The sequence below is a fragment of the Lontra canadensis genome, unplaced genomic scaffold, assembly GCF_010015895.1.
Source record: "Lontra canadensis isolate GAN:19392208 unplaced genomic scaffold, GSC_riverotter_1.0 scaffold17, whole genome shotgun sequence".
NCBI classification, from domain to species: domain Eukaryota; kingdom Metazoa; phylum Chordata; class Mammalia; order Carnivora; family Mustelidae; genus Lontra; species Lontra canadensis.
Window position 1 is genome coordinate 14,699,784 of NW_022631011.1, and position 66,212 is coordinate 14,765,995.

Genomic DNA, 66,212 nt, shown 5'->3' on the forward strand with positions numbered 1-66,212 from the left:
CATGTTTCTGCAATTCCTGGAATTATTTCTTTAAAAGGATGTGTGTGATTCTTACCATATATTGATCGAAGCCCAAACTTCAGAAGAGTGATTATGGGTGACTGCATATCTAAAAAATTTTTGCATAAGCTGTGGATGATCAGGGTCAACATCTTTTTGCTCGGATTTAATCTGATTAGGCAATTGCTTCTTTGTGGGAGTATTTTTGTCAGGTAATAAGCATGAAGGAGGGATTTTTCAAATGAATATTGTGCTCACTCCACTATTCTTTAGGAATAGTTTTGATTTGGTTCTTGTGATTTGCTGGAGATCAAATTGAATAGCTGGGATCTATTTGCAAAGTGTATTTGGAATCTATGTAGTTCCTACCTCCTTGGGCTTCTGCACTATCCAGACCTCTAACATCTCTCATGTAGACCAGGCAATGGACAATGACTGAGCCCTTGTTCCTTTTTCTTCTCTCCCAGTCCACCCCTCACTCAGCACCCTGACTGCTACCTGTAAAAGGATCATGGCTTCCAGCATGCTTGGACCAGAAGCAAATCTGCCTGGCAAGGCCTACAAGGAACTGCCTGATTGACTCTGCTTTCCTTTCCAACCACATCCCACACTCTATCCCTCTCATATGTGTCTTCTTTTGTTCTCCAGAAACCCTCAGCTCCTTTCCTGCCTTAGGTTCACTCAGTTTCTTTCTCTCCTGGCTGGCTTCTTCTCACTCATCAGGTGGTAGCTTCTACTACCTTCTCCCCACAGTTGGGCACTCTTTTCCTCATACCTTTTTATCAGTCATCCCAATTTGCTTTGCCTATCAGGCCTAGTACCATATATCAGCTGCTTTTTCTTAGTTGGATTGTTTAGACTGTGAGTTCTATCAGGGAGGAATTATGTCTGTTTCATTTAATAGCATATTCCCAGGAATTTGCGGGTTGAACAAATGAATATATCTTTAAGAATTTTGTGCAGATATTATCTGCTGGGACAAAGGACACATACAGTTCAAAGTCTTAGTAGATTGTCATCCAAAAGGCTATACCAATTTGCATTTCCATGGATAGTGTAAGAAAATGCCAGTCATAACGCTTGTCACAGATAAATCTTTTCTGCTTCTTTTATGAGAAAATAGTACCTTTATGGAAAAAAAAAATTAACTCTGTTAAGAGATTTAAATGTTGTGGGACACCTGGGTGGCTCAGTCGGTGAAGTGCCTGCTTTGGCTCAGGTCTTGTGATCGAGTCCCGCATTGGGCTCCTTGTGTGTCAGGGAGCCTGCTTCTCCCTCTGCCTGCTGTTCCCCCTACTTGTGCTCGTTCTCTAAAATAAATAAAATCTTTTTAAAAAGAGATTTAAATGTGTATTTAAATGCTAATAATTTACTGGATTCTAATAAATTAAAATAAAGTTAAGATTCCGAGTATAGTAATCTAAGGTATTTGACTCAGAGCTAAGCAAGTTCTGGACCTTGGTTAGATCCCAAGGACCTGGCATCCTTCCTGGATCTAACATCATCCTGGTCTTTTCACCATTTCAGGTAATATGATGATGGGATAGGAAAAGATACGAGAAAACAAACATGCAGTCAAATAGTAATTTGCTATACTCTGTTGCTATGATTATGATCCCTTTATTTATACATTTTAATCTTCCTTTTGATGATAAATAGTACATTTCATGTATTTTCTCAAGTATTTTTAAGTATCACGGGAGCCACATCTTCTGTTTTTCTAGTAATCAAATTGTACTGGTATTGTTGGTAATTCCTAAGGAGGAAAAAAATGGTGATTGTTTTCATTTAAATTTCAACCCACGACGCCACCCGTGGGAATAAATATGTGGAATGACCCACCGGCTTCTCAAACCACGTGGCACACCCGGGGTGTGACGGCCCGTGGATATGGATACACTGCCTTCGTGCTCCCAGCTTTGCTGCCAACACCAAACTGTAGAAAGATGGAATCTGAAAACGGCATGGAACACCTAAAAAAAATGATCTCTAAGGATTTCAGGAAAGACTGCAGTTGAGAACTACTACCTGTCGGATGGTAAGGAAAGGGGATGCTTCTAAAAACGAGCAACTGGTTGTTCTTTACTCTTTGGGGGCTCTGCATTTCTCTACCAGACTCATGTGTTACCAGCTTTTTACCGAGTGAGCCATCATGCAGGGATACTTTTATGATTACTAAGTTCCAGGTAAGTTTGGCAAACCTGTAAAACTCATACAAATTTATTGTACCGTCCTTTTACAGTTCGTGTCCTGATGAGGAGCCACAAAACCCTCTGAAACGATTAACTAAAGAGAACAGAAATTTCAAGTTTATTTTCTTGCTGCTGCTTATTGGGGGCAGAATAACTTTCATATCACGGGGGTCAGTTTTGTATTCACATAGTACTTAGGGGAGCACTGAACTTTCCGTTCAAACACATAAACATGATTTTTTTCCTTCAGTTTTGGGCATGTCTAATTGGCCTTCCTTTGAGTAAACACCATTACTCTATTCACTGATATTAAGAAGAGGATCCAAATCCATTACCTACCTGAACTGGTCATAAATCCATGTCATACAGAACAATGTCTAGCTTATAGAATTTTTTCTATTTTTTTATGTTGTATCACATTAACTTTTTTGAACATCATTTCAATTTACTTTCCTTTAGTGAAACCTCTGAAAATGTCTATGGGTGCCTTTACACTGAACGTTTCTCAAAGCAATCTTTGCAGTGTGAGTTTATATTCTTTGATCCAGTACTGGCACAGCTGCAAAATATTTGGCCCATTTCTGGAAGGCTACACCTAACAAGAGATTAAAGGTAGAGAAAACTCTATTCTCCCTGTTAGTACAGTACATCCATGAGTCACTTGGGGCTTCATTTTTGATATATTAAACACAATGGCCATTTTACAGATGTTTGCGCATGCCGATTAACTTGTGCAACTTGGTGATTTAATGTTAATCCCAATCTTCCATGTAAAGTCAGGATTGACAGAGTCTCGAAACACCTTTTTATTCCTTTAGACTTTGAAATGATGCAATTCCTAATAATTTGGGCTGGTTAGCCTACACTTGAAGGAAGTGATTTGAGCTTATGAAATTTATCTCCAGTTACTCCAAATTTCACTAGTTTGAAGCTCCCCAATATTCAGTTGGTCTGTTGAGGTTTTCCATTTTTGCAGAGCTACATTTTGTTAATTTACATTTGGAGAGGAGATTCTATCTTCCAGTTTTCAAGTTTACTAACACACATTTTCACATAGCACTTCTTTTTTTAAAGAAATTTTAAAGTGGATTTTTATAGAATAAATCAGTAACTATTCTTTACCTTAATGGTAAAGATCTACAGAGTGAAATGAGATAAGAATCCTTTCACAGTCTCATTTAAGAACTATAAAATATATGGAAGTAACTTTCTTAAGAATGCACAGAAGAATATTAATGAAGGGCATAAAATAATGGGACATCTGGGTGGCTCAGTCGGTTAAGCATCTGCCTTCAGCTCAGTTCATGATCTCAGTGTCCTGGGATTGAGCCTTACATCAGGTTCCCTGCTCCCTTGTCTCTCCCCCTCTGCCTGCCACTCTGCCTACTTGTGCTCTTTCTCTGTCAAATAAATAAAATCTTTTAAAAAATGAAGAACATAAAATAAGATCTAAGAAAATAAAAAGATATTATTATGTTACCTGGATGAAAAGAAATACTATTATAAAATGTCAGTTTCTCAAAGAAAAAAAAATCTTAATGCAGTCCTCAGATTTGACCCTTAGTTTACGGGAGGGATAGAGACAGAGGAGGTTACAAAAAATCTTGAAGTCTATATGGAACAAACCATCTATATGGAGAACAAACTGGCTGATTAATGAACTTGTGAACAGGAATTATGGGCAGTGGATTCAGCCTACTGCTCCTACCACTCAGTTTCCAGCAGGATTTTCTCTTTTGGAGCCAGCCTGTTGAGAAGACACGTTTTCCGTTTCTTCTAGCTATAGGCTCACTGGGTCAGGCTTTGTCCTTTGGTCCGGGTAGTGGGGGTTGTCTGTGACTGGGTGGGTAAGTTTAATTCTGGAATGGATATTAGGATGCTTATCATGACTGCCCGTCTCAACCACATCATCCACATCTATTTTACTACAAATAATAAAAACTCATGTTTATTTTTGTGTATCTCCTATACCTTACTTTTCAATCGCTTTGGATATAAGGAGGTGACAAAAGTTGGTCTCTAACACCCTAACAAATATGGTATCGGTCTAGGAATAGATAAATAGAACACAGAAAACAGAATATTCTGCAGAAAATAGAATTAATTATTAATTAAATATATACCAATTGACTTAGAGATAGTTGTAAGAGGTACTATTGACTGAAAAAAGCAAGATATAGATTATTATGTATAATATGCGTGTATGTGTATGTGTGTATGTGTGTATGTGTGTGTTACTATAAATGATTAGTTGAACATAGAGAAAAGCCTGAAGCACAATATGACACTGTTAGCATGGGTTTTCAAGCAAGAGAATGCCACTACTATGTGTTTAGGGGTGGGAGGGGTAATTAAGCTGAGGAGGAAGTGTAAAAAAATGCACTGAAAATGTATCATAACATTACATTTGTTAATTTATGTCAAACTAAATATATATGTAACATTCCATTTAAAAATATTTTGATTAATTATATGTTTAATATTTTTCCTTTCAAAGCATTAGCTATTGAGAAAACAGGGATTTTACAATTTGATGTTTAAACCATTTAGAAAAAGATAGACCTGGCCAAAAACAGAAGGAGTTATATATAATTATTATTTTAGGGCTTTGTCTGGTAACAAAATTAGCATAAAATACTGAGCTATTGAATTCCTTTGAGTCATGTGTTTTGCCCTAAATAAGAACAGTGTGGTTTGAAAACACATTAATCAACTGTGTCCATGCTGCCGAAGGTGTGGCATAGTGACCAAGAGTGTGCATTGTTTTCTGGTATGACTGGGAGAGATGCGCACTTGAATTGGGAAAGATAGGGCCAAAATAATGGATTTTTTTGTAGCACTTTGCATGAAAAACCCAAATAGCATATTTTATTATTTTATTTATTTATTTATTTATTTAAAGATTTATTTATTTATTTATTTGACAGATCACAAGTAGGCAGAGAAGCTGGCAGAGAGAGGGGGGAAGCAGGGAGCCCAATGTGGGGCTCAATCCCAGGACCCTGAGATCATGACCTGAGTCAAAGGCAGAGACTTTAACCCACTGAGCCACCCAGGCATCCCATATTTTATTATTTTAGATGTGGCATTTTTCATGCTGAAGATGGAGGCTGATGATTACTGTTCCAGCAATGAGTATTAATAAAAAAGTAATGTCACTAGTTACACTGGGGTTTACTGGCAATTTCTAGAAGCATGAAAGGTTTTAAAACTTGATCCCTGCTGTCCTGGTCATAGGGCTGGCCTGTAGTAGGTAGATGGCTCCTAGCAGGTGAGAGTGGGAGCAGCTGCTCTCATCACCAGATCCAAGGGGACACTCTTGGAGAGTCTAGTCAGCTGTGAGCCAGTATCTCTATCCAGTGGTTCACAAGGGCAGATGGTGGAGCCCCGAGGCAGTGGCTTCAGGTGGAGGAATCCATCGTAAATCGAGGCAGTCCTGAATTAATACAAGCAATGCAGGAAGCAACATGTGGTAATCACCTGCTTCACAAGGTCTAGACCACAAGCTTTGAGAGGGCAGGAGTCCCTTCTCACCTGGTCCACGCTTGGCTCTCAATAGCCACTTGTTGAGTAATAAGTGGATGGGTAAATGATTGGATGAGGAGGTAGTGATGAAGGGAATTGGTTTGTTGTGTTTAGCTGGGACCCAGATTGAGCAGGAAAGCCAAGTAGATGAGAGGCAGGTGCAACAGGTGCAGCAGAGGACCTGGAAGGGGAATGAATGGCTCATACGTAGTAGGGCTCCCCTAAGGAGGCTGGAGCTCCAAACTCATTGAACACCCAAACATACTTCTCATTTCAGGGAGCAAGGGAACTGATATTTATTGAGTACCCCCTATATACTTAATTGTGGCATGAAGTATATTCTTTACATCATTTATTTACTTATTTTCACTAAACACCCTGCAAGGAGGATGTTACGAACCCTGTTTTGCAGATGAGACAGACAACCAAGACTCAGTAATTTTTTCAAGATGATGATACTGGTAAGTGCTATAGCTAGGATTTGAACCAGATCCGCCTGTCTTCAAAGTTTATGGTCTTCCCACAACCCCAGTGACTCTAAAAACACGGACTTAAAGAGATGTGTGTTCACCAAAGCTGAAAAGTATTGTATTTGCCTATTTTGTCTTCATTTTCTTCTTTTGATTATTATGTGAGTAGTAAACATACATGGTTTACTTTTGATTATTTTGATATTTTGATTATTACGTGAGTAGTAAACATACATTGTAGAAAGTTAGAAAATAAAGCAAGCAAAAAGAAAATAAAGGCACCAAATTTCGATCACCCACAGATTAGTTCTATTCACACCTTTCAAATACAGGTCTCATCCGGAAAATGAGGCTAATTTCATTTTCTTTGCAGGGTGTTTGGGAGAATAAATACATGATAAAAAGAAAATTCCTAGCATAACATGTAAATACCTAGAAGGCAAATACAGGTTTCTTTTCCTGCTTGAAATTCTTCCACTCACTTTTCTAATTACATATATGCGTTTTTTTGTTTTAGCCAAAAGGAGATTCTGCTGTACGTGCTCTTTTATCACTTGTTTTTTTCCCTATGTATTCTCTGCCTTTCATGTCAATAAACATTTATCTTTTCTAATATTCAGTCCATATTCAAATTTCCTCAAGTAAGGAAAAAAAAAAGGCTTTTACAGGTGATTTTTCCAAATTAAGATCTAACTCGGCATTACAACTCCACCTTAAATTTATTTCACTCTAGCAGTACCCCCCATCCCCTTTTTAAAATGACCAACAGGGCGCCTGGGTGGCTCAGTGGGTTAATGCCTCTGCCTTCAGCTCGGGTCATGGTCCCAGGGTCCTGGGATCGAGCCCCACATCAGACTCTCTGCTTGACGGGGAGCCTGCTTCCTCCTCTCTCTCTGCCTGCCTCTCTGCCTACTTGTAATCTCTATCAAATAAATAAATAAAAATCTTTAAAAATATATTAAAAAACAATAAAATGACACCAACTTGTTGAAAGGACTGAGACAGTTATCCTACAAAATGTCCCACTTTTGGATCGGTCTTGTGTTAAACTCGTCCTCCTCTCCTTGAATTTATAATCCCTTATATGCTGTATCTACAGATTTGACAGATTCGAATCACACATTTTCATCCAGAATCCATCCCATGCCCTTCAGGTACCACGTCTGACCCCCCAGACTAGCTGGGGCTTTGTGTCTCCATGTCCATACGTAGCACTTGGGTAGAGATTTCTTAGGGATTATACTGAAGTATTTGCTTAAGAGTCGATCCCTCTTACTACTCAGTAGCATCCCCAAGGGCCAAACTATGTCTTATTCCTCTCGGTAGCCCCAGTGCCTACTCTGTTCATGGCTGATACTCAATAAATATTTGTTGAAATAAAATGAGATCAGTGGATTGGAAGTCATCAAAATGTGGGCTGGGAATCACGCATCTGAATGTTGCATTGCAAGAACAGATCGGAGAGTCCTGGGGGAGTCTAAGAGCAGGTTCAGGGATTCCAGGTCACACGGTAGGTTGCAGGCAAGTTTCAGTGCCTGCAAAAGTTCTTGTTATGTTAGCAGTCAGAAATCCAAGTCAGGTAGGAGAGAGAAGAAGTCTGAACAAAAGTTGAGTTGGCATTTAGGATTAACATGAGAACAATGGCAGCAATGGAGTACAAATTAGGAATAAGAAGCAGAACAGGCAACTAGTAGGTTCAGCTCCAAACCAGGAAATGACTGTCTATCCTAGAACAAGAACTCTATCTGCTCTGCCTTGGGCGGGCTTCCTGGTGAGGTCAGAGAGCAGGTTGGGCAGGTGTGGCTGGTTCCAAAGTGCAGCGGGCATCTTAGGGCTTGTGAGCCCAGTATAGGCTCCGAATCCCCTTTCTGGATATGTCCCTCTTCCAGGCCTCCAGACTGTTTCTCTGGGTGCAGGCCACTCTCTCCATTTCTGTTCCTCTCCTTCCCTCTCATCCTTCTCCTTCCTGCTTCTTCAGATACCCTCCCTCCCCGCTACCAATCCATTCTTTCCTTTCTTTCTAGTATTTCCCCCTTCTTTTTTTTCCCTCTACTACACCACCTTTGGGTAGAATGTAGATCTGAAATTTGTATTAATCTGTTTAATAATTAATAATTAATTAATATTTATTTATTATTAATTAATAACATTTATTATTGATATAATGTTAATTAAGAATTAATTAATATAAAAATAATTAATAATTCCCCCGTTGTTTTCTTACTCTTAAAAGAAGATCCAACTAAAGAAACCAACAAAAAGATCCAACGAATAAAATTGCTTACTGCTCATTTAAATTTAATTAAAAGCCACTCTGTTAGAGCATGGATGTCTGGTGAGGGTGGGGTGGAGGCAGTGGAGACACTGAGGTTAGCCCCCAGAAGCCCCCTGCCCATCAAGAAGAGCGGCCCAGGGAAAGGGAAACAAAATCTCAAGGATTTCTGGAGGTTCCTTAGGAAGACTTAATCCTCAGGAAACAATAGTTCACTGCTCTCCAAGAGGCTTCATCCCCAATTTTCTCGCTTGACCATAAAACATCTGGGGATTACATACCTGGAGTTTTACTCACAGAGGATCCTCCACAACTGGTTTGTTTTTGAACAAAATGCCTGGAGTGCCTCGGGTCACTCTCATTTCAGGAAAGATTTAATGTGTCATAGGGATTATCTGGTTAAGCAGGAACAGTTTGTACAGTTCCATACCCAGGGACATACGTTTTTCCAGAAACTTACATTTGGAAGGTGGTAACTGGGAAGTCTGGAGAGGTAAGGGACTTGCCTACCATTTCATGGCTCATCAGTGTGACAGCATAGATGACAATCCCATCCTGTGGCCAGGTTAGGATGACAAATTGCCACTGAGCAGGAATCATGAGCTTGTGCCTCGGCATCTACAAAGTGCCATCTGTTTCATACACTAAAAGTTGAAGATCAAAGCAAAGATTGTCAAAAGTGGAGGTTGCTAGGTTCAGTTTAAATAAAGATATGATGCACTTACAACCCTCTGGCTTTTCTCCAGATGATCTATCTTCCCTTAGTTACAGTCATAATAGGTCTGTGGTAGGTGAGGATCAATGAGTGCTCATTTCGCAAATTCTTCCTTAGTATTTCAGGGATTGATAACTTCCTTGCTTTCCCAGTGCTTTCCAGGAAAAGGTATTCTATACGAAAGATCTACCTAGTGCTTATTTTAATGTAATGTTAATAATCCTAAGGGCACAACAATATCTCTCGCTGGCATTCCTTTTGCTCTGCTCCAAGAGGTACCACCCCTTCTAGCTTCCCATTCCCAATTCTAAAACTCTTCTTATTTTTTTCAACTTATTCAAAAAAATTCAAGCATTTTGAGAACCTCAGGAAACTTAAGATGACCTAGTCTAGTGGTTTTCAAACTTCTTTTAACCGAAGTCAAAAATATAGTTTGTCACTAACCAGTGCACACATACACAAACATATACTCTTATTATGTGTGCTGTACTCTGCTATATCCTTTCTTTTATATTCTGTTTAATTCCATTAAAAATATTCATCAAGCTAGGTATACTAAGTTGACTTAAAGACCCATTATTTAGGAGTGTAACCACAGTGTGAAGAACACTGGTAATCCAGTTCTCTAGTTTTACAAATAAAGTAAGGTGAACAGCTTTAAATGACTCATCCAAGAATTGGCCCCAAATATGAATAGAATTCTCAGTCGAGTTATGCAAAGCGGTAAGACTTGAGAGGTGGAAGGTGACTATCCGTTTTTGCCTCCTGGTAAGTTATTACTATCTTTTTATGATTTCTCTTTTAGAAAGATAGATTCTCCCATAATCTACAGCTGGTAGAAGAGATAATTTTTTAAATGATATTAAGAATTAATCGAAGAAGGGTAATTCAGTCAAAAAGTACTCATCCCACTGTCATTTACTGTCTAGTATATACGAGGTACAGTTTGGGCCTAGAGATACAAAGATGAGTGAGATAGTGTTAGAATCTTGGATCAGGGTGTGCCTATTTGCATAGGAAGAAAGTGACTAATTCAATTCATGCTGTGAAGGATTTTACGTGACTAACGCATCATGTGAAATTGACAAATATTTAATGAATGCCTCCAATGGTGACTGCATTTTCTAAAACTCAACTTGTCTAACGAGAAGGAGTGGTAATGGATAACAGGTAGGTGATTTTAACCTAAGTCTGAAAGGGATGGTGATTACTGTGAACCTGTCCTGGAAATCCAGGAAGTAAGTTTACAATTAATTATGCACCCAACCCTAAGATTCACCAACCACTCCAAATTTCAAAACTCATTATAAAGCATTTTTTTATTTTGACCAGATTTTCCTGTTGACAAAGTGATGGATGTTTTCTATGTATTCACTGCTTATCAGTCTGACTATCATGAGCTTAGTGGTTCAAACTTCAGATTTCACTTCTCAGCCTTTTTCCTGTTGAGCTACATGCTTTTCTGTCTTAGCTGAGAGCACTTAACAAGTACTCTGCCAAAACATGCAATGAACTGAACACACCCTCATTTCAGAGAAAGGACACCCTTTTCGATGCTGCGGGTACCATAATTCCTAACCCAGTGGGATTTTCTGTAGTCTTTTCTCCCCTCCCTTTCTTTTGCTCTTTTAGGGGAGTGAGGAATCTGGGAGGAGTGTGTGCTGTCTTCTTGACCTGCTGAGTTTTCCTTTCTGAGGTAGCCTGTGGTGCAGGGCAGAAAGGCACAGTTGACTTGGGAGAGGCTTGAATTTCAGGAGGGTAGGCTTGTTCTACTAAAGAGCCTCTCTCTCTTTCAGGTTCTCCAGCTTGCTTCCTCCCAACAGAAACCAACTGAAAGACCCGAGGGTCTTCCAGTCAGAAAATCTGAAGATTGAGGGAGGAAGGCACTAAGTACCTAAAGTAGTTGGTCACCAAAATATGGTAATGGATTTTCCTTTCCATTTCTTTCGATAATCAATTATTTTTCTGGCGCATTTTATGAAATTGGGGTGGGTGAAAAAAGTGTTAAGGTTCCAGTTGACTTTTTGTGGCGCTTGCTTTGGGATATGGTCCTAAGGTACTGCTCGATTTCAGCAATTGGTGAAAACTCTTGGCTCTAGCCATGCCGGGGAGAGTATGCTGCTGTCAAATAGAGGACACCCGTGAACAGGAGTTAATGAATCTTACTAACTTATGGTTGTTGTTTGGGGGAAGTTGGTTTGTACTTATTTTGACAGTGGTTACTGAATAAGCCAGATGTTCCCTCAAGTGTCCAGGTCTTCTATCCTCGCTGTTCAAGGGTAAAACAAAATATTTTATGGTAGTTTTTAAAACATCCTTGTGGTAACTTCTCTCCTGGAACAATCTCCGTGCAGGTGGCACAGAGAAGGTTAATTCCCAAGTTAAGGGAGGCAGATGAGAAATGTTGCTTTGAAACTGTGGAAATGGAAAACGTCAGGAACAGGCTAATACTTGAAAGCCACACATTGTGGAAGATTAGTCATAGTTTAATTGTACTCTGGACAGTGTAAAAATCTCTTTTTTAAAAATTAAGAACAAAGATAAGTAATAAGTGTCATCTCAGGATGGGATCTACAATCATCATGTCAGATCATGTCCTATCTTTGCTGAGCATAGTTCTTTTATTCTAAAGCCCATACCTAAATCTAAGGATCTTTCTTGGTGGATGGTGAACCTTGTTCTATCAACCAGCCTATAGGCAGTACTTGGGAGATGCCAGTATGGCATTGTGGTTTAGGTTTCCTCATAACTTTTGGGGAGGAAAGTCATTGTTTTTTTTTTATTTGTTTGTTTGTTTTTGTCCCCCCCGCCCCAGGGCTCAAATTGTTAGATGATATTTGGTATTTTCTTAGAAAATTATTACCTATAACTCTGGTTCTAGGATTATACTGTGCATTGATCAGGGCTGAGTACTTAGATATATTGTCTTCAAAAATGAGTAGGTTTTAGGGCCATAAAAAATAACCTGGGATTTTTTTTTTTCTTTAAGTAGGCTCCTCACCCAGTGTGGAGACCAATGGAGGGTGTGAACTCATGACCCTGAGATCAATACCTGAGCTGAAATCAAGAGTCAGAGGCTTAACGGACTAAACCACCCAGGCACCCTGCACCTAGGATAATTTAAGCCTTGATAGCAGGGCACATCTATCCAAATATTCCTTCATATTGTTGGCATCTTTACAAACAACTATAAGCTTCATAACTTATAATGCACATATTAGATTCCATGGTCTCCATTAGAGTACTGGAAGGGAAACTGGAACTCCAGAGGTCAAAAAATATATACTATTGCTGTGATTATTGTACTTTGGCCTATAAGGTATTTTCAGGAATATCCAGGACTACCTTGTTAATAATGTGTCATAATACACAAATTCTTTAATATATGCATAGTCTTGGCCCAGAAATTTCAATTCTAATGGAAATAATGTAAAGTGCATGTAAAGTCCCACATCATTATTTACAATATAAAAGGAATGAAAGAAACCTCAATGTTCATTCACAGCATGAATATCCCTTAAAACACTTTTTATAAAGAATTTTAAGTAGGGGCACCTTAGTGGTGCAGTGGGTTAAGTGCCTGACTCAGTTTTGGCTCAGGTCATGATCTCAGGGTTGTGAGGCTGAGCCCTGCATCAGCCTCCGTGCTCAGCAAGGAGTCTGCTTGAGATTCTCTCTCTCCTTCCCTCTCTGCCCCTTCCTCCCTGCTCTTTCTCTCTCTCTAAAAGAAATAAATAAAATCTTAAAAAAAATATTTGGGACACCTGGGTGGCTTAGTCATTTAAGTGCCTGCCTTCAGCTCAGGTCATGATCCCAGAGTCCTGTGATGGAGCCCCACATCAGGCTCCTTGCTCAGTGGGGAGCCTGCTACTCTCTTTGCCTGCTGCTCCCCCTGCTTGTGCACTCTCTCTCTTTCTCTCTGACAAATAAATTTTTAAAAAATCTTAAAAAAAAAGACTCTCTCTGCCTCTCCCTCTGCTCCTCCCCCTCTAAAAATAAATAAATAAAATAATTTTAAATATAAAACATGGAAACAAACATATATAATAATTGCAACTTTAAAGTGAGATGCAACAAATAAGGGTGTAGAGATCACCCTTATTTCTAAACTTTGTAGAAACAAAGTTTAACAGTCACAAATTTGGATTTCTTGGGCATTAATCTTCCAACTGAAGGGTAGAGCTGGGAAAGGATTAACTGAAAGAAAAACTGTCATGGTGTTAGCAGTAGTTGTCTCTGGGTGATGGTATATGATTGCCATTACCTTTTTGTATTTTCTAAATTTTCTGCAATAACTACACATACCTTATACTAGGAAAATAATGAAAGCTGCTCAAATAGCCAAAAAAACACAAAAAACAAAAAACAAAACAAACAAAACAACCCCAAAACCAAAAAACAAAAGCCCTTAAAATCTTAACACTGACCTGTTCCAAAATTTTTCATTTCTCTCCTTTATAAATGTAGAAAGCATATTATTCTTGAGGTGAAAGTTTGGGTCTTAGTGCCCATGTTCTGCTCCTTTAGCAGATAGTCCTCCAGGGAGAGTCTTACTATTTCAAGGGCATTTACGGGGCTTGGTGGTTTTAGGTTACAGTGCCATCTTTGGGATATGGCTGGTATAACTGTGGCCACCATTTAGTGATGAGAAATACACATTTTTTTTTTTTTTAAGATTTATTTATTTTAGAGAGAGGGAGCATGGTGTGGGACAGCAGGAGAGACAGAGAGAGAGAAAGAGACTCTCCAGCAAACTACCCGCTGAGCGTGGAGCCTGATGTGGGGCTTGATCCCACAACCCTGAGATCATGACCTGAGCTGAAAACAAGAGTTGGACGCTTAACCAACTGAGCTACCCAGGCGCCCCATGAAACTTATACTATGATTTTGTGATATGGGCAGTTAATTGTTCCATTATCTCAAAGATTATGACTGGTAGATGAAACTCAAATCATTCCCTCACTGTCTTGGTTCATTGAATCAGCTTCCTCACTGATCTCCTTATCAATAGACTTGCACCCCTTCTATCTGTACCAGAGCAGACTTCACAAGTGATTTCAAATTCACTCTTCTTTAAATATTTCAACGGTTCTCTTTAACTTTCAGATTAAAATAAGAATTCCTTAGCATGTCATACATATTTAGGCTTCTGACTTATGTCTCTATAATTGTCTTCCTTCATTCCCCAGCCTTACCAGACTCCTTTCAGTTTTCTGAGGAGCTAATCTCTTTTTCCATGTTCTCAGTTTCTGTGCTTCTCTCCCATTCTTTCTAGTTTTGAGTGCCCTTCCCATTTCTTTATCTGGCTTTTTCCCATTGGGTCCTTCCAGTCTCAGTAAAAGATAATTTCTTCTGGGAAGCCTTTCCAACTTGGCTGGATGCTCCCAGTCTCTGCCCATAGCACTCTTATTTATTCTCTTGGGTAACACTTGCCAAACTACATTTTAACTCTTTACTTCTTCCTGCATTGGACTGTGAGGCCCTTGATGGCAAGGACCTCAGTTTACCTCTCTACCCCTAGCAGCTAGTTCACAAGTAAATAGTGAAATGATCAAAAAACATTTAATGAATGAATGAATGAGCTTTGGAACTAGCTCACAGTAGTTCCCATAAGTTTTCTTTTTCTCAATTTTCTCCATTTAGAAAGAGAGATCATAAGGGGATTAAATGAGAATATGTTTGAAGAAGCAATTAGTGTAATTCTTTACATATGATAATAAATAAACATTTGGTTCTTTATTCTTCTCTCTTTACAGTACCTATGTAGTTTCATGTTCCCTGCACCTGATGGCTCATGTCTCATTGATACCAAGGTCCCCACCCAGTCAGTACCTCCTCTGTATTTAAATACATAATGAAGACTTCCCAGTCAACCAGTGTTTATGCTGATCGCATGTGTGCGTTGTGACTTTTGTACCAACACCTCACCATCACTCACCATGCATAGTCACTGCCTCCCTATTAAACACATAGTATCTCTCTTGCCTTTAACTTAGTCATCTTGCTAATCACAGAGAAACTCAGCTTTATGGATTTCTAATCCAACCTCTTTTTAAGAAAAATTTTTCGATGCTGAGAGTTAATCTTTTATGCCAACAACAATAAATATGAGTAGTCTTCAATTTTCATTTGTTCCACTTTTATTCAACTCCTTTTTTAATCCACCCTTCCTTACATTGCCTGTCTAAGCACAGTCCCACCTGCATATGAGCTAATGCATAAGCCCTTTGTGTTAGCACATGATGCCTGAGTGCCAGACAATGGCTATCTTTATCTGTAAAAGAGAATTTATTTGTGTAATTATGAGAAGGGTTTTTATTGCCTTTTCCTTTATTATTTTTTAGAATGATAAAATACCTCACAATCTTTTGTTTATTCATTTTCTTAGCAATCCACAAAAAGTGGATTCCTTCCCGGTGTGAACTCTATTTCTTTAGTCTTACTGTTATTTCAAATAAGCTGAAATAGAATTAATTAATTAACTAACTAATTTATTTATTATCTATTTTATCTTATTTTTTGGGGGGGGGATGAGGGAGGGGCAGAGGGAGGGGCAGAGGGAGAAGCAGTGAGAATCCCAAGCCGACTCTGCACTGAGTACTGAGACCAACACAGGGCTCCATCTTCCGACCCTGAGATCATGACCTGAGGTGAAACCCAGAGTTGTAGGCTCAACTGACTGAGCCACCCAGGGACCCCTTAAATAAGCTGAAATAGATTTAAAGAAGTTGTCATAGCAAATTAATTTTCATTGACTGTATTTAATAATTAGTCCATGTTTAAAATATTGTAACAGCCATTTAAATATTGTAACATTCAAGAAATTTATATGATATGTAGTGACAGTAAGTGCGACCTTCTGGGATTTTTTTTCGTGTTACATGTAAGTGTAATTTTTAGAATTCATTCATTGGTTTTCGTGGTTGTTTTGATAAAAAGTAAAAAATGTTTCTCTTAATACTGGGAACTCTATTTTTCCTGCTATAGTGCTCTATCTCACACACACACACACACACACACACACAGGGACACATTTTATTACCGACCTTATATAGAAGAAATGGTTTTGAAAGAGAAAAGACCCACAATCAATGGCTCTAATGAAGGGCGATCTTATTATCAGCAGTCTCTCAAATTCTCAGAAATTTTAACGTTCTTCTGATGTATTTATCTTGTAAATCCTGAAAGTAGAATCACTTTCTCAGTAAGATTTTAAAATTTCTTTTCTTCAGCTATAACATAATTTCTTTCAAAAAGCACATGAGGTTTTCAATACTTTATTACTTTTTTTCTGCAAAAGGTAAATTTCTCCTGAAATTAGTTGTCTTTCTGAATTATATACTTATATTTTCTTGCCAAGGATGGCATTTACACAAGACCATTCAAAGGGCTGCTATCTAGAGGCAATGCTGGTAAACTGTAGACACTTCCTTATAGGTGCCTGAGAGAAATGGACTATATTCTTCACTTCTAAAATTAATGAGTGCATGCTAGATATTTTATTAACACTGGAGAAAAGTAGTGCCTTTTTTCCTAAGGTACTCACAGGCTGGCAAGCATATGCTAATACTCTGTGTTAGTAGAGGTAGAGGAAAGCTAGCTAAGCCAGCAGCTTGGGGGCAGGGAAAGAGATATCAGGAAATGCTCTCTGGGAGGTAGCAATGGTTGAAGTGAGTGTTGAAGGGTAAGCAGGAAAAGCTAAGTAGATGAGGAGCATGAAGAGGGTTCCAGGTTAAGGAACCAAGGAGGGGCAGAGTGACAGAGATATGAGAAAGCATGACCTATTCTGGGACCTGCAGATGGTCTATATACCTCACTTGAAGTGGGGGTTGAGGGGGGAGGTCAAGGCCAGCCAATGTAGAAAAACTTTGATTGATTGAAGTTATTTTAGACCACCCAAAATACAACTGCTTATCACAGTGGTGGTCCAAGAGGATCTATGAGGGTTTGGAGCCAGCAAGCTCACCTTTAAATGTTGACTTTTTGGAGTACCCTTGGCTCTGTGGTCTCGTGGGTGTCTCTGTGATCAATAGCGTACCAGCTGTCATGAGGACTCCTGATGGATGCCCCAGTGTCAGCTCCTAAAATAAGACCTGCCATTTATGAACAAAATTTCGCTTGTTCCCCATTTTATACCAAGTTAAAACCAAACCCCTAATGAGATTCAAGTTTCTTTACCATTTGCCTTGCTCACATATCCTTCCAGAATTAAGTCAAAAGAATTTGAAGATTAATAGTAGGCCATCCTAGGTTTGAATTTTAACTGTGCTACTCACTGAAGCTCTAACATAAAAATAACAATGCTTTAGTGTCTTCATGGATGACATGGGTAGCAGTCATACCATAGTGTTTAATGAAATCAATAGGATAATATATTCAGAGTAATTATTACAGTAAGCATCATATCAAATGGCTGACCATGTACAATTTTATAATGCCTATTTTGCTTTAGACATTTTTTATTGTGTTTAATTTTACACTTAGTGTTCTTTGATTATATCCTATGTTTTTAGTTTTTATACCTTTGGAATCCCTGTCAGATGAAATTCTGCTTGGCCTAGCTTAGATCTCACCATTTTCAAGAAGTCTTCCTCAATTCACCTTATGAAAATTCATTATTCTTTTCTTATTCAACAGAAATTAGTGCCTCTGATAGAGGAGCAATAATGATAATTTTATTGAATTTAGGTCCACAGGGAAAAAGAAGATATTTAATTCTCTAATCTAGAACAATTTCTGGAATTTATGCAGTTGACATGTTAGTTTATAGTGAGCATTTACTAAGAAAATGATGATTTTATTGAGAAATTTTACCATTGATGAGTAAATACTTTTGAATTTCAATTTACAAGTGAATTCATGCTCCTGTATTATACCCATCACTATAGACATGATAATCACCTAGCAACACATTGGGGAAAATTTTTCTGAATGTGTGTTTGTGTGTAGAACACTACATGCACCAAAGAGAAAATGAAACATTTTTTGCTTTATCACATATTTTTTATTGAAGAAATATATAAAACATTATTACATTTGGTAATATATTGCCATCAGAAATATCTAATTCAAAAGATGAAATTTTTTCAAATAACTTTTTTCTGAAACAAGTTTATAAATACTTTTTTTTTTAAAGATTTTATTTATTTATTTAGATAGCACCAGCAGGGGGAGAGGCAGAGAGAGAGGGAGACGCAGACTTCCCCCTGAGCAGGGAGCCCAACTCCTGGGCTGAGCTCATATCCCAGTCACATGGGATCTTGACTGAACCAAAGGCAGATCTTAACTGACTAAACCACCCAGGCTCCCCTATATATACTGTCTTCTTAATGTCTTCCTTTCCCTTCACCTAATAAGACTTTTCTAAGATAACCCATTTATGCATTGGATAACACCTTCCCTTCAGGTAATTGCATGGGGCAAGAGATATGACTCAAACTTTATGTTATTATATTTATTAAGTAAATCTCATCTCTTGAATGCCTGGGTTCATTTTTAAATCTTAACCTCAATGGTATCAATGCTATATCATCTTTATATCCTAGATAAATCAATACCCTAACTCTTTAGTAGTGAAGAGGATATCTTGTTTTATGCTTTCTATTTTGATCGGTATGATATTTTAATAATATTCCAACTTCAGAGGCTTATAACATGTGAGTGATATGGACCATCTTAGAATAATGGAGGAGTTCCTCCTCACTGATAATGTTGAGAGAGAAAATAAAATGGTTCTGGTCTTGTTTCCATGAACGACATAAGGCAAAACATCCACCAGAAGTAGATTTCCTCTTTTGGAAGCACCCTTAAATCTTTGTGTATTGGTAGGAAAGTTCATAGAGAAATTTCCTTAGCCTTCTCACAAGTGGTTTCAGTTAAATGTTTAGTAGTATTTTCTTGATTGTTTCTCATATCTTACAGTGTTTTCAACTTTAAACCCATAAAGACCATGCAACAGGCCAAACTTGATCCTCTCCATGTCTGATGAAGTTATAGTATGCATATATAGGTTATAGTATGGATATATATATAGTATGGATATGTAGTATGGATAACAGGCCAGAATATCGAGCAATGGCTTCAAAGTTCTGTACCACAACTAGTAGGTTGTGGTCATTTTACCTCTCCAGTTCTAGTTTCCTCTTCTATAAAATGAGAGAATTGGGCAAAAGATTATGTGAGATGCTCCAAATTCTACCATAGTTTTATTTATAAAGAAACAAATTAAGTAAGAAGCATTACAGTTATTTCCTTCCAAAAGGAATAAGCCCTGCAAATAAGTTTATTTCATTTACATTGTTTTATGAGTCACATTATAATTACTACTATATAGTTTACATATTTTACAGAATTAAATAAAATGGTTTTGCTAGAACCTCTTAAAGGTTTATACCTTTATACCTACTTTATACCTACTAGAAGTAAGCGATCTGTGCATGTGTTTCCATTTCATTCATTCAACAGAAGTAGCAGTGTTAAAAAGAGAAACACAACTTAGTAACGGACTTAAATACCTTGTTAATTATTCTTGGTAGGAACTCAAAGCTGTATCCCCAAAGTTTTAAGTCTAGAAATGAGTTGGAAATTCTAGGAAGACAGAAATAATGTTTGTCTTCCTCATCTATTTACTCATAGAGACAAGACTGGCACTCATTACATAGTAGTTTCTAAGTAAATATTATTGAATACATGTGTAACTACAGAGGTGCTTTGGAGAATATCTGATTGCCAAATCAAAGCTCTATGACTCAGGTCAAAAAAACAGAGTAAACCATATTTCATATGGGTTTCTGACATAATTAGCAAGAATAGAAAAAACATTCTCTGTATGAAGGAAATACTCTATTGCTTTCCCTAAGAACTGTTTGTACTCTACTGTTGTCATAATTCTTTTTACTATCCTAAATTAATTTACAGTTACTGATATAAATCAATAAAGTGCGATAAAAATTCATCCATATTGATTTATGTATATATGCATATCTATACACTTGTAATTCTTTTCAGTGAACTGTTTTCAGTGATGCATTCAGCTGGCAAACTCTTTCCCTGTATTGTATTAATCATGCCCTAAATAATGCATATCTTGAGAAACTGTTTGAAGAGACAAATGTCTTCAGATCGCTAATGATAGATGCTCTATTTTCCTTTTCAATCTCCTTTCAGAAATGTACACCTCATTCACTTTTTCAATTAAAAATTTTTAACAGAAATATTTCTCAAAAAATAAATATGACTGGTAAATGCAGGCAAGACTTCTTTTGCAGCCTCCAAGAACAAAGGCATCTTGGCTTACATGACCAGTCCTATAGGCCTGAAGACCTCTAATATTTGCCTTATGAGTTACGTGCTCATTTATTAGACAGTATCAAAGGATAGAATACATTTTCTTTAAGTTTTTGGCACATTATTTAAAATCAGAAAGAATTTTAAAAGACTTATCTAAAGTGCTTAGCCATATTCACCCCCTAATAAGAGATATTCAAAGAATGGCATTGATCTTAGGATATTTTAATATTTGTTGGGTGTTAAAATGTTAAATATAGTACATTAAATGCCTTTGATGGATGTGTTGGTGATTACAAGGTCTCCCTGTGGAATACTGACCCAAAGCGCTTACTGTTGGGAGTAATGTATGTTACTATACCGTACTCTGTGTCTAGATGTCATTGGGGATGTGGAACCAGTGGTTTGGCTTATGTGAATGTTGGGACTCATCATTTGTGTCACTTGAATTTCGGGTGCCACCAAAATACCGCCACTCATTACAGGTCCCATACAGCCATCAGTCATGCTACCACTGCTCATGTCAGGCATACCAGGACTAGACAGCACTCTCTCAGTATAGATTACATTGTGTGTGTTGGCTAACTCAGCAGGTACACAGATATTCCCTTGAACGTCATAGACAGGTGCCATAACTGTTTCGGTTACTACGACATTGGGTGGGAGTTGAGGATCGAAAACAATTGTAGTGGGTTGCATACATTGGTCAGCCGTTGTGTAAGTCTCGGTCACTACAATATCCCCATGGATCATGGGTTCAGGTATTGCCATTTCTGCCTGGAATTCAGCCTCTGAGAGAGTCATTCCCGAAGAGTCATTAACAAAATAATTAGGGCCCAGCAGAGGGAGGTCAGTACTGATAGGTATACAGGCCTGCTGTGAAGGAAATGGCTCAATTTCTGTGTCTAAGCAGATTTCAGCCAGAGTCCTGAATTTTGGATCTAAAGTTTCCATACAGCTTTCATCTAAATCATCCACAATCCAACTGCAGCAACCAATGGAGCCAACGGGAGACCCTACTCCCTCATGGTCATAAATGAGCAAGCAGTCGTTTGCTGGTCGACCTTCGTCTTCATCTGCATAAGCATATGCTTTCTAAAATTAGAAGAAAAACAGGAAATTAGTTTCTTGTCCCTTAAAATAACCAAAGAGTTACAATAATTTTTAAGAGGTGTCTGATTTGAGATTTTAATGGAATGAACTGAAAAAAGCACTGAAAACTTTTTGCTGAAATTCTAAATGGAATTTTTAAAGGAGATCAGTTTTTATTGATGGTGCATAGAGTTTGAATAAATGTAAGCCACTCTTATTTGAAAGCTAACAAATAATAATTTCTACCTTTTATTCAGATTTTGGCAATCCAGATTTGTCAAAGACAAGGTTTAATTTTTTGGATTTATAGTCTTTTGTTTCTGAGGTGGTCTAGAAATAACAAGATATATTTAGTTATGTTCAATATGTTACTTACTTGAGGAGAGAGAGTTTATCAACTTGGAATAAAAGCATGTATAAAGATGTCAATATCTTTAAGCTTCAGAAACTTGTGTCCAAATGTTCAGTGGTTTTATGTGATCTACGTGAAGAGAGCCAAGATGTCTTTGGAGTTAGATTAACAGGAAGAAGGCACTAAGAGGTTACCTACTGTGATTTTCAAATCATTTTTAAGACAGCTCCTTTAAATGAAATCCTAGGTGTAGAACGGATGGAAGGGAACTTCTCTGTTTGAAGAGGGTGGGGTGGCTGCTAGTTCTCTCTTCACTTTCCTTCAGGTGCTGTGGCCCTGTTGGGTTCCAAGAAACCCCACAGAATCTGATATAATCTTACCTCTTCCCTATTTTATAACTAAGGTAGCCGAAGGCCCAGAGAGAGTGAATGGCATGTTCAAGACTCAAATCATTGTAGAATGCTACCTCAAGTTCAGCTATCCTTTTTATACTACATCATGTTGCTTACCCTCTGCTCTGTATTGGATTCTAAATTCTACCATTGGAAATAAGTGGTTTTAAGTCTTGAAATAATTTCTTCATGAGTTTGGTGCTACATTAAAACTTTGCTGGTTAACATTTTTTTTTTAAACTTTTATTATTTATTTATTCTAGAGAGAGAGAGAGAGTGTGCAAGTGGCAGAGAGAGGGGCAGAGGGAGAGGAAAAGTCACACTCCACGCTGAGCAGGGAACTTGATGCTGGGCTTGATCCCAGGACCCTGGGATCATGACATGAGCTGAAGGCAGATGCTTAACTGAATGAGCCACCTGGACACCCTGCTGTTTAATATTTTGAAGTGACCCCTCTCTAAGGGGTCAAAAGCTCCTCTTGCCCAGGGAACAAATTGGCTGTAGGGGTGGAGGCTAGAGGTATAAAATGTGGCAGGAAGGAAGCACTTCACCATCCTGCAGGCTTCAGCTAGGAGAGGGAGAGGCTGCATCACACCACCTGTGAAATCTAGTGCCATTTTTTAAAGTGTAGAGCTGAAATGTTTGGGGAAGGGTGACCTCAGTGCTCACAGAGAAAAGGGAACATATTTTGATTTTATTTGACATATCAGAATGCCCAGGACAATTTTAACTTTAATGGTAAAGCTCTTTTAATATTAGTGTGATTTTTATGAATGATTTGTTAAATATAATTTCTGTGACATTTCTATGGTACATATATGATTTGTGCTCATTTATCAAGTATTTTTAGTGGTATTGATCACTCATTTACATAGTCAGTATGATTCATGCATAGTCTGTGATAGTATTTGTAACTACTGATTTTAGGAAAGAGCTTAAAATTACAAAAACATCCTTATTTTTTTTTTTTTCTATTTCGTTAGGAGCAGTGGTGAAACTCACGTGTTACCATATAGGGAGTCAAACAGGCTGGTTGAAATGTGAGATGAAATGGATTGCTAATTAAATGAAATAACATACTAAATAGGGACTCACAAGGGGATTTATTTACCCCTTGTGCTACTCTGTTAGGCCAGTCTAATGGAGCTTTCTTCTTTGGAATGCTCAGAGACCCATGATCCCTTCTCTTAGTGAGGGGACACATATTCTTGGTGATGGGGTACTGGATAGAGAACAGGAGACAGGGGTTCTAGGACCTGATCTAGCAGCAAGTTATGGTGATGCTTTACTCCTGAGTTACCATTCTCTTCCTTCCCCAGTCCTAGCTTTTAATTTATTTTTTTCTCCTTTCTATTGGAGATACTTGGAAAACCTGCAGGAGCGACACCTACAGAGAGGACTTGGAGACACATTTTTTTTTTTTCTTGGTAAGAATCCTCCTGTTTTGTTGCTGCTATAGGAAACAAAGTGGGAAAAGGAGAAGGAAACAAATGAAAACAAACAAAGAGGGGCAAAGGGAAGTAGGGAATGATGAGAGATGCTAGCCTTTTCCACAGTATTAAGATGGATGTGTGAATATTCAATTGAATATGAAGTACTTTTTTTCAGGACTGAGACAGAGTTGAGAATGACTCAATATATTTCAGAAGAACCTACTGCCATGGGGGTTATCATTCAGTCTCAAGACTATTTCGTGTTACTGTGTGCAGGGGGATTACCTCAGAGAAATAGCTGTCCAAGAAAGCCATGTTCAGGCCCATGTCTGCGTATTCCCACTGGGTTCCTATCGTGGAACTTCTCCTCCGTCGAGCTCCTGCTGCTTCTCCCACGGCCAGGCCAGCGGCGGTCCCCAGTCCTGTGTTGAGTTCCACTCCCGACACACCCCCTTCCACCGTTCCTCCTCCCGCGTAGGTGTTAGTGTAGATTTCTGAAAGGAGTGAGTGTTCAGAGAACAGTGCTTGACTGCTCTGCCCTGTTCATCCATGTGCAACACTGCCAGCCACTGTGTGCCATGTTACACACCGCACCTACCCACACAAGTAGCTCCCGGAAAGCCAGGCAAGGAGCCATTCGAATTCTGCCCAGTCTCAGGCTTGCTGATAAAATAATAGTAAATGGTACAGAGGGAGCTAGCTTTCAGACTTTGGCCTCACATTTGCACCAGCTTCTCACCTAGACTCACAGGTGGAGAGCTTGCCAAGAAGAGCAGGACCTCTGCCTCTGTCCTGTCCCTCTCTCACGGCCTCTGGCAAGCTGCCCTGGCCTGTCAGAGAGGGCTTACACACCACCCAGGAACCCTCCACAGCAAGGGCACCAGCAGAAACTGAAATGGTCCTCATTCACCCCAGCGCTAGAGGGAGAGCTGGCTTTCCTAGGCGTGCTCAGCCACCTTAGGCTCTCTGCATCCCAACTCTGCTTGGGGATACTAAGGAACCACCACTGAGAAATCTCATGTCTGCTCTAGAAATTAGGCAACTTTGTTTGGTCATTGTCCACTTGCTGGGTATTTTACAGTATTCCTAGGTGTACATGGAGCTGGTAAATTAGGAGACTATAAGGCTTGGTGGGGCAAATGCACGTGTAGATTTAAGAAAAGTATTTCAGTGTATATTAGAAGAGCATTTTTGCTGCTTTTTCTTTTATTATTATTTTTTGAACAGCTTGTATTACAAATAATGGCTACAGTAGCACTCTATGCAAGGCACTGTTCCATATATTTTGTGATATATATATATATATATATATATAGACACACACACATTTTGTATGTATATTTATGTGCATATATATATATATATATAGACACACACATTTTGTATGTATATGTGTATGTATATATTCTGTGATATATATTCGCATACCACACATATACATATATAGCATATGATATACTATATAATACATACATTATATATCATATGTTGTGTGTGTGTGTATGTGTGCGCGTGTGACTCTTTACAGTGACACTTTGAAGTAGGTATTATCATAAACCCAATTTCAAAGATAAGGAAATTGAGGCCCAGAGAGGTTAAGTGCTGGCCCAAGGACATAGCTGGGCATCAAACTCAAATTTTCTGGTTCTAGAGTTTACATTTTCAATTGCTACACCATACTCCTCTGCCTGTAGTTTAAGAAAAAAAGAATGCTAACTTCAAACATGTAACCTTCCCTCTCATTATACTATCATCCAAAGAGTTGGCAAACATACTGTTTTCTTTTAAAATTACTTATACATGAAATTTAACTGGTCGAATAATTTTGCAAATTTTAAAAAGAAAAACAGATTTTGGTGTCCACTGACCAGAAGAATCTATACGATCCTGGGTATTAGAGGCTGTCATGGGTACACATATATTTGACACATCCTGAAAAGAAAGAAAATATTTTTGAAATGCATGCTTTATGTTAAGTATATAAAAACTGACATATTTTTATTTTTGTGTCTTGCATAATTGTCAAGACATGCTCAATTCCATGGAAATCCCATACTTCTCAGGAACATGACAGTGCACTCACCCTGTCCTCGGGATGGGCCCCCTCTATCCTCCAAGACTGCATCACTCCTTCCCCCCCTTCTGGCACAGGAGCAAACCTCGTCCCCAGGCCTTCGGGCTGTCTTCTTTTGCAGCAGCAACATATGAGCAGCAAGAGTGGAGACACTACTCAGGAAAGTGGGAAGAGAGTTCACACATATTGTCTAAGTTAGGAAGTCATTAAATGTACCCTTTTTTGAAAAATGTGGCATTATATCGAGAACCAAAGGGAAAAATGCAAATGTAAGAAAGCATCAGTTTTCCCTAAAGGACTAAATATACATACCCATGTTTATAAACACCAAACCACCAAATCACATAGACTTTTGAAGCTTGACTGAAGGGAATTTGGGATCACATAATCAGGGTTCTTTACTGATACATTAGGAAAGTAAGGTCCTTTCTTCCATTTACTTTAGGACTCCCAACTGGTTGCTGGCAGATCCAAGATTCAAATCCAATTTTCTGATTCTTAGTCCCTCATGTACACACATATAATTGTCTGTGTATGTATATATATGTTTACTAGCCTATATATACACATGAATAAATATGTACTTATCTCCAAGAGCACGTTTCTATGTGCAGGTACCTGGATATGTATATATGTACACATAGTCTCTGTGGATATATATATGTGTATGTGTATATATATATATATTTGCCTATCCATATAAAAACCAATATATACAAGCCCATGTAACCAAGCATCATGTATATATGTATAAGTTAAATACACAATCAATATATGTTATCAAAAAGATTGAATACAAATTTCAGTTATAGGACCTAAAAATAGGTTTCTCCTTCAATCCTCATATTTACACTCAGAATCAATCAAATATCACCCACTAATTTTAACTGAGCTCCTTATATTTATTAAGATTTTTGTCTTCAAACTATAATGAAAACTTTACTTCAGTTCTACATGTTAATCCATAAATAACATTTCCTAAGTTTTCTAAGATTTTAGAATATACTCAGTTTAGTACTTTGGGGTCCACTGTAGTTGTTTTTTATACTTTTCTAATTGACTAGTATAGCATGCATTCCCCTGTGTTACTTAGAGGTATGGACGAAAGTATCAAAGCTCCTAAATCAGGACTTTAGTTGATTTCATTGAAATAGTTAATCTCACTTGGAGCAAACATCAAAAGTCTTAAATAAAGGCGCTTTGAGAAGATGTTTTGGGTAGGGACCCCTCCTCTCTCCATCACATGGTTCCTGCCCCCCAAGAACACAGTTTGGGCTTCTCCATTGAGGACAAAGAACTGTCCAAAAGGGTATGCTCCTCCTACCATCGACTTCACAACTCTTACACTTTCTTGGCCTGATTAAGGAAGAGTTAGGAAATTCTGAGCACTGGTCTGTGGGGAATGCAGCTGACTCTGGGTTTTTATCCCTGAATTGCACATCAGCTTCAGCAGAGGGCTTGCATGTGCCACAGCTGGGGTCTCATCTTGAGTACTCCTGCCTGAACATGATTAATTTTAAAGATCTCCAATGATTCTGATGTGCAGCTGAGACTGAGACCCACTGGCTTAAAAGCAGGCTGACACCTCGACTCATTTGCTATTGGCATGTTCTGGGAAAATATCTCTAATACCATTCTGATAATCACTCGTGATCTTAGTATAATCTTGAAAGTTCGTATTAGTTAAGAAAGGAAGTGCGGGGATGCGTGGGTGGCTTATTTGGTTAAGCATCCGCTTTTGGCTCAGGTTATAATCCTAGGGTCCTGGGATTGAGTCCTGTATCGGGCTTCTTGTCCATCAGGGAGCCAGCTTCTCCCTCTGCCTGCTGCTCTTCCTCTTTGTGCCTGCTCACTCTCTCTCTTTCTCTCTCTGACAGATAAATAAATAAATACAATTTTAAAAGGAAATTCTGTCCAAAAGTCACTTGTTTTTTCATTCCTCAAAATGATCATGTTTCAGTGAGTACTTCTTCACTGAAGCGTATTCATATTATAGTTTGAAGGATTTAGTCAGCTTTTTTTTGAATACAGTTTTTGATTTCCACAAAATCTAAAGTATTGCAGGGGCAGCCTAAAATGTATTACTCCTCTGAGGATTTGCGTGTTTTAAGAAATGGTATAGGCAGAGGAGGACCCCTTTTGCAGGGTTTGCTTAGGAACCTCACCATGCCTGTGACCATGGTCCTAGTTGCAGACACTCTTATCAAGAGTCCATAGGCTCATGTATTCTTCTAAGCTCTTCTCCAGGCTTCCTATTAAGCCAGCGTGAATGGGTCACCTGATTTCACACATCCTCACTGATTTCTCATTGCCTGTGGACTGAAGCCCAGAACGTTTGGCTTATCGTGAGCATTCCTGTATGATGGCTCCCAGCCACATTTTAGCCTGTCCATTTCCTGAGTGGTCAGTGCCTTTCCATCCCTCTCCTTATTTATGTTTGTGTTGCTCCTTTCAGATTTTCCCTCGGATACCACCCTTCTTCTAAGAAAATCTTTGGCGTGTAGGGCCTGGGTCAAAGCCACTTCCTCTGTAAAGACTCCCAACCTTTCCCACTTGGACTTGAATTGCTTCTTACCTCTTTTAAAGCACTTTGCTAAACATTTTCATGATGAGATTTACTCTGTTTTGCTATTTTATACTTAGAAATTTGCTTGTGTTTTTCATCTCTGTGACCCTCAATAATTCTAGTTATTATTACAGAACAAGTACGTGCCCTTATTACTCCCACTGTTTTTTTTTTTTTTTCCAAATCCCCATGAGAATTGCTATAGATACCAAAGGGAAGTGGCCAAATGAAACTAGCCACCTCAGTGAAACTGGTTACATTCTTGTCTTGAAGAATTGCTGAAAAGGGATTCGATCTAGTACTTACAAAGTAGTAGTAGGAGTCCCATAGCGATCATGCCCATCCCTGTGGGTCCGAGACCAACATTTGAACCCCCAGCCTGTTCATCAGTGATAGTGCCATCTATGTCACTGGTAGCTGAGCTGCCGTCCCCTACGTCGACGCCCGTTGTGCTAGGATACAAGCACACGTTGTTGTTGTCGCAGTCACAGGCCTCTAATGCTACGATCTGTGGCAATTCGCACGCCCGGTGATAGCTGTCCTTCACTATGATTGGGATTTGGTAAACAATCTGGTCTAAAGACTGCACGGCTCTCAGGATTGCAGAGGTAGCTGAAAAGGAAGAGAGGAAAGAGAAAATAAATGGAAATTCCTTGGGGTAACACTTCTTAATACCCAAGACTCCCCTAGGGCCTTATTTTTCTCATGTTCCCTTAGTCATAGGGCACGCTATACTTACTTTTAAAAAAATATTTATAATGAATTGTTTAATACTTCTTCCTGATGAATTGTTATTTCTTTGAAGGAGGCTAGGACCCTGCTGCTTATTTTCTAGAGCAATAACATTTGGCATATTTTATGCACTCAATAAATATTTGTCCAATGAATGAAGAATATCGAGCAGAAAGGAAATATTAGAAGTCTTCTATTTAGGAATATGGTTTGCAAAGAGCCTCCTTAAGACTGTTGTTTATCTCTTATTCAGAGGTGCTGTTTTGTCACTTAAATTTAGATGATTTCAATAGCTATCATTTTCCTAATTCTTTGTGCTACCACTGCCTATTGATTTGCATGGAAATTATTGCTTAAAACAGAGGTTGAAATTTATTTGTTAACCCAAGAAAGATTTAGAGAGGATTAAATTTACACCTAAATCATGAGTGTTAATTGATTAACCCATAACATGCACTAATTATAAATATTATCATTTATTAATTTCATTTAGCTTTATGATAAGTCAGCTGTGTCTACCAAAATATAACCTGTGCATAAGGCAAGATTTGAATAATGTGTAATGCCACAGCACATTAGGTTAAAGCTTATGCTGTTCTTTGACACCAACATCTAAATAGAACTCCAGGAATATTGTCTCCGATGCAATTATATTTTTTATTGGCAAATCTATAATATAATTTGAATACCTTTATGAACCTCCACATTGAACCTTTTTAAAAAATGTTTTTACTCATAATATTTCAGATCTTAATGAGGAAAATGTGTTTAGCAGTTGTTATTTAAGAATGGCATATTGGGCTTTATAGGTAGAATGAATTCAAAGTTGTCTTAATTTTAATGGGGTTATTTTAGTGCTTAGCTTTTTAAAATATTAAAGTGGTTTTGTGGAAAAGAGCCAAAAAGTTTTCTGATGAAAACAAGTTGCCTAATTTCCTCTTTTGACTAACTCCTTAAGGGTGGTATTTTTCTCTGGCATCGTTTTAGGGTTTCTCCATTCTCTGAATGGAGAATCTTAGTGGCTTCTGAGAGCTGGGAAATATTTCCTCTCACCTTGGGCTCTGAGGTCGGACCCCCATCCTATCACCCCCTAAAAATCTTTTACTGTTGCCTCAAGTGAAGGAACTTAGAGAGCTATTGCGATCCAAAAGAGGTCCTCTTATAGTATTTCATTTTCTATTATCTATTTGACATCTCAGGGAGGTAGAACCCAAGTATATAAAATGTTATGTTGTCTGAAATTTACTCTCAGTACCCCCAGGCATTTTTTTTTTTTTAACGTAGCAGTAGTTACCACAAACACATGTACTACTTGGACATCTTTACTATTTAAATACTTTGGTTTATGTGTTTCTTTGTATCTAAATGCTTCATATAATTCTAACTTTAATGCTGTATGTACTACATCTTAATAATATGTACTACTGTTTGCCTAACCATTCTTCCCATATCGAGCAATTTGGATTTAAATTTTTACCTTTACAAAAAGTCTGAGCTTATCATTCTTTCTAGAAAGAATTTCATTGCTCTTATGTGTACCTGAGTAGAAAATATGTAGATGTATCCATGGGATACTTGAGTTTCAGAAACTTTTAAGAGATTTGCCTGAAATAATTCAAAGTAGGGAATTGTGACATATGATGAGTTAGTCAAGGGTTCAGTTTATTTCAAATTGATCAAATATATGTAACACACCACATATACAAAATGGTAGATAAACTGATATTTACATCCTACTATTTGTAATTGCAGTGTTGAGAAAACATTTTTACTTTTATACCAGTTTAAAAATTTTCCAAATATCCTAAGTGTGAATATGAAAGATTTTCTCGCTTATTATGAATGTGGGCAAGAATCACAGAAACAGAGATAGAAAGTATTATTACCTGTCTTGCCTAATTATTTAGTCATTGTGTTTGCTTTTGGTCTTAAAGATGAGCAAGTTTGCATTCCGCTTACCATTTACTGGTTCCATATCCCACATGTCAGCAGTCCCCGGTGGCTGATCAACAACACAGAAGGTATAGGGAGACCCATAAGAATGATCACCAACATCTCTTGCAGAGATAAGCGTTGATGGAGAGGCAATGCATATGTAATGAGTTTCAGCTAAAACAACTGGACAGTAATCAGTGACATCAGGAACTTCGATACATATGGTTCCTGTGGCCGTTCTCCCAGAGCCATCTGAAACAGCAGAGCATCGTGGGTGTTGGGGTAAACGGTGTGAGGGAGAAAATTCCTTCTCATAACTCCACAATGATACCACAGCATAGAGGAATAGCATGAATGACTTCTTGGGGGGTGGCTGATGGGTTCCTGCTTATTTCAATGTCATGAAACCACTCTTTGCTCGCTACCTTCCAGCCACACTTTTTCTTTTTGAGTTCTTGGAACAAGTTTCTTCCTAATCCAGAACTCTTGTGTGTTATATTCATTCTTCCTGAAATGTTATTCATCTCAATTTCTTTCAGCCAACTCCTGCAGATCCCAAGATGCCATAGCTCTCTGTTTCTACCTTGTCCCCCTGAACCAGACTCTTTGTCCAACCTATAGCCTTCCATTCAAGATGCTTATTGAGTTCTGGGTTTGTAGGAAAATAATCAGAATCAAAATGCAATAATTGTTTGTATATTTTTTCTTTCTATTTTGCTGTTTATTTTAATGACATCCCTTAATGCCATTTCTCTTCGCAATGGCACTTCTGAAAACAAATATAAATCTGTTAAATTTTTTTCCTAACCTACTTGAAACAAATTTTGGGTTAATATAGTTTATTAGAAGAAATAGGAATCTGAGCTTTTAGTTCACTTTTCCATCTGGTTAGCTTGTGCCTGTGCAGATACTCTGCTTGGGTATCTAAACAATAGGTCTTGATTTTTGTTTTCTGTTGTAATTTTGATAGTTTTTTCCTCCTTCTTTATTCACTCAATGACTAATTTTTATTCTAGTTTTTAAAGATATTTACATATGACCAATATGCAAACATAGGCCATGATCAACACGGTTAGAATCCATTATAGCGTAAGTGTTCTAGAATGCTGATAATAAATCAGACTGTAATATTTCAATAACTGATCCAGTGTTAAAAGTGGCGCTCACAGGATGAAGAGCAGAATGTATGGACTATAATTACTTGGGTATTATCTTCGCGCGCGTGCCTTTTTTTTTTTTTTCCAGTGCCCCTCTGTCTTTGTCTTTGGCCACTGTAAGGCTCAGATATAAACAATACAAACCTATAGTATTTATCTTCTATTATGTATATATTTGCAAGAGCTGTTTTCTCTCTTCTTTCCTGGCTCTTGACTTTATTTCTGTTTTGTTCTGTGGTAACTGGTTTCCTAGGCACTGTTCAGAGAATGATTAACTATTGATAAGTAAATTTCCTGTTGCAGTCACCAGGAACGTTTAATAGATTTTCCCACAAGAAGCTGCTCATTTAAAAGTTCAGTGTATCTGCACTTATGACTTAATTTCGCTCTTATATTGGGAGTAATCTTGTGCTTTAACATCCTACTTTGGACAACATGTAAGCTGCACTTACACAGGCTTTTCACTGTAGCGCAGTTTTAGTGGTACTAAAATAACTATACTCTTGGGGCACCTGGGAGGCTGAGTTGGTTAAACATCCAACTCTTGGTTTCTGCTCAGGTCATGATCTCAGGGTCCTGCGATGGAGCCCAAGCTGGGACTCCATGTTCAGTGTGGAGTCTGCTTGTCCCTCTCCCTCTGCTCTTCCTTTCCACTCCCGTCCCTGCTCATGCGTGTGTGTGTGTGTGTGTGTGCACAATCTCTCTCTCTCCCTCTCTCATAAATACATAAAAAAAGCTTTAAAAAAAAATCCTTAAAATAACTGTACTCTTTGGGACACTGTTGCTCCCATTGGTCATCCCCAAATGAGCTTTGTGTACTCCTTGTCACACTTACTTTATGTAAACATTCCTAATATACTCTGAAAGTTGGATTACATCTCAAGAAATGAGGCCATAAACAGAAACTGAATTTTACTTTTAGACTTAAACTTTTATGCTTTATGCTGTAAGTCACATACAGTTCTTTTTTGGAAATAGGTAAAATAAATTATGATTTAAATATAAATTATGGTTATGAGTGTACTGGGTTCAGTACTTTTTTTTTTAAAGATTTATTTATTTATTTATTTGACAGAGAGAGAGAGAGAGAGAGAGAGCAAGAGAGCAAACACAAGCAGGGCAAGTGGGAGAAGGAGAAGAAGGCTCTCCGCTGAGCAGGGAGCCCAATGCAGGGCTCCATCCCAGGACCCTGGGACCATGACCTGAGCCAAAGGTAGGTGCTTAATGACTGAACCACCCATGTGCCCCCTGAGTTCAGTTCTTAATCTAAGGTACTTAGACCTCTCTAGAAGTCTTGCAGACAGACACACTAAATGATATATTTTACTTGAGTCAATCTAATATCAACATTAGAATTACATTTATATTTAGTGGGATAATAATTTTTTTTAAATATTGAGAAGAAATTTTCTTACCGTCTATAGCGAGGATTTCTGCTGTGTATATCCCATTGGTAATATATTTTGACTTCTTATCAAATTCCCTAGAAAATTGTATCTCACCAGTCCTTGAATCTACTTTTAACCAGCTGCCTGCATCATGTCCTATGATATACCTGTTTTTAAATAAATAAGTTTATAATTTGCTCTTATAAAAGTTAAGAATTTTAAGTCACATACAATGTGTTAAACATAAATATGGTGTTTGTGTGTTTTACGGTGATGATTGCCTTGGTTTATATATATCTCAATAAAATTTTAGTGTTAAACTTATTAATACACGGGTTCACAACAGGGTTTTAAAATTTCATGATTCTTACTTTTCTAGTTCTTACTATAATCGTTAGTACAATGTATGAGTCTTTTTCAGGTTTATTTATTATAGCATTATATACTGAGGGAATATCCTTTACTCATTTTCACATGTGATATACTTCATTTTTCTTACATTTTAAGGTGTATTAATTAGCTTTAGAGTATCTCACTCTTGGCCTATTAGTGGTTGTGATGTATATAATATAATATAATATGTATAATATAATAATATAATGGATTCAAATTGCTTGATCTTAGTGGATGAAGATCTGGCCTTTGTACCAGGCCTAATTTCAAGTGTCCAAGGTACTTGTCTGACACATCCTTTTCTTCTATCCCATATTGATAGACTTCATAATTTTTGTTGTCTGTAAATTTTTTAGTCTATCAAGTAACCAAAACTTTTAATGTCAAAGTAATTTACAAATCAATAGACTGCTCACTCCAAAAATATTAGGGGGAGGAGAAGAAAAGAGATAAGGAGGAGACATAGAGAATACTTACATATTTCATGAGAATAATTTTCTAGAGTATCTTATAATATAATGTAATTCATGTATAATCTGTGTACTAGTGCCCTGGAATGCCTACCTATTTCTCCAGTTCTGACTTTCTTTACACTTATCAAATTTCTGAAACACCTATGTTTCAGCTTCTCTTATTATCTTTTTTTTTCCTCTTAAGTCAAGCTGGGGTTTGAGATTAGCCCCAGCTTCATTGGATGAGACAAGTTTCAAGGAAACAAGCAGTGATTCATCTTTTATTATGTCTCACAGTTTACGGCATAAATCAGCCTGGGGCCAGGGTGGTAACAACTGGCCACAAAAGATTAGAGATACTTCCAGAATCTCTTAGGCAGCCCTTTGACCTCATAATCTTCCTGGACACAATTACCGTTCTAACCAGTTGGAGGGCATATTGCGTTAAATACTATTAAAATCTTGGGAAAATGTCAGTGCTACAAAAGTGTTCTAAAGCAAGCAAATGAATAAGAGAAGCAAAGCCAAACTCAAAAACTACTTCAACGCACACAGTCTAGCACATTCTGTGTGAGTTAACACTGGACAAAACCCATTTTATCACTTTGACATGAGCACAGTTTTTGTGGTACCTGACATTTGTGGCAGGGTTTCCTGTGTCCAAATCTGTAGCTGTATAGGTGCCAAGCACATAATTCAATAAGGAATTGCCTCTTATTCCTTCTCGTATACTGAAGGTCATAGAATTTGGATGAAATGTGGGTCCTTCTCTCACATTAACAACCTGAATTCTCACAGGGGTTGAGTGCATTTGGAATCGAGAGGCAACTGAGTGGTGAAATTCAGCTTGGTTTTTCACTCCAATACCAAGATGAATATTAGGTGTTTGTTCGTAATCCAGCATCTGAAATCATAGAAAGTAAAAAATTCCAAAACAGCTAAAGGACTCTCTTTTGTTAGAGTAAGTAGCTGTGATAAGAAAGCAGCACATGAGAGTAAAGTCCAGGAGCTATGTAATTCAGATTTTGAATGGATAAGACTTTACCAATTACTGCATCAGATATTTCAGATATGTTATTCCCTTTATGTCTTGGCATAATCAGGTATGTAGGTCATTTAGTCCTGTGACTTAAGTTGGACTATCTACTAGAATTCTAAACTTCTTATATAAAGATCCTGAAGTCAAAACGATCTCTTTCCAAATGAGAAAAATAAAAAACTTAGCATGAAATAAAAAGGGGTTTACAACTGGTGAATGAATAAATAGGACCCAGGTTTTCTTTGTAGAATCCACATCTGAGAATCTCTTGAATTCAGCAGAATAAAGGAGCCAATATATATGATGTAAATGAACATGTAATTTAAAAAAAAACGATGCAAACAACTTCTGAAGGAAAATTCATGATTATTAAATGCAGCCCTAATCTATAATTTTATTGTGCTGGGTCTGGGAGACAAGAAGGTTTCTTCACAGGGCATATTCAAATAGGTAAATACCTTTCCCAGAGAAAAGCTACCTTTGAAATGGGCTCTTTGGATAAAAGGTGAATGGAATCTTTTGATCCAGAATCATTGATGTGGTGACATGAAAAGTCACCACCAACAATTCAGCACAGAGCTGACTGTGAATTGTATACTAAAAAATGGATTTTCGGTTGGAAGAGAGTTCCATCTTATATAATGAGTGAGAAAGCAGTTGTGAAAAGTGAGTCCTGGACAAAGTCTGTTTAGAAGTGTCCTGGAAGCTAATGTAAGCAACCTTGCATCACGTTTACCAACAACAGAAGTCAAGAGACCACTGCCAAGTAAACCTCTGCTCCTCAAGGAAATTCTATGACATCATAAATATTTTCTTAGTAAATTTTAGTTAGTTCTTCACAAGAGCTAATAAGATAGAAGTATTTATAGGAATTCAGCTGTGCCTTACATGGGGCCTGCCCACATGATTTCCTTCGATTTCAGCTCACACCCTTCAGGTTTGGGATTTTGATTCTTTGGTACATCTGTTCTCTCCCTGGTCCACACGATGCCTCACACAGAGCCAATTATGAATGCTGTGGTCAAAAATATATTTTCGATGGGAAGAAACCCCTCTTTTATATCTCAGTTTTTATTTTCTAGAATTCCATGCTGTCTTTAAACAAACGAGAGATGTGAGATCCTCTCTTTTGGTACAGGAATCTCTTGGCGGTCCTTTGCGCATACACACATATGTGCTTTTTGCTTATCAGAATAGTTCTCTCCCTTTTGAATAGATAAGGTGGAAAGTATATTAATATGTATATAACATTGTGTCAATTATAGACATTCACAGAATATTGTGAATTGGTTGGGAGCTGATCTTCCCTCTAATAGGGAAGATAAAAAGCAGAGGAAAGGCACAGAGCCTCTCATATCCTCTGCAGGTGGGACCTTTTATCAAGAGTTTTGCTTGTATGCAGAAGTCCGGATTGTGCGAAGAACAATAAACACAACCATGGGTCTGGTTTTGGAGTTAGAATGGAGTGGCTGGAACAACTAGGTTTCTGCAGTTTGAGGTGGGACTGAAGAATACTCACGAAGGATACGCAGATCTGTGTCAGAAAGCGTGCAGCAAGTGTTAAGAAAGTCTACAAGAGGGGCACCTGGGTGGCTCAGTGGGTTAAGCCTCTGCCTTTGGCTCAGGTCATGATCTCAGGGTCCTGGGATCGAGCCCCGCATCGGGCTCTTTGCCCGGCAAGGGCCTGCTTTCCCCTCTCTCTCTGCCTGCCTCTCTGCCTACTTGTGATCTCTCTCTCTCTCTCTCTGTAAAATAAATAAATAAAATCTTAAAAAAAAAAAAAAAAAAGAAAGTCTACGAGAGGCTCAGGAAGCGCTCAGGATAAAGGTGACCCCTCCAACAATCGATTTGGCTTCTGGTGAGTTTTTTGCTACGTTAAATTTTAACATCGAAGCTAAGCTGTTAGAGTCTCACGTGCAATTTTGTTTGCTTGTTTTTGCTTTGGCTCTAAGTTAATAGAACCCTGCAGTTTCTCAGGGGGATGCTGGTTCATTTTAGAATTAAGGTGGGAAAAGGGAGGAGGTTAGCAGTCTGTCTACAAAACACACAGTGTTTTGTAATGGTGTGTATGGGTATGTATGTTCTGCTTTTCAGGAATTGACATTTTCTGGTGCCAGTGGGTCTGGAAGAGAGTAGCAGGCACACACAGTGGGAAGAGGCCTATAGGGTTGAACACAGGGAAATGTCAAGGCACGAGCTCTTGCTTCTTGCTTGTTTTCCTGGCCCCAGATGCCACCTCGAGGCACATTAAATATGACCTGGGAAAACAAGAGCTCTGCTTGGATACTGTCTTTGTCATTTGCCACCTGGGTGAACTTAAGACAACTTAGTGTTCCTCTTTGGTTTTGTTTCACTTTCTATAAAACAAGGAATCAGAATATTTTCTTCCCAGAGTTGGGATGATTAGATAAAGCATAAAACCTCTATAAAGCCATATAACTTACTAGCTGGTATCCCGTGACTGCCTGGTAAGACAGAGAACCAATGTTTCTTTGTTAGAATTCCAATTAGATAACATTTTGCTTTTCTTCTCAATGGTGAAACGAATGTGTGTATACGCACACACACATTTATATTGTTTGTTAGTATTTCCATACACATTTATTGATAAATACCTAAAGGACGTTATTATTGACAGGTTTTTTTGTTTGTTTGTTTTTTACCTTCTTAAAGATTTTCTTGTTACGCTACAAGTTTCTTGAGAACAAGGACCTTGTTTCATTCACCTTTATTATCTCTAGCACCTCACAGTTCTCAATACATTTGAGTTGAATTGAATCATTTGTTTTTTTTTTTTTTTTTTTTTTTTTTAAGATTTTATTTTATTTATTTGACAGAGAGAGATCACAGTAGACAGAGGCAGGCAGAGAGAGAGAGAGAGAGGGAAGCAGGCTCCCCACTGAGCAGAGAGCCCGATGCGGGACTCGATCTCAGGATCCTGAGATCATGACCTGAGCCGAAGGCAGCGGCCCAACCCACTGAGCCACCCAGGCGTCCCGAATTGAATCATTTGTAATATCCTTAGACTAAGAAGGGGTTATGAAAGCTCAGTAAAAGCCCGTGACTGAGGGGCCAGTTTCCACAAGGTTAAATGGCAGCTTGAGAAAAGATGGAGAGGATGCAGGAGGACATTAGAGACCTCATTGCATGTGCCAAACTTGGGAAGTTCACATATGTTCTCTAAATAGATAGTCTTCTCTTCAGGCTGGGTCCTGATATACATACTAAGGTTTTACATTTCATTTTAATTAGCCTTTCCATGTTATTTTGATATTCTTAGGCATATTCTTCCTGCTTTCTTTAATAGACTTGAGAAGTTATCATCCAGGGAAGAAAGAGAGACACTGTGTCTGCATAAAATCTAACACTACCTTGACCAGTTTTTCATGAAATTGAATTTCCCATAGTTTTTCTTTGTGATGAACTAAGTATGTTAAAAAAAAACCAAAACACATTTTAGCTCTCACAGAAAACATATAGTATAAGTTATAGTGCATTGCCTGCATTATAAATGTTTTCTTATTTTTATAATTTTAAAAAATTGTGAAATATAAAATCAAGCATGGTGACTCCCATTTGGGTGAGAACCACATCACCCTCAAACTTTTAGTGAGTTTCTACTATCTTCTGGCCACTGGGCCAGGTACTAAGAGTGGAATATTTCGATCGAGTTGTTTATGTGCAAAGTTCTTAACTATGTTTTTCAGTAGGTTCAGAGGCAGACCAAAAGCAAAGAACAGTTGCATGCTATAAGATAACAATCAAAGTCAATGATTAAGACAGTAAGAAGATGGGTAAAAATTATATGACATGTCTAGATCCTGGTTTTTAACTGAGATGCAAGGTTGAACAAATTCTGATCTCTGGAAACAAACTTGACTAAATATTCAGAATTTGGTGGGATGGTCGGTGACTTCTCTCTCTTCCTTATCTATGTTAATTTGGCAATGGTTGTTAGTCTTGTTCCCTCATTTCCATTTTTACCACTATTGCCTTAGATCAGGTTCTTAGCACCTCAGGACTTGATTAACATAGTAATTATTTTCTTGACTTTAAGCTTTCTGGAAATGTGACTGCTTTTTTTTTTTTTTTTTTTAATATCCCCAAGTTTTCTTGATCTAGAAGTAGGGATTAGTAAAATTTTTTGGGTAAGAGCAGATAGTAAATATTTTAGGTTTTGGAAGCCATATACAGTTTTTGTTTTAAACATTCAATTCAGCCATCGGAGGGTAGAAATGGCCATAGAAAATAATGAATATGGCTATGTTTCAATAAAATATTATGAGCAAAATTATGGCAGGTTGTATTTGGCCTGTGGGCTATAGTTTGCCAACCTATGGCCTAAAACAATATTTCTCAAACAGGAAGGCTCTGGCTAGTTCTTAGAGTCCTTGTGCTCTCCTCAGGAATTTTGAAATTGTGTGTGCTCATTTGAATGACAGTCTTAGAAGGTATACATAGATATTTTCCATAATTTTGGTGACCACCTTATAAATGAATAGAGTGCATTATTTCAGTGCTGGTGATTGTGTTTTGTGGTAAAGTAGTAATACTTTAATTGCTCCAGACAATTGCAAAAAGAACAGAGAAAGACTCTATATAGAAATGATGTGTTTCCATTAGATGAGGGCCAAATGGCTTCCTGATAACAGTAACTGGGATAAAGAAAAGTAGTAACAGAATAGAATAATTACAGTTCACACTGTGTACTAAATTAAAGGTGTGCATTTGTTTATTCGTATATATTTTCATAACTCTAAGTTCTGTTTATGTTGTTAGTAGTAATTTTGTTTGAGAAAAAATTAATTTCCCTTATTTGTGAAAAAATTAATTTCCCTTATTACATTAAAGTTAATTTTAATCTTACTGGTTTGCAGTTTTAGTTTTTTCTAATTTATATTTTTAGATTTTATTGCTGTCCATAAGGTGAAAATCATAAAGTAATTTAAGAAAAATTAATTTGTAAGAGAAAGTCAAATGAGACCGATTCTAACTCAACATCTTTGTTCTTGCATCTTTATTTCCTTCCATGAACATTCTGCTGCAACCTCAAAGAATTGCTTGCGGTACCCTAATCATGCCTTACCTTTCCTCACCTCAGTGAGTTTGCTCATTTCTCACATTAGCAAGCTCAGTTGTAAGGTCTTGGTTAAGCTGTGATCTGTGCATGAAACCTTTTCAGACAAATCCAGCTCAGAAAGATCTCACCTCTTAGTAATTATTTTATATTTTACCATTTGGCCATTAATTATGTTTAACATTATTACATCTATACAACTACTTCTTTGTTTTTAACTCATTATCTAATTTGAGAATGCATGCCTTGTCTTTTCAACTAGATATTGGGCACTATGAGAACAAAACACCCTCCTTACTTCTTATTGATTTTGGTAATAAAGAGCATGTTGCTGGACTGTAAGTCTCAGTCTGGCATGGTGAGCTAACTTACAACACTGGTCCGCATAAATAGTATTTGAGGTTATAGAGTATTTTTTGGAGGCAGATTCTGTCTGTAAGAGTATTTTAAAACCTTAGAAATATTGCAGATCCCATACTCTACCTTGACGACTTTCAAAATGCCCTCATTGGTTTGTGGGTCTGTTTGAATATCAAACCAATTCCCATCATTTCCGGAGAGAATTAAAAATTTTGCCAACCAATTATCGGTGCCTTCTTCATCAAGATCAATTGCTTGTAATCGTATCAGTTCTGAATTTAGACAATTCTCTTCAATACTTGCTGAATACTGAAATGACATAGATCAATTTTATAATCAATAAAGTTTCGAGAGGAAAGATATTTATTAATACATTAACTGTCATTTAAGATACTAACAATAAATTCCATAAATAATTTTTGAATCATTATTAAATGCCATACATTCTAATCAGAAATATAAGAATAAAATGATTATAAGATAATAAAACTGATTTTTTTTTGTGTGCTGTATGTGCAGTCAAGGTCAAACTGGCACTTTGTTCCCTTTTTTTTTCTTTTTTTTTTTTTTTCATTTTTCTTGCTTATTTTTTAATTTTCCTTAAGTTACTCCTTCCTTTTACTATGAAGGGTCAGAGAGTTGTATTTTAGGCTTTGTGAGCCAGAGAGTTCATGTTGCAACTAGTTATCTCTGCTGCTGTAGGATCAAAGCACCCACAGATAACATAAAAAGGAATGAATCAAGTTGTGGTCCAATAAAACTTTTTTTTTTTTTTTAAACCAAAGTACTGGTGAGCCACATTTGGCCTTGCTATTTTCAGTTTTATGCTTCTTTATGCCTAAAGATGAAGATGAAACTTGAGAATGTTTGGGACCCTTGTAGAATTAATTCAGCAAATTATCAGGCCTATAAAGACAGATCAATAATGTTACATGATTCCCAGATTTATACTAATAAAATCCCACATTTTTATAAGTAGAGAGTATGGAGGAGACACTCTGCTGCTTTCATAGATGGAAGTTGCACAGAATAGTGACTCAGAGGTAAACACACACACTAGAAAAGTATACTATTTATGTTTAATGAAATTCGATTGAAATACACTATCATTTTAGTTTGATGTACGATGTAGTATTTCAATACTTATATACACTGTGAAGTGTGAAATATACAGTGAAATGATCACCATAGTAGGTCTAGTTACCATCTGTCACCATACAAAGTTAATACAGTATTACTAATTATATGAGATCTGTTATTATATGTAAGGAGTTCCAAGGTTCACATAGCAAAGCTGAATCCATCCCTACATACAGTAGAACCAGCTCACAAACTAGCAGGAAAGCAAATCGATTACTGACACTTAGGGAAAAAGGGTTATAAGAGTAACAACTTACAGAAGTTTTCTCCAAGGTGGGGAAATTATCGTTGACATCTAAAACCTTGATTCTACAGTCGCACTCAGAAGACAGTCCATCTGCCGCTCCGTCTCGATCTGAGCCCCTCACAAGAAGGTTATACATACTGTGTTGCTTAAGATGAAAAAGAATTATAAGACTTAGATCTACTTTTGAATGAAATCCAACACATTCTGCTGTTGTTCTCCCAATTTCCTTTTATAATTTTATGTAAGACTTTAATATAATCTTTTCTTCTTAAAATTGTCGTTGGAAAGTCATGGTTGGATTATTGTTCCTTCCCTCCTTTACATTGCAGAAAGGGCATAAAGAGATCATTTTATCTTTGTCTTTTGAAAATGGAATTCCTTATTTCTTATCATTCATTCATAGAAGGCTTTACCTCTCTGTCAAGGAAACTGGACATCGTGCAGACTTCTCCAGTGTACCTGTTCAGGATGAACATTGGTGCACCTGCTGGCTCCTGAGAGATGATCTTATAGGCTATTTTAGAATTCAGATGATTGTCTTCATCTGCATCTGTGGCACTTAACTTTACAACCAGTGTGTCTAGAAATGAAGATGGAGGTGGAGAATGTTTGGGGCTCTGTTAGAATCAATTGAGCAAATCATCAGGCATAGGAGGAAAGAGTGGTTGGCCTTCCCCTGAATTTTCTTTTGTTTTAGTTCCCATGAATGTAGTATCATAACTTCCAGTTACACCCTGATTGCAGAAATAATGGTAGCTTGCTCCTATACAATCCTTTGCAGGTTATAAAGTACTTGCACTCTTTGAGTGATCAAATGTAAATTAGCAGCAAACTAGAGTAATCATTAATGTATGAAAAGTCCCATAACCTTTATCATAAAGCTGAAAAGTGGTTTTATCAATTTTTTATTTTTTTATTATTTTTTAAGATTTTTATTTTTTTATTTGACAGATAGAGGTCACAAGTAGGCAGAGAGGCAGGCAGAGAGAGAGGAGGAAGCAGGTTCCCTGCTGAACAGAAAGCCCAATGTGGGGCTTGATCCCAGGACCCTGGGATCATGACCCAAGCCGAAGGCAGAGGCTTTAATCCACTGAGCCACCCAGGCGCCCCTATCAATTTGTTTTTGCTGTGGTCATATGACATTATTTTAAAATGCTTAAATAGTAAAGATTATAGCTTAATTCAATTCAATTTTTTTAGTTTTCTTTATGTTGTATTGTGTGTGTGTGTGTGTGTGTGTGTGTGTCTGTGTGTTATATTTCTTTTCAGTGCTCCAGAATTCAATGTTAATTAAATTCAATTTTAAGGCTATTTATTGAGAACCTATATTCTTTATTTTCATTCATCCAGAAAGTAGAGAGTTATGTTGGTTGCCTTGGTGGATGATAGCACTTTACTGATTCATTAAAAACATATAACTGTTGAAATGAAATTTTGTCCACAGGAATAGAAAGTTCTTAATTATTCATAGGGACAAAGAACATGCATCTTAGGTTGTCCTGAAGAACATCAGCCCATAGGACAGATTTTCCAGAGCTGGCTTATCCCTGATGTTTTTCTCCTTCCTAGCCCAGCTGCAACGTGAAAAACCATAACACAGAGAACCAGGGACCCTTTCAATAGAAAAAGCCAGTTTTCACAGAATTATAGCTTATGAAAATATGCCTTGGCCTCGTGGTTCACTCTCCTTGCATGAGGGAGCGTTAACAAGACTGCTGACCAGCACCCTAGTGGACGCAAACGTGGACTTGGGTGTGGGTTTAGATGTGGGTTTCACTTCTCTCCCTTCCTCAGGTTGTGCTGGGGTATATTAGTGAGGAAATAATGACAGGCTTTGAACCCTCTCTCTGTTTGGCCTTTCTTGGGTGAAACCTTTATTTTACTTCTGTATGTCTTCCCATCCTATGTTATAAAACATTTTGTGTTTCTTATTTTCCACATCACTGTTTTCAGGGTCTCTGAAGAAGGAGTTCTGCAGACACCCCCATGACTTCTGCCTTTTTACCTCTTCCTTCTCTCCTCCAGCATTTCTTCCATCTTGTCTCTTTTCCTCTAGACTTCTCCATCCTTCTTTCTTTGACCCTCCATCAGTATCTCTAGTTTGCTTTCTATCTGCCTTTTTTTCTGAAATTTCTTTTTTCTATTCTTTTTTCCAAATCTAATTTAGAGGTGCACAGGCAGACATAGAGTAGGAAAGGAAAAGGAATATTAGAAGATTGGGGAAAGAAAGAGGCAGAAGGGAAGAGGGGAGAACAGAGGAAAATAACAATATAAGACAGGCATAGAAAGAAAAGATGTGCAGGAGAACTGATAGAAAGAGGGAGAAAAGAGTATTGGAGCTAGAGCTGGATTAAGCAGGATGGAAAAAAGTGAAAAAAATAAGAAAATGTATTGTGGCTTGCTGTGTAGACTGTGAAGAACCAGTGATTACCCTCTGGGACCAACCTGATATGTACTGTTGGAAATACATCCTTCATCACTCTCTGGTGTGCTTTGAATTCAAATTTGAATTCTGTGCCCAGAATTCGAGGAATAGACCAGCACAGAGCCCTTTTCCACATCTATGGTTTCTTCTTCAGTTAACTCATTTAGAATAAGTTAATCACGAGCCAGTAATAATCTTTAAGGAAGGCATTAAAGCTCATGCTATATCACATGTGTAAGAATCCTCCACAAATGGGAGGATATTTTGCATTTTAGATAAGATTTTTTTTTTTCTAGGTCAGTTTTAAGTTAGAATTTGTGGTGTTTGTTCAAAATACAAGTTTGACTTTTCTGATCTTTATATTACCTGTATGTCAATTTCCTACAGCTTTTGGCCAAGAGAAATCAATATGATATAATGCAGAGAAGGCATGTCATCTACTTACTTGCATCACTGTTTTCTTCAATGCTGGCTGTGTACACATTTTGTGTAAAAACTGGAGGGTTATCATTTATGTCCATAACCTTGACCCTAAGCTCAAGAGGTCTTTCTAAATCTTCACCCCGTGAATTCAGAGCCCGGCAATAGATCTGTGGAGAGTTCGGGGGGATAAAACCTGTTTTTTCCATCAAAGGAAATTAAGTAACATGTTCAAAAAAATATTTCAGGAAATATGCAAAGAAACAGTTTACTTCGTGAATTCAGACTGTATTATAGTTTGTTAATTTAAACATTGTTTTGTTTTTTTATTTTTTAATTTAACTATTTTTTTTTATCAATTGTTCATTTCTAAATATAGAGCTCACTTAGCATCTATTTACAAGTGATTTTTATTCTTTTTTATTAACATGCAATGTATTATTAGCCCCAGGGGTACAGGTCTGTACACTTCACAGCACTCACCATAGTACATACCTTCCCCAATGTCCATAACCCCAATACCCTCTCCCTCCCCTCTCTCCCCACCCCCAGCAACCCTCAGTTTGTTTTGTGAGATTAAGAGTCTCTTATGGTTTATCTCCCTCCTGATCCCATCTTGTTTAATTTATTCCTTTTTTACCCCTTAAACCCCCCATGTTGCCTCTCAACTTCCTCATATCGGGGAGATCATATGATTATCTTTTTCTGATTGACTTATTTCGCTAAGCATAATACCCTCTAGTTCCATCCACGTCGTCCCAAAAATATGGTATGCTTCACAAATTTGCGTGTCATCCTTACGCAGGGGCCATGCTACTCTACTCCATATCATTCCAATTTTAGTATATGTGCTGCCGAAGGGAGCACTTAAACATTGTTAAGACATTTGATGGCATACCAATGCAACACACCAGGCAGACACTCTGGAACTACAAACATATATTTTCACACTCTTTTCATCTCTTCGATCCATTTATTTGGTTTCAGCTTTACTGCATTTTAAAAGGGGAAGAAAAATAAAATGCATAAATGAAACACATTGCTGTGACTTACCAAAAAAAGTGGAGTTATCTCTCTGTCCACCACCGACGTGATGTTAATTTCCCCAGTCCGAGGATTAATGGTGAACACTCCGTAAGGTGGTCGATCAATTCCTACCCCAGAGATGCGGTATGTAATCTTTTGGTTCACTTCACAGTCTGATCGAATCTATAAAGGAAATGGCCAGGTCTGTGATCTTATTGAAAGCAGATCATGAACTGCAATGTATAATAGAATAAGAAAAGAATAGCTTTGTAGGCAGATGGGCTGTGGGTTGAAACCGGGTACCATGATTTACATGTGACCTTGGGAAGTTCACTTCACTTTGCCAAGTATCAGCATATAATGGGATAATCCCTCCTTCTGTTTATTGTGGGAATTGTATGAGGTAACATATATACACTCCATGCCAATGCCTGGCATTAGGCACATATATGCTTGATGCTAGATATGTTATTATTAACAATACATTGTTCAGTTCTCTGATTTCTCTGCATATAAGGAGTTTGACAGAAGAAATACCATCTTTAGTATTTGTTAAAAGATTGTGTCATACTGATATGTACCTTGACTAGACTTTGGTTGGAGATTTAATCAAAATTATAAATAAGAAAACCAGAAAAGAAACACAGTGTTTAGAAATAATTTTTTGAAATGAAACCTACCATATTACTCATTCACCTGCCAAATAGATTTTATGGCAGATATTCTGCCAAGTAGGTTTAGTTTTAATAGTTTTATATCTATCGCTCATAAATTTAAACAAAGATAGCTTAAATTTAGAAATCTCGCCTGTATACTAAAGATGAGAACATTCAGTAAAATACTAAGATTTGTGCCCCAAATATCCACAACTAAATAAAGACAGCTGGAAATACAACTTGGATTAGCTCCACTCTAATCCAGAGATCTTATTTGTATAGATGAAAATCCAGGAAATCCTCCAAATGCAATAAAGAGAAAAGAATATGCCATGCAGTGAGAGTGAGTGAAGTAACATAAAACTGTAACTGTGAGTTGAAAGGAAACAATAATTATTTAAAGCTTTCCAAAAATTTTCCCAATTCTGAAAATTCCCAGAGAGAATATATAATCTCTTCTTGAGCTGAGGTTGTATTTGTCACATCACTGCTGATGCTTGCTACATTTTATGAAAAACTTTATGTATACATTTAAACAATGTATAACCGTAAAGCTTTCAGGAGAGAATTCTGGTTGATCGCTCTACTGATTTCACTAGTGGGGCAAGGCCAAGATGCCCAGAAAGAACTAGTGATACTGTTAATGTGGATCCCATTTTTTTTTAAGATTTTATTTATTTATTTGACAGAGAGAGAGAGATCACAAATAGGCAGAGAGGCAGGCAGAGGGGGAGGGGGAAGCAGGCTCCCCGTTGAGCAGAGAGCCCAAGGTGGAGCTCGATCCTAGGACCCTGAGATCATGACCTGAGCCGAAGGCAGCAGCTTAACCCACTGAGCCTCCCAGGCACCCCTGTGGGTCCCATTCTTCATGGATCAGTTTACTATACTTTCTTCCCTTAACTCTCCTTCCTTTTTAATTACCGTTATTTAGAATACTTTTAAAGTCTCTCCTAATTTCTGGGTATAAGAATCTAGTGGGAACTTCTGACACTTTCTTGGAGAGAATTAATTAATACTATAAACCTTTGATTTGGGGGCGGGATAGTCAGAAGATTATTACTACATGTATTCATTTCCTATAACAGGTGCATAAGACAGATAAGCAGAACACAAATGAACAGATAAAGCCCAGTTGTGCTGGAGATCCAGGCCTCTCCCAGGATTACTCGAAGACTTTCTGCTCTGTATCAGCTCCCCAAAGGTGATATTCGAAACAGTGGCTCAGCAACATGAGCAGATGACTAGAAGTCACCCAGCTTCTTAAATCACTATGGAGTAGTGAAGACTGCAGATCTCCGAAACGGCTGAGGGCTTTCCTGCCCTGCAGAATCATTTGTTATCAGCACAGCATGCTCCTGTTTATTTCGTCACTTACTCTGGCAATCGGATTCCTCTTGGAGTTGTCCTCTCCTTCTCGACAGGCAGCCGCAAACTTGATCCACTCCCGCTTTTGTCTTCTGACCGTCTGCCATTTTGTAGTGCCATTTTCAATGTCTAATTCTTTAACCTTATGCAAAAATGGTTCACATTTTGTACAGTGTTAGTACAGTTTCATTTAGGAAAGACATTTATTCAACATTATAAGGTACACCCAGAAGAAGCAGTTGTATTGAATTTGAGGAACAAAGAAGGTGTTTACTAATTCATGACTCGAGATAGGTACAGCCCGGTCACCTGCCTAATACTTCTTTTGGAATCATCTCACTTTTAACTATAGGATTCTAGGGAAATAAATTTCATTAGCTAAGTGTGGTGCTCACAGTGTCTTATATTGGATAATATGTTATGATTTTTCTTTTTTCAATTGGTCCTCAGAATGTGGAGGCCTTGCTTATCTCACCCTTCATTGAACTCTGACCAGGCTTTCTGGTCTCCAGAGTATAAAAGACTATACTAGTGTTCCACTGAGTACGTCCTATGCAGAAGCAAAGTTGTGCTGGTGAGTCTGTTCACCTAAAAGAAGGAAGGGACTTTTCTTTTCTGTTGGTGAGGACACCACTCTGGCTAAGCACCCAAATATAGTATTGTAGGATTAGAAGAATATTTTAACTGACTCGGTGGTACTTGTAATAATCCCATGGACAACTTCATATCTTCTCAGTGTTGTCCATTTGAATCTCTGCTTGTTCTATGTTTTTTCCTTTGTAATCTTATGGTGCTTTTGTTGGAGGATGTCTAAGAATTTTTTTTTAAAGATTTATTTATTTATTTGACAGAGTGAGATCACAAGTAGGCAAAGAAGCAGGCAGAGAGAGAGGGGGAAGCAGGCTCCCTGCCAAGCAGAGAGCCCAATGCGGGGCTTGATCCCAGGTCCTTGAGATCATGACCTGAGCCGAAGGCAGAGGTTTAACCCACTGAGCCACCCAGGCGCCCAGGATGTCTAAGAATTTTATAGTATTCAAGAGTTTAGAAGTGTTATAACATGCACAAGCATTTGTATACATGTATAAATGTATGCATATATTTATATATATATATTTTTTATATAAATATTTATATATATGCATATATTTATATATATTATATCTGATATAATATATATAAATATACATCTATATAAATATATGCATATATTTATATAGATGTATATTTATATATGTATATTTATATATATATAAAATTTTAAGTAACTCCTAATGTACTTATTTGAGACACAGATGATTGTAGGTTTGTTTAAGCTACGGCTTCACTTAATTAGTACTTTGTGGGAAGGAAATGTTCCCTGTGAATGGAGCTTATCCTTTCAGGAACCAAAGCATGTACATTTTCCTTCCATTTTGATACGACTTCCTGAAATGTACTACATATTCCCTATTTTGTCAACAAAGATTAGGAAAGCAATTTTGTTTCCTTCAATGGTTTGAGGCTATCATAATGAAAGTTTAACTACTGTAATAAAATAAAGCCCTCCCAGAGATGGAGGATGGTAGCTTTACTTCCTGAACCCCACTCTGACCGGCATCAGATTCTCTGTTGTTCTACTTAGTCATGATTACAAGTTTTTTTTACTTTTATATCTTTCCCTCATTGACTGGTCATCGGTTGTCTTTCTTGATGCTGTAACTGTCTGAAATTCCTCTTACCATCCTGACATCTTACTGTGCTTCTATTGTTATGCTTTAAGCTGGGAAATGTATGGATAAACTATCAATACAGTTTGAAAAGTAGGAGTTACTATGACATTGAGCTGTCACAAACTATGCCTGAAAACATGGGTATTTAGGAGTATGGGCTTTACCACTGCTATTTCAGTTTGGCAGAGGTTCTTTCTCTTACCTTTTATCTAGATGATTAGGATTTCAAATATTCTGATATTTGATATATGATGTATTACAAAAATCCATTTTTCTTTAAATTTTAGATTGAGAAAATAGTTTTATTATACATTACCTCAACGATAAATTCGCTGTTTACTTCCAGCACCACCTGTTAAAGAAGGTACAACATTAGCAAAAATTTGCATAATTAAAGAAACAGTGTCATAAAATCATTACAATGTTCTTTTAGGAATTCATTTCTTAAATATATATTTTGTTCATAATGTGAAATAAACATGGCTAAAACAAAATAAATAATAGACTTTTTTGCCCTCCAAAGGTAGCAAGGCAGGTTAGGATACATCCTTCAACAGAGGCATCCATAAGCTCAATGGAAGGTATAGCAGACAACTCAAGTGACCACAGTGAATTTTGGAAAGGCCTTGTAGGACAGTAGAGATTAAAATGGTTCTGCAGGATGAAGCTGCTTTGATAAGAGGAATTGATGAAAAAGAAAGTTCAGCCAGAGTAAAACATGAGCATAAGTGTAAAAGATGTTCCAGAAATGATAACTAATAGTATTAGCTGGAAGGTGGAGGAAGTATTAGGAGACATGGGAAACAAGGTCTGGAATGTATTAAGAGACATGGGAAACAAGTTTTAAGGAGACAGGGGAACAAGCTTTAAGGAGACATGGGAAACAAGCTTTACAAGGTTTGGAATGTGAGTTAGGAGACAAATGATTAAGTGTTTTATATGCCAGATTAAGGAGTTTGGACTTTATTGGATAAGAGACTAGGTGTGCCCAGAGCCCTGTGTGTAAAACATGGCATTGACAACAAAAGGTAGATTTTAAAGGAAAAGTACTTGAAGCCAAGACACTTAGGAATTAGCAATTGCTTAGGTAGGACATAGAACACCAATTGCTCCAACTGTGCTAAGTGACACTGGAAAAAGGAGAGGACAGAGACATTCCCAAAGGACTGATAGGTCTTACGGACCATGGGGTGCCAGGGGTGGAAGGGTCAGATGGTTCTGGTGATGTAACCTTGGCTTTCAGGGAAAACTGGGATCCTAGTCATAGAAACAGAAAATCCAGCATGAGAGTGTCACTGCAATGAGAAGATGACTGATGTTTGTTTTATTCATTTTTAATGTGATTCTAAAATTTGGGATAGATATCAACACTGAAGAAATAGAATTTATCCAAATGTGAGTACTATTTAAAGTTAAAGACTATGAGGATATTACATGAAATAGTTTAAAGTAAGTGAAGTAGTCAGGGAAAGGAATCTTATGGGAGATGCTTATATTTGTGCAGAGTACAGAAGGAAGAAGTCTAAAAGCAGAGGGCTCTGAGAGACTAAGGGAATAGAGAAATCAAGGACCCAGGGTTGTGGGTGCCCAGCACATTCTGTCAGTGTGAGAATGCTAAGAAATGGCACTGATTGTGGTGGTTGTGGTGGGTTGGTGAGGACGCTGACTTTAGAAAAGAGATTGGATAAGTAGGTGGAAAAATAGCAAGAAAGGAAGCAGAATAAGTGGAGTGCAGTGATAAGAAATTAGACAAAGAATATTTAATGATCTGTGTGCATAGCAAGGTCAAGTTGAATAGGAACTGAGAAGGTCATGGGTTCTTAAAGCAAGCAGTCATTGCTAACTTTTGCTATTGGCCTAAGCCAAATTATAGGAGTCAAGGGATGAGTTATTAAAAAAGTGGAAATAGCAATCATAGATTACATTTTCAAGTTAGGAGATAAAAGAAATGTGGGAGGTAAGATACAGTTTGAGGAGTTAATTAGATTGACATTTTTTTTTTATGTTGGGAAATCATTACCAAATATACAATTTAAAGGGAGAGGAAAGGGGGTTTGTGGAGAAAAAGTGATAAGAGGAAAAGGAGAAAGGGAGAGAGAGCAAGAGGAAGACATCAAGGAACAGTTACAATTGTGATTAGAATAGGAATGGCTGGACCAAAACTTTGAGTAAAAAAGAATGGGTAATAAGGTTGACTATTTCTTCTTTGAAACAGAAGAATAAAGAGAGAAAATAATTTTGAGGTATAAGTGGAAGAATATTATACCACCGTTTTGTGGAGTTGGAGTGAGCAAGAATGGGGAGGCATGAGGGAAAGTGAAGGGAAGCCAACTAATGCTTTAAATCAGGAGCAGTGGACCCACCTAGCATTCTTGAGTTAAGGAACACTTGAGCACAGAAAGTTAGAAACAGAGGAAACCAACTATTAGTCCAACTATTAGAAGAGTTTGAAGACTAATTGAGATGAGGAAGCAAGAACCCATCTGTTTTGTGCCTTTTCTAATAGAACTTGGCAGCCTGGGAGCAGGAAGAGAAGGGATGTGAGGGCTGTCCTTTAGTTGGGGATTGTTACCAAGCAGACTGGAGATTCAGAGAGGTGATAAGGTACTACTGTGAACTACAGTGAGTCAGGGAGCAGAGTGAAATCAGGAAGAGACTAAAGAGAGACTGGGAAAGGGGGAGAGGATGCAGAGCAGATCTGCAGGTGTGAGGGGCATGTAAGAGGGAGTGGGAGGTCTGGCAGGGATTTGGAATGGTACCTGAGTCCAGAAGGGGGAAAAATACAGATTAGAAATTTGGCAGTGGGGCATAGTGTTTCCTTTTAATTCACTTTCTCCCTCTCATGTACTTTTACTAGACATTAGCAAAATATCTAGACCTGGGAAAAAACTATAGTATTTATTTTTTAAGACTTTTTTTTTTTCCATTTTTCTTGGTCGGAGGGGCGGGTAACAAACAGGGGCAGGCAGAGGGAGAAAGAGGCTCCCTGCTGAGCAAGGAAACCGATATGGGACTTGATCCCAGGACTCTGGGATCATGACCTGAGCTGAAGGCAGACACTTAACTGACTGAGCCACCCAGGGGTCCCAAAGTTCAATATTTAATAGAAGATGGTTTTATTTGATTGCAAAGGATGTTTTATTTCATCGTAAATAATGCCTGTTGGGGCTTAGGTATTTTTTTTGTTGTTAGAAAATTAGATGATTTTGGAAGGTATAAGAAAAAGTAAAAATCACACTAAATCCTACTACTTGGAGATTATCACTATTAATATTTGGAGAAATTTTTTCAAGCTTTTTTCCTTCTTTTTCTTCCCAAAACATATACATACACAAGCTGTAATTTTTTTTAACCAAAAAGGAGTTATACTATGCCATTTGGTAACTTGTTTTTTGCACTCAATAATTACTGTGGTAAAGTTCCATATCAGTGAATACATAGGGACGTCATACATTGTACAAGTTGTCTTATGTATCACTCTAACAGGTGTCTTCCATTCATGGCTTTGGGATATTAGGATAAAAGAGAACTGACTGGCTAGTGCTAAGACCAAACTCTGACATGAGACTGTCAGGCACTGTCTGACAGTGGGAGGTTAACTTAACTGAAAGCACTGCCTTGATGGAAGTCAGAAGGTTGGTGAGCTTGGTACATGAGCCCACAGTTAAGAAGTTCTTGTTCCTCATCTTTAGCTTCCTACTAATCTCTATTTTCTCCATCTCCTGCACTCTCTTCTCTCTTTCTCACACATGAAATACCTCTCTAATTCTTTCATTTCTTTTATCAGGATTTGGTAGATTTTTCTCATGTACACGTTGTATATATTTTGTTAGATTTATACCTAAAATTTTAATTTTGAGATATTTAAATGATACTGTGTTTTAAATTTCAAATTCCACTTGTTCATTGCTGGTATATTGAAAAGCATTTGGCTTTTGTATATTTATCTTGTATCCTGCAACCTTGTTGTAATTGCTTATTAGTTTCAGGAGTTGTTTTGTCAACTCTTGCCAATTTTCTACATAGACAATCATGTCATTGCATTTGTGTTGGCTTTTAAAGGAAGGTTGGTAAAACTTTCTTACTTGCATTGGATTTTTTTATTTTTAGCTAATGAATTGCCCCTCCATTGGAAACTATTGTACAAACATTTTTATTGTGGAGTATAATGTATAGCTTTTATATATGTTCCTTAGGAGTAACAAATCTTTTCTCATTAAGGTTCTCTCCTAACTAGTTACCCCCAGTTCTCCTAATATTTAAAAAATTACCAATATAAAGTCCTTTTAAAAATCTGATTATCTATCTATCTATCTATCCATCTATCTACCTTTTGCAAGGGCCAGATAAAAATGATATAATAGCCAAGGCAGTCTTTTTAAAGCACGAATTGGAGTAAGTCACCCCCTTGCTTAAAACTCTCAAGGCATCTTCCCAGAGCCCTTAGAATGGAATTTAGACTGCCTTCATAGCAAAGAGGCTCTATCTGATTTGGCTCTGCCTATCTCTCAACTCTAACCTTATCTCTGTCCCTTCTCTGTTCCTCCAGGGCCAAGTGTTCCCTTGTCTCGGGTTACTGAGTCACTGCCAGGAAAGCTCAAATTTTTGATTTTCAAAGCACTGGCTCAGTCCCCTTCTCAGTGAGACATCTCTGACTCCCCAGTCTCCAAGCTCTATCAGCATCCATGACTAATGGTTATCAAATCCATCATTGTTACATCTTCCTCTGTAGGAGTCTTCCTAGCATTTTTCAGTGTCTGATGTTATTCTGAAAAGCTTTCCATTTACTTCTCTATTATCTGTACTTGTTCATTACTATACATGTTCCAAGAGAGTTGGGACTTTGGGGATCATGTTCTTTTTTTTTTAAAGATTTTTATTTTTTATTTGACAGAGAGAAACATAGCGAGAGAGTGAACACAAGCAGGGAGAGTGGGAGAAGGAGAAGCAGGCTTCCTGCCTAGCAGAGAGCCCGATGCAGGGCTCAATTCCAGGAATCTGGGATAATGACCTGAGCTGAAGGCACACGCTTAAGGACTGAGCCACCCGGGGGGATCATGTTCTTACCCTCTCCCCTATCAGAATGCCTAGTGTCTAGGCATGCAGTAAATATTTGTTGTAGAAATGAATGGACAATCATTATAAAAATGATAAAGGTATTAAGCCTTGCAAAAATTGAGTGTGGCATGATTAGAAAATGTAGAAGATATAAAGGAAAGAATATACACAGGTACATAGATGTATGAAATAATCCACATAATTCTTTGAAAGAAATTGTTTTACAGTGGCTTTTGATATCCTTTTCTTTTGGTTCATGATATGCATGAGATCACTCACTATCCCTGCTCTTGATTAAGCATTGAACTTGGAGCAGCCTTAGAATGAGTGAGCTGCCTTCTGCGTCCACTCAGACACACTTCTGCCTTGTGGAGGATTTTCTTTCTCCAAATTTAAATGATTTCTTAGACTTCCCCCATACCTTAAATGATAATTTCTGAGCTTTCTTTTCAACTTTTTATCTTTTCTGTAAAGCATTAATCTAATTATAAGTCTGATAAACACATATGAGAAAATAAATATTTGATTAGCAGCATCTGAAGGAATGACTAAAATTGTATATCATGCATTTGTACCATAGGACTTTTAGTGTCAATGTGACTAAATTATGGTTTTGTACCAATGGATAGATGATAGATGAGAAAAACAGTTGGGTAGCAGTGAATCCAACTCCACTCCTTGCAAATACATTGTCATTGTAATAAAATAACTAGAGGGGACTGCTTTCTATAGGGCTATGTAATGACCCTATGGGATGGTTAAAGTCTTCCTAGACTTGATATTTGTCACAAAACTGTTTAAGAAAAATGAAATTATAAACTTGGTTTGAAATCTAGAAGATGGCTTTGTTTATAATCTGCATTTACTTTGTAAATAGTTGGGTGAGATATAGACCTTTCAGAAAAAGTAGGGATTTAAAAAAAGGAAGACAAAATAATATTTGTAATTTAGTACGGTTCTTCCCCTGCCTCCTATCCAATTGCTTGGTCTTCATAAAATTAGTTCTACTACATGTACAGACTTAGATGAACATATAATATCAATAATTATGGAGACTTACTGTGCTTCAAGTTGTGCAGTATATGGGAAGTATACATGGAAATGTATGTTGTAAATGAAAGTCTTATTCTGATCGAAAGTAGGACAAAATAGGTATTCTATTTTTGCTGAGTGACTATTTGGAATTTATTGCTAATAATGAATCTGCCAGAGGCATTTAGTGTTTAAAAATACTTTAAGAAATAGAACACAGGTGTAAAATTTAAGAGAATGACATTTTACTTGTATCCTCTTTATATTTCCAAAATAAATCTTTGGATTTCATTTTCTTATAAGTGATCCTGCAGATAATTTTAAACACTAACATTGCCACTAAAAGAAACATTTTTATAGTATTTTACATTATTGAGAATGTTTAATAATATTTCATCTATCATTAAAAATGATTTTTTAAATGACCTATATGCTGACAATTCTATTGGGTCCTCTTTTTTAAAAAAAATTATTTATTTATTTGGCACAGAGAGAGAGATCACAAGTAGGCAGAGAGGCAGGCAGAGAGAGGTGGGGAAGCAGGCTCCCCGCTGAGCAGAGAGCCCGACGTGGAGCTCGATCCCAGGACCCTGAGATCATGACCTGAGCTGAAGGTAGAGGCTTTAACCCACTGAGCCACCCAGGCGTCTCAAGGGTCCTCTTTTAATATTGTTGAAAATAAATAATTGAAAATCATATGACTTCCAAGAGGATACTTTATGAGTTTTAGAGTCAATTCTTTCTCAATACTTACATAGATACTTTGAATTATCCTTTGGTTCAGTGCCCCAGATACTTTTATAATCCAATTGCAGTGCAACATAATAATATTTTCCATGTGTGAGAGTGTGATTTTCTTTTAAAGGGATATTTGGGAGAGAACTAGCTTGATTCTTCGAGTTCAGGTGCATGCTTATAAGATTGACTTAAGGAAAGAATATATATGTATGGGAACTGAAGATCTAGTAAACTATTCATTTAAAACTATCTGTATACTTGTAAAAGTGAAGTGAAGTGATCATGTATGTCAGGGATATCGGTATCCCAAATGAAGATTATTGGTATAGCAACAATTAAGCTGGCATCAAGTTTCTTAAGTCTGTGTCTAAGTCAAATAATTTACATCTCAAAGTGGATATGTAGTCCTAAATTATAATTTAGCTTCATAAAAAGCAATGTGGTTTGGACTCATTGGATGCAGAAGAATTGAGCCTGAGTCTTAACTTTGTTTACCAGCTGTGTGATCTTGCATAAATCTCCTAGCCTTTCTCTAATTCAGGTTCTGATCTAAAAAGAATAAAAAGTGTGAAAGTGGTAGGCATAGTAACTGCTCTGTGTATTTATAAAGAGGAAGAAGAGTGAAAGAAAATTTTCCTTCTATGCTTTAGAGGGTATGTTTACAGCACACCTTATCATATAAAAGTACTAGTCATCCATTTTTAAAGACTTGAAATTAGCTACATCAACCCGGTTAGTCCTCAGTTTAAAGGGATAAAGGCAATTTACTCTTGTCCTCTCTACAGAAGCCAGCTCAATTGAAGAGTATCAACGATCTATGGTTGCCCTATGAATCTGCAAGTAGAAGTGTAAATGTCCCTGAATTGCTTTGTTTTGTTTTGTTTTTTTTTGTTTTAGTCCAAGGAAGTTGCAGTGTTAGATCTTAGGGTTCTTATCTAGGAGAACTTATATTTTGATGATGGGTTGGTGCACTTCTGGTATTTCTGTTTTCTGCTGAGCTGGCTCTACAGATGAGGGTCCTAATAGTCACACTTTCCAAATCCTGTCCCTTTATGGGCAGGTGTTACTGAACGAACTGTGGATTTTATTCTCTAGCCCTACAAAATCATGAACTCTGTCAGGAGGCCCTTCACTTCCCAGGAAATACCTGCGAATAGGTGTTTTGGAAGAAGCATGATATGACATCATCTTTCTAAATTGCATGTAGCAGCCTAACTACATGAACCTCAATTAAACTATGCAGAATAGTTATGGGTTCCTGGATAATTGTAGAAATTCCTTGCCTATAAAAGTCACCTTTTTGGAGGCTATGTAGGCCACGCATCATGCTATGGTGTGGCTTGTCCTGAGAGCATGGTGAAAAGACATCACACAGAATAGAGAGGGTTGAACCAGTTGCCATAATGGTGGAGTACACGAGAAAGGGAGTTAGAGGCAGATGCAGTTGAGGGAACAGAAATGACCCAGAGAGGTTTGGTGTCCTGGGTGTGCTATGCTCTCTGTGGCATAGTTTCATGAGAGGGTTTCCCGTCTTCCTTATTCCTTTCCTTTCATTTTTCCTTTCCTTTGGAAGGATTTCCTTTTTTTTTTTTTTTTTAAGATTTTATTTATTTACTTGACAGAGAGATCACAAGTAGGCAGAGAGGCAGGCAGAGAGAGAGGGAAGCAGACTCCCTGCAGAGCAGAGAGCCCGATGGGGGGCTCAATCCCAGGACCCTGAGACCATGACCCGAGCCGAAGGCTGAGGCTTTAACCCACTGAGCCACCCAGGCGCCCCAGGATTTCCTTCTTTTTTCCTTCCCATCATACCTTTTCCTATGGTATGTACTTAAATTGCATTAGCTGAAGAAACACGAATAGGACTTTTTCTGGCAATATAAAAGTTCCTCAGAAGCTAAAACTACATGCTTGTGCTACTTACTCTCCAAGATATGATGAAGACCAAGATGGAGTATCTGCCCAGAAAGGGCTTCCACATCCAAAGAAGGAGGAAAGCAGAGAAGTGTAAAAAGATATTGGCATATTGTAGACACTGATAAGGAAGCATGGATAGGATAGAGCATGGGCCCAGTTAAGGGAAGGAGTCAATGCTGAAACAGTGGATAAAGTTTTGTACATGTAGTATTGGGTTCAAATTATAACTGTACCACTTATGGTACGTTTATGAATCATTTATGCCCTGAAAGTTTCAAAATGCTTCTCTTTATCCCTGAGGACTTCTGTTATGTGTGCGAAATGACTTTGTGCACTGTAAAGTGCTTTGTTCGTGTAAGACAGTAAAATGGGAATTCAGTGGCAGACCAAATCCCCAAGATCCAACTCCAGGGTTGTCTCAGTTTTAAACCTTGGAGCTCACTAGCCACATTAAAGTGGCCTATTAGCATATAGGTAGGAAATTTGGTGAAGTGACTTGGTGAGAAAGATAAATTAGAAATGAAGCCCTGGGCGCCTGGGTGGCTCAGTGGGTTAAAGCCTCTGCTTTTGGCTCAGGTCATGGTCCCGGGGTCCTGGGATCGAGCCCCGCATTGGGCTCTCTGCTCGGCAGGGAGCCTGCTTCCTTTCCTCTCTCTCTGCCTGCCTCTCTGCCTGCTTGTGATCTCTGTCTGTCAAATCAATAATAATAAAAAAAAAAATCTTAAAAAAAAAAAAAGAAATGAAACCCACTCATTATTTAAAAATTTTAATTGATAAAATGTTATGGGACTGGGGTACTGTCCTTTGTGGGGGAGTTCTAGTCTGTAATGATGTACCCATTCTAGGGAGAACAAAACGATAGATAATATTCTGTAGCCAATTTTGGTAAATTGCTGAAGTTTTTCTGGGCCCATTTTTCTTGGTCATTACTCTCTCCTAGGGAGAATATGATGATTTTATACAAGATATTGGAATCTAAGTCATTATGTATGTTTACTGCAATATTAGACTACACATTATTCTTTTATATACTGAGTGATTTAAAGTAGTAGCTACTGAGCAAGTCTATTTTTCATTTTCGTGTCTTCCTTTTTGATGTCAGTTTTTGAAGTCACTTGCACACCTAGGACTATCTTATTAATAAGCAGTTCTCTCCTGAATAATACTTGTAAAAATAATTGAGTAAAGCCATTGGTATCCTCATAGAGGTATGTTAGAGATGCCAAGTACAAGCCTAATTATACCACTTTTGTTTATAATTGAAGGTATATCGAGTAGTAACATTTTAGTTTGTAAGCTGTGTAATTTTCACTGTAGAAAGGAAAGGCAAATACTTCTCTTGCAGGTAATATCTGAAGGTTTCACTCCAGTCACTCCTTCCACAAACCCTCTCATCAGAGGTGCTCCCTGTGCATGAAATATTCCAATAGGGCTCCCATTTGGAAAAGGAAGAAAATGTCTTAGCAGCTCAAACAATAGTTTTATTACTTTGTAAGGAACTCCTGCCTGGATCCTTAGGGACTAACGCAGAGTCCGAAGACTGTGTACTCAGGACTGAGAAGTTCTCTTAAAAAGAGAAGTATCTTTGAAAAAGGGGAAACATTACAGAATCTCAAGAGCCATGAAGTATTGTTAGTGCAGGATTTTTATCCTACAACTCCACAGGTAGATACTCTTGAGAAGACCATAGTAAAATTATGGGTATTGTTACAGTAATAATGCTAGACATCTCTTGGGATTTCACTTTTTTTTTTTTTTTTTTTTTTTAGTCCAACATGAAGTCTACCAATCTGAAGGCAAAAATATAAATTTTCCTACTTGGATTAAAATATATATTATAATTCCTTAACCACTTATATCGACAACAACAAAAATAATAGAGGCGGGATTTGCTTTCATGTGACCTTTGGCATTTCGTGTTGAAAGAAGGAGGAAAGCTGGTAAGTGAGGAAAGATATTGTAAAGTAACAGACAATGTAAAAGAAACATGGAAAGGATACAGCACTGGCCCAATTGGGACATCAATGTTTCTGTGACAAGCAGTAGTAAAACCAGTCATTTAGTGTTATCTAGGGTATTCTGGTTAGCACAAGTAAAGAACAAAATCAGATAACATGTGTTTTTATTGTTGGTGGTGGTGTTCCCATAAGTCCATACTCCGAGAGATTTGCCTGACAATGAAATAAAACACAAATTTCTGTTCTACATGGCAGAATCACCTTGTTTTATGTAAGAGCTAAATTGAAAGTGTCTCGCTTTGTTCTAAATACATTTTAAACTCTGATGTCTGTTTTCAACTTAGAGTGAGACAACATTTATATGCTTAAACCACCTACCTTCTTTACTTTTCAGGAAGGGTAGGACTTGGTTGAAATGTTTACATCTCATATGTAGCAGGAATGACCACCATATGTGCACAAACATTCCTACCTGATAAAAGGTACTTGGCTGTTTTTTTTAATGGTATCAACTTGATAAAATACAGGTCTCTCACAGCTAATAATTGTTCTGTCTTAAGTGATTCTTTCCTAGCAAAACTTATACAATCCATAGCATGACCTAAATCTTTAGATTCTTTGACTAAAGTTACAAAAATAATATTTGGGAGTCAGAAATGAACTTCTACTCCCTGACTCTTCAGTAGAGGTCATTAAGGAAACACAGAGTTTCTGCATTACCAGAAGCTTCATGACATCATGTCTAACCGTGTTTCCTGACATGGGACACAATGAAGCCCTGAAAGGTTGGGTGCTTTAACCAAAGTTACCCAGCACCTTTGAGGGGAAGCTGTGACTCACCCTTAAGGCTTCTGAATCCCAGTTCAGTTTTGACGATACCTGACCACCCCTACCCATTTTAGGCAAAACATGATGAACGTCCTTAGGAGGAAGATGCTGAAAGTCTCACGTGGTAAAATGAGACACCCAATTGTAGCTTAGAATTTTGGGTACCATTTATAGATCATGTCAGTCAAAATCTTGTTTAAAGTACTCTTTGTGGTTGAGATATAGATGACACAAAGTACCCATCTCTGAGAAGCTGCCACGCCCTCATTAGTGTAAGCTCCAATGATGCCCAAATGGCCTTTGATTTCGTTAATGAAAAAAGGGCAGAGTTCACGTTCAAAAAATGAAAGACAAGTAGGTGTGCCTATTTTCCACAACACCCATAATATTATACTGATTTTTCCCTAACTTATTCCAATCTTGAGACATGCTCCAAGTTTCTACTTCCTAATTACAAACGTTATTAGTTGAGGTTAAAAGGTCTATTAGAAATCTATTAGAAAACACCTTAAATCCATCACAATTACCAAGAAATGTAAAACACAAATACTGTAGTGTCAGTGGGAAGTAGGGAAAAATTAAACATCAAAAACATGAAAATCAGTAAGAATAATAAATCAGTGCTACCAAAAAGAGATGCTGAGTATCTGAAATATAATACTCTTCCAAGATCAAGGAGAAGAAAAATTAACTCTTCAATTATTGTCATAAAACATGCCTGTGCAGAGAATAGAAGGCAGACTCTAGTGCTCAGAAGTAGCCTTTAAAATCTGGGTGCATGCAATCAGTTTTCCTTATAAAAACAGAAGATTTATCTGAGTTAAAAGCATGGAGATAACCCCCAGAAGTATAACAAGGGGTCTATACTGGTGATTCTCTTTTTTAAAAATAATTTTTTAGGGGCACCTGGGTGGCTCAGTTGGTTAAGCGACTGCCTTCAGCTCAGGTCATGATCCTGGAGTCCCGGGATCGAGTCCCACATCGGGCTCCCAGCTCCTTGGGGAGTCTGCTTCTCCCTCTGACCTTCTCCTCGCTCATGCTCTTTCTCACTGTCTGTATCTTAAATAAATAAATAAAATATTAAAAAAAATAATTTTTTAAAAAAGGATTTTGTATATTTGAGAGAGAGTGAGAGAGAGAGAGTGTGAGCACTAGCTGGGGAAGCGGCAGACAGAGAGTGAGGAACAGACTCTGTGCTGAGCTGGAAGTCTAATGCGGGGCTCCGCCCTAGGACCCTGGAATCATGACTTGAGCTGACAGCGGATGCTTAACCGACTGAGCCACCCAAGTGCCCCAATATGGAGGATTCTTAATTTCTATTAAAAATTGAGTCAGGGAACGCCTGGGTGGCTCAGTGGGTTAAAGGTTCTGCCTTCGGCTCAGGTCATGATCCCAGAGTCCTGGGATGGAGCCCCGCATTGGGCTCTCTGCTCTGCAGGGAGCCTACTTCCTCCCCTCTCTCTCTCTGCCTGCCTCTCTGCCTACTTGTGATCTCTCTCTCTCTGTCAAATAAATAAAATCTTTAAAAAATTTTTTTAAAAAATTGAGTCAGACTCTTTCCTTTTCCTTTAATAACATAAGTAAATGATGGTCATTTTAACAAGGAAGTAAACTTCTTTTTGGAGTTTTTCAGTTTACAAATGTTCTTCAAAAGTGGTCTTATTTAATAATCTCCCAAACTCAGAGAATGGAATATTCTACCACTATTCCCTTCCAAGCTTGGGCTGTGTGCTCTTTTGGCAGTGTTAGGCTCCTGCATTGCTTTTGAAGCTTGTGGAAACTGTGAAGCCCAAAATAATGGCACCTGCTGGGCCAACTGGATGGCCATGTGTTCCCTTATCTCCCTAGCCTTGGCTGTTCTCTGCCTTTTAGAACTGATGTACAGATGAGTCCCATATAATGCCAGTTGCCTGAGAATATGGTGGAAATAATTTTCCAGGCTAATATCTTAGTATCACTGTGGACATTCCTGGGAGACTGAGGTAAGGTAAAAAATAGGGTATTTGCCTTTATTTGCTTTGAAAACAAAATATGTATGATTTCCTAATGATCCCCTCCTCTTATCATTCCCTTTACTTTTTCTTAACTGTGTTGACTGAGTTGTTCTGTCATTTGACCATCAATAGACTTATGTCTAATGTAATCTAACTTAGTTTAATTGGTTTTTTTCAAAGATTATTCACTTATGAGAGAGAGAGAGAAAGAGAGTGCATGAATTGGGGGAGGGGCAAAGAGAGAGGGAGAGACTCTCAAGCGGACTCCTTGCTGAGTGCGGAGCCCGTCTCAGGGCTTGATTCCACAGTCATGAGATGACATGACCAAAATCAAGTGTTGGATACTTAACTGACTAAGTCACCCAGGTCCCCCCAGTTGAGTTTTTAAAATAGATTTTTCTAATTGAAAATTAGTGAGTTGACTAGCCTGATCTTCATTCTATAGGGGCCTGGCATCAGAAGCTGCCTTACCTTATTCAAGGATAGGACACTTGCTATGCAGGATACCTGTCTGGAAAGCACTTCATGCTTTGAGCACCCAAAGGTTGGAGGAAACTAGTATAATATCCAAAAAGCCATGCTTATTTTAAAGAAATATATCATTTAAATGGTTCCTTCCTGGACTGCAGGAATACTTTAATAGTGCCAGAAAGGGTTTGTCCTAATGACTTGGTTTTCTTCATTTTCTTTAGCCATTTCTGATAGGAAAAAATTCTCATATGAGTTAAATATTTCATGGTTATTCATAATGTAATTTTGACATAGCTGACATTCCTTCATTTTTGAAACAAACCCGCAGGGAAATAACTGTTTAAAAGAAATGGGCTTGGGGCACCTGGGTGGCTCAGTGGGTTAAGCCTCTGCCTTCAGCTCAGGTCATGATCTCAGGGTCCTGGGATTGAGCCCGCATCGGGCTCTCTGCTCAGCAGTGAGCCTGCTTCCTCCTCTTTCTGCCTGCCTCTCTGCCTACTTGTGATCTCTCTCTCTCTCTGTCAAATAAATAAATAAAATCTTTAAATAAATAAATAAATAAATAAATAAATAAAAGAAATGGGCTTGACCAACTTTACTTCCCTACATATATAGAATCCATTTGCACTGGGAATTTTGATAGCAACCTGTTTGGTTTAAGTATAAATAAAAGAGAATAGAAAAATAATTTTGTTTCTGAGTATAAATTTTAGAATTGTTCTAGTATTTAATCTGAATTAGACTATGCCTGTGATGCCATTGAATTCTAATCCCCCTGCTTTTCTATGGCATTTGGTCCCTAAAGCATGAAGAGTCCTTTCAAGTCACCTCTGGCTGAACTCACAGAACTCTCTTTATACGAACAGGTTTAGAAAGGAATAAATCCCATGCAGAAAGTCTGACAACTGACAGAAGAGTTAGGTCTTAAGTCTGCATTTCCTTTCCAGGCCTTAAATTCTACTTACCATTAAAATAATCAAAAGGCAAATGTTTCTGAAAAGGAGCCAATCCATTCCTTCGAGTCTCTTGCACAGGAACCCCAGTACAATTTGATGTTAGTCCTAGTCCTCTGGGTTCTGAATTCGGCTCTGCAGGAAGATCTGCTTCAAGATGCTCTTTTAGGAGGGCATGGATGATAACTCTGGTGCTCTCTGGGCAGAGGAATGAAGATGTTCTATAATGACTCTGTTTCCCCACCCCAAACTCTTGGGTTGGTCTGGAAGGCTGGCATTGTTTGAGCTCTGGGTAAGAACATAGACACACCTTGATTCTTATTGCAATGAAACCCTTTGTTGGACACCAAAGAAAAATCTTACAGAGTGAGGACAAGATTTACAGGGAAGATACCCAATGAATAATAAATTACTCACAACATGAAAAATAATTAAAATGTTAGGGCCTATCATCATGCTGAATAAAATTAGTAGGCTTCTTCTTCTGCCAACATCGTAAAAGCAAAATTATATATACTGACAAGACACACACACAGGTCCACTACAGAACCAACTTCAAGGACTGACACTTTGAGCAGAGGGCCTTGTGAAAAGGGATCAGGCCCAAAGGATGGTGTAGGGAGAGAGAATAAGGAAACTCTCATCTCTTAATTCAGGTGATTCCTGCTTCCCTCCTTGAGAAATCCTATCAAACTGCATTTCTCAACTTTAAAGATGTTCTGAAAAAATAAGGTTAGGATAAAGAGACTCTAATTTCACTAGTATGTTTGTTCCCACATGTTTGCACTTTCTTTCCTCAATATACTGTTGAACCTATTATATATGGTACTAATTGACTAAACTGTCTTAAGGTAACCACAAGACAGAGTTTGCTCATTCTTTGTGGCATTCCACTGGTTAAAAAAAAAAAAAAAAAGTACATAACATGGGTAAAGAACACATTTGAAACCCTCATAAATATTAAGGAGAAACTGAAATCAGGAACCTGAGAATTTAAGGGGTAAACAGAGCTGCAGCTAGGTGTTCCTGAAAAATCACTTCCCTTTTTCCATTTCTCTTTTATCCATTGTTAGTGTGGGTTTAGAATAGATATATTTTCCCCACGAAAAAATTGCAAGTTGGCAAGTATCATCAACAAACATAAAAAGAAAATGTGGTTGAATGTTCTCTAACTTCTAATATGTGTTGGCTGGAGAATTTGATACAGTTCTTTACCTGCTAATACATGTTGGTTAGAGACTGATCTTGTCTTTACTACCTCACTGCTACAATTCTGGAATAAGAAGTGCTCTATCACTGGTTAGTGGGAAGTATTCTAAATAACATTTAATCTTTGAGAATATTAGTCTGGCATTTTGGGGAGCATAGGAGAGAGC

The 66,212-nt window shown here is 37.7% G+C and overlaps 1 protein-coding gene, 1 long non-coding RNA gene and 1 other non-coding gene across 3 annotated transcripts in view; 1 reads left to right on the forward strand and 2 right to left on the reverse strand.

The window, feature by feature from the left end:
- The window catches only part of LOC116868913, a 52,145-nt gene extending 50,976 nt beyond the window's left edge, over positions 1-1,169 (forward strand). Inside the window, exon 3 of the long non-coding RNA XR_004382913.1 lies at positions 468-1,169. This is a non-coding gene — a long non-coding RNA (uncharacterized LOC116868913). The remainder of the gene's footprint in view (positions 1-467) is intronic.
- Positions 1,170-20,790: 19,621 nt separating this feature from the next.
- Positions 20,791-50,371, reverse strand: DSG4 (desmoglein 4). The gene is given in 15 exon segments (XM_032859447.1): positions 20,791-21,555; positions 24,015-24,223; positions 25,598-25,661; positions 25,813-25,955; positions 28,676-28,981; positions 31,061-31,288; positions 33,609-33,748; positions 35,059-35,330; positions 41,026-41,211; positions 42,300-42,434; positions 42,703-42,869; positions 45,160-45,304; positions 46,188-46,343; positions 48,192-48,323; positions 50,207-50,371. Coding segments are annotated over 15 exon segments (3,213 nt in total).
- On the reverse strand, positions 45,895-46,001 carry LOC116869003. Its single transcript, XR_004382938.1, has one exon. It is a non-coding gene; the product is annotated as a U6 spliceosomal RNA (small nuclear RNA).
- Positions 50,372-66,212: the final 15,841 nt, after the last annotated feature.